Source organism: Myotis daubentonii, chromosome 9 (assembly GCF_963259705.1).
Source record: "Myotis daubentonii chromosome 9, mMyoDau2.1, whole genome shotgun sequence".
In the NCBI taxonomy this organism is placed as follows: domain Eukaryota; kingdom Metazoa; phylum Chordata; class Mammalia; order Chiroptera; family Vespertilionidae; genus Myotis; species Myotis daubentonii.
This window is the reverse complement of record NC_081848.1, coordinates 67602956-67675044: the sequence shown is the minus strand read 5'-3', so window position 1 is coordinate 67675044 and position 72089 is coordinate 67602956. Positions and strand designations below refer to the sequence as shown.

At 38.4% G+C, this 72089-nt stretch overlaps 7 protein-coding genes and 2 pseudogenes across 7 annotated transcripts; 2 read left to right on the top strand and 7 right to left on the bottom strand.

Moving 5' to 3' along the window:
- Positions 1 to 3435: 3435 nt before the first annotated feature.
- On the bottom strand, positions 3436 to 4383 carry LOC132242273 (olfactory receptor 5M10-like). Its single transcript, XM_059711175.1, has one exon. The coding sequence runs from the start codon at positions 4381 to 4383 to the stop codon at positions 3436 to 3438; it is 948 nt and encodes a 315-aa protein (XP_059567158.1).
- Positions 4384 to 9875: 5492 nt separating this feature from the next.
- Positions 9876 to 10814, bottom strand: LOC132241930 (olfactory receptor 5AP2-like). The gene has a single exon (XM_059710878.1). It carries the CDS (start codon positions 10812 to 10814, stop codon positions 9876 to 9878), a length of 939 nt encoding a protein of 312 aa, XP_059566861.1.
- A 5125-nt stretch (positions 10815 to 15939) lies between these two features.
- On the bottom strand, positions 15940 to 16884 carry LOC132242272 (olfactory receptor 5AP2). Its single transcript, XM_059711174.1, has one exon. It carries the CDS (start codon positions 16882 to 16884, stop codon positions 15940 to 15942), a length of 945 nt encoding a protein of 314 aa, XP_059567157.1.
- Positions 16885 to 23381: 6497 nt separating this feature from the next.
- LOC132242271 (olfactory receptor 5AR1) lies at positions 23382 to 24317 on the top strand. The gene has a single exon (XM_059711173.1). The coding sequence runs from the start codon at positions 23382 to 23384 to the stop codon at positions 24315 to 24317; it is 936 nt and encodes a 311-aa protein (XP_059567156.1).
- A 685-nt stretch (positions 24318 to 25002) lies between these two features.
- On the top strand, positions 25003 to 28069 carry LOC132241689 (olfactory receptor 9G19-like; annotated as a pseudogene).
- Positions 28070 to 29435: 1366 nt separating this feature from the next.
- Positions 29436 to 30387, bottom strand: LOC132241688 (olfactory receptor 9G4-like; annotated as a pseudogene).
- A 3387-nt stretch (positions 30388 to 33774) lies between these two features.
- Positions 33775 to 34713, bottom strand: LOC132241687 (olfactory receptor 9G19-like). The gene has a single exon (XM_059710620.1). It carries the CDS (start codon positions 34711 to 34713, stop codon positions 33775 to 33777), a length of 939 nt encoding a protein of 312 aa, XP_059566603.1.
- A 12810-nt stretch (positions 34714 to 47523) lies between these two features.
- Positions 47524 to 48477, bottom strand: LOC132241686 (olfactory receptor 5G9-like). Its single transcript, XM_059710619.1, has one exon. The coding sequence runs from the start codon at positions 48475 to 48477 to the stop codon at positions 47524 to 47526; it is 954 nt and encodes a 317-aa protein (XP_059566602.1).
- An 11477-nt stretch (positions 48478 to 59954) lies between these two features.
- LOC132242270 (olfactory receptor 5G9-like) lies at positions 59955 to 66528 on the bottom strand. The gene is made up of 2 exons (XM_059711172.1): positions 65617 to 66528; positions 59955 to 59990 (listed from the first exon to the last, which is right to left on the bottom strand). The coding sequence occupies exons 1-2, from the start codon at positions 66526 to 66528 to the stop codon at positions 59955 to 59957; spliced, it is 948 nt and encodes a 315-aa protein (XP_059567155.1).
- Positions 66529 to 72089: the final 5561 nt, after the last annotated feature.

Sequence of the window (72089 nt, the reverse complement as noted above, 5' to 3'; positions counted from 1 at the left end):
CTCTCTTAAAGGTAAATACACAAAAAGGTATCTTATTTCATATTTTTATTACTAATCTTTTGACTAATTAATGTTAGCATTTTTGTATTTTTATCAGTTTTCTATACATAACCTTCTACATTTATTTATATCACAGCGTTCTAGTAATTTGATTGATTTCTTTGATCTTATCCTATCTTAATAAATGTACAGCCTTATCTTATCTGGAGCAAATACTTTCCAAAACATTAATTGCCTCTTAATTTTAAGTAGTTTTATGATTAAATTTGAATGACTCTTCAACTGTAAATTTCTCCACTGCAACTAACCTCAAAAATATGTGCTCTTGATTATTTAAAATTTTAATATTTATCTTAATGCAGATCAACATAAATTTTTTTCAGTGTTTCTCAACTCACAGCTAAGGAGTATGTGTGGACATGTCAATTCTTTGGGGAGACAGTTGCTAACAAAGGACAATCTAGTTAGGTATAAGATTCTGTGTTTAGATATCTTTGTTGAAAAATAATGTTGCATTATGGACACTAGAATGGTGCAAAAATAAATATTTGTGTAAAAGTGCTAATCAATACACAATATTAAGATGCCAAGGTTACATGTTGTTCTCATTAGTGATGTCACAAGCACCTATCTGCTTTTCTAGCAGAAAATAAATTTAAAAAATTACCTGTAAACTTTCATTCTTAGGCAGATCTTATTATGGCCTCCATTCCATACATATATCCATCAAATCTGGGGACCAAGTTATAACAATACTACTAAAATTAAAATATGTTTGTATATTTTCCAAATAATTTACAATGGATATTATTGTATATGTAGCCATATTTTATTTTCATGTGATTTTCATATACTTCCTAGATGAAACCATCATATGCATAATTTCTGGGTTAAAAATATTGAATACATAGAAGCATCAAATTTGCATTCTCTAAGATAAATTTGAAAGAAAAAATAACGAAGATGGAATTTCTCTAATAAGAGTTAGCACAGTTTAAATCTACATTATTTGCAATAATTTGGCTTAAAGCACATATATAGATGAGTCAAAGGAATAGCAGAGTTAGGCCAGAAATAGATTTATTTAGTGTACAATGAAGATAACACATCAGTGGGTAAACAAAGGTTTGCTTAATAAATAATAGAAAGAAATGGGTTAAAAATGTGAGTAAAGAATTTTAAAACATTATAAAATACAAGATTGTATCCAGAGTAATTTAAGGTAGTTCTATAAAATATGGTCCTGAAAAATTTAATAATATAATATAGATACTTGATTATTAAATTGAGGATTGAGAAAACTACAAAGCAAAAGATAATTGATAAAGATTTTCTAAATAAAACTAAATATTTTTATGTGAGAAGTTATCAAAAATAATATGAAAGGCACTCATCAAACTGATTATTTTCTTTATTTGTCAAATATACATTTCAAAAATTCTTCTGTCAAAATAAAATAGAATCCCTACCTAAGAATTTCAGTTGAGACAACAAAGAAGCAAATAATCTTAAAAGGATGATACAGTTAAATGATTATTAAATGATTATTATCAACTATTACTAGTCATAGGTATAAGCTGTTAAAAACTTTCTGGAGAACATTTTACCCATAGAAAAATTTAGCAAGAGCTTTGAAAATGTACAAAACATTTAATTAAGCAATTACATTTCTAGGTATCTATTCTAAAGGAGCTATCAAAGAAATATGTACATAAATACTAGATAGTCTTAAAAATAATAGGATACATCAACATGTTGGAATAATATTTTGCAAGATAAATCAAGTAGAAAAAATACAACAAAATATTTTGAAAAGAGTTCTCTTTAAGTAGGAAATTACAAGTAAATTTTGCTTTCATGTCTTATATCTTTTGATATTTTTCACTTTGTTTTTTTCTACCATTAATATACATTTATTAGTTATTTTAATAACTAAGTTCAATATGAATTAACTATTAAGTATTATACTACATTAAAATGGTGTCTATAAAAATATTTAGTCTGTATAAAGTACAAACAATATATTATCAAGTTAACATCAGTGCCCTTACTTGTATATGGTAAATGATTCCAATTTTGTTTTATTAATATTGAGAAGAAATGCAAAAAAAACAAACAGAAATTATCTGCTGATAAATATTGCTTTTTTGTCTGTCTACATTTCCAAGTTATCTATAATAAACCTGTGTGCTTTTGCAATTTGGACAATATATTCATAAAATGCAGTCTAAATAGGTCTACCATGTAGCACAATGGCCTTCTTTACATGGGACGGTAAGACAATTCTACTTATACTGCACACAAGTTATCACGTTTACCTGAAATATCAGAGGGAATCTACCTTAGTGTATAGCAATGGCCACGTCAGTTTATTGTCCCCAACATGCCATCCAGCATTTGCAGTGTGTTGAGGAGTTTAACCACTGCACTGAGAGTTGGAAAGAGAAAGAATGGGAAGTCAATGGATTTATCTGTGTGCTACTTAGTGGCTGAGTGACGTTGGGTTGGCCATTTAATCTTTCTGTGCATAAGACTCCAAATGTTATAAAATGAAGATAATTTCCTACTAGTTCATTTATGAAAATTAAAAGGTAGTGATATAAAAGTTAGCATTAAACTAAAATAGAGTATCACATATTATGCTTGTTAATTTATGTTCTATTTATCTCTAACGAAATTTTGAGGTAGCATTCAATGAAAGATATAGACAATAGAAAAAGTTCAATGCAGTGTTATGTTACATTATCTAAGATTTAAAAGCAGCCCATGTGTCCATCAATAGATGAGTGGGTAAGAAAGCTGTGGTACATTTATACAATGGAGTACTACTAAAATGTAAAAAAGAAGGGAATCTTACCTTTTGTGACAGCATGGATGGACCTGGAGAGCATTATGTTAAGTGAAATAAGCCACTCAGAGAAAGACAAGTACCATCTTATTTCACTCATATGTGGAATCTAATTGACAAAGTAAGATAACAAGCAGAATAGAGACAGACTCATAGAGAGCAGGCTGACAGTTGTCAAAGGTGCAGGGGTGGTGGGCTGGGAGGGGTGGTGGTGGAGGGTTTGAGTACAAAAGAAAAAAAGAGAGAAGAACTCATGGACACAGGACAACAGTGTGGTGATTGCCAGAGTGAAGTGGGGGTAGGAGTGGGGTATGGAGAAGGGCATAGGGGGGATAAATGGTGACTGAAGGAGACTTGACTTTGGGTGGTGAACACACAATACAATATACAGATGATGTATTATACTGTTGTACCATCTGCAACCTATATAATTATATCAACCAATGTTACCCCAATAAATTTAATAAAAAATTTTTAAAAAGCAACTGGAACTGGGAACTCTATTACATTTAGAACCCCTCTCAATTATTTCTAGGCTCTAATCATTATTTTATCACAGACACTGGTAATTTCAAATTAACTGATGCCTAAACTGCATTTTTGTGGAAGAGATTCCCTTTAGTCATTTGCTGCATGGCATGGATCACATGTTTATTCCTTAGACTGTAGATCAATGGGTTCAGCATTGGACTCAAAAAAATATAAAAGACTGCAATTATTTTGGACTCCTCTACAGACCTTGCCGATGGAGTCCTTACGTACATGCAGAAAAGGGTTCCATAAAATATAGTGACTGATGTCAGGTGGGAAGCACAAGTAGAGAAGGCTTTCTGCCTGCCTTCAGTAGAACGGATCTTCAGGATGGCTATAAGAATGAGGAGGTAGGACAGGAGAATGATGAAGAGAGAGCTTGAGAGAGTAAATCCAGCAACGACCAGCATTGCCATCTTTTTGACATAGGTGTCAGAGCAGGCCAACATTATAAGCGGAGGATCGGCACAGTAGAAATGATTGATCTCAAGAGAGCCACAGAAGGACAAGTGAAAAGTCAGCAGTGTCTGAGAAAGTCCATTGAGAAAGCCAAAAGCATAAGAGACCATGACTAGAGAGATGCAAATGTCCTTGGACATTCTGACACTGTAATGTAACGGGCTGCAAATGGCTACATAGCGATCCAATGCCATGGAAGCGAGGATGTAAAACTCAGTGATCACCAGAGCGATGAAGAGAAGACACTGTGAGAAGCACCCAGCATAGGAGATGGTCTTCTGGTCTGAGAGGAAATCGTACAGCATATTTGGAGTAATGTTGGAGGAATAGCAAAGGTCTACAAAGGAGAGGTGGCTAAGGAAGAAATACATGGGAGTTTGGAGGTGGGAGTTGGCCCTGATCAGCACAATCATGCACATGTTCCCTGCCAGAGTGATCAGGTATATCACCAGGAACACCCCAAATAGGATCTTCTCTCGTACCGGATCATCCGTGAGTCCTAAGAGCATGAATTCTGTCACTAGAGTGTGGTTTGGGGAAGACATTTTCTTATGCTTTGAAAACTGAAAGTGACAAAAAAAAAAAGTGAAAAATTCTGTCTGATCAAGATTTGGCATTTATCTCATCCATCTTATTATTTCTCCCAGCCATTTTATCACTTACTCTTTGATTGATCCATCGAATAGGAACTTACTCTTTTCCTTTCAATAACACATCAGAATTTCTACGCAAATATGTTTCTCGGTGTCTCTGTGTTTTCTGTCTCTTTCTCTCTATATCTCAAACTCTTTTTCTTTCAGACAAACACGCACACATTTATACATCTCTTCTTGGAGAAGTCCATGTTTAGTATTGTTTTTCTAATTTTGTGGGGAGAAAAAGCACAGGAACTAAAATCTGATATAAAAAACAGCAGGTCATAGGCATCATTCAAATGGAAAAATGAATAAAGTTAGATTTCTAGGGTTCCTTCAAATTGATATCCTATTTTTCAGATATAATATTGAAAATAAATCTTCAGCACAGCATTTTCACTTGATACCCCTAGTTGTTTGATTTAATTTTCATCAGAAAACATTGAAATAGCAAATCCATCTCTTAATATACAGGTTGTGGCAAAAGTAGGTTACAGATGTGAGTATGTGAAGCATAGGGTTTATTCTTGTATTATTATTTATTAATTGTATTATTTTTCATATGAGCAACTGTAAGTCTACTTTGGCCAAATCCTGTATAGCTAAGAGAATACAGAAGGAAGAATTGTTCTCTCTGCTTTGTAAAATCACCTATTTATTCATGTACACTACAAAAATTAATTTTTTTTCTGGTTAAGATTCTGAGGTGACAACAGTGACCAAATTCCCCATCTTCATGCAGCATATATTGTAGGAAAAGGTACAACACATAGAGAAAAATATGTAAATATTGTTAGTTAGAAGCAAGTACTATGAAGAAAAATAAAGGTGGGATGCTTTTAGATGGCTATTCTGAGAAGGTAAAATTTGAACAGAATGCAAATATCTGGAGAAGAATGGGGAGTATCCCCAGTTTTCACACAACTAACACACATGAAAATATTTGTCTAGGAAAGCACAGTTAACAGGGTTTCACTCACTGCTGAAACCACTATCTATCAAATCTTTGTAAAAATAAGATATGACTAGAAAATTGTGCTTTAAGAATTACACCATAAAGTTATTTTATTTAGCTTTTACATACACATCAAAAGACCTTGCATATAATTATGGAATTTTAGACATGCCCTGAAATATTATCATATCAATAAAAAATCAAGTACAATTGCTGAAAATAGTTTTCTATTTTAGTGGGGTACTAATTTCCACACTGAAAAGAAATCATATTTTTAGTGAATAAACAAAGAAAATGACCTACCTCTGAAAGTTGACTTATCATATTTTATAAAAACAAGATGGGAAGATTTATAATATATTCCTTAGGTACATTCCCTAGAGTATTTATAAAATAATTCTAAAGAACCAATTAAAGTCATCATTTTTTTTTCCTCAAGGGCATAACCTTAATTTGGGGCTTTGAGATCCTAGTTTCTCTTTTGAGGCCAAAGTCTCTAACATCTATGTACACTGATTGGGACTGAGCACATGAAAATCTTTAGCACAAATAGAAAAATTAGCCATTACAGGTAATACTATGAAAGGAGTAAAATATGGGTAGATAAGCTTTGTATTTTTTTATCTTTATTGTTGAAAGTATTCCATATATCCCTCTATTTCCCCTATTGACCTCTTCTAGCCCACCCCCACCATCCTGAGAGGATTCTGATGAGAAGATTCTCATCAGAAGCCTTCAATATTTCTAAACACCGAGGTGAGGTCATCTTATGAGAGGAAAAGGAAGGTGAAGTCCATGAGAAATTTGGGGAACAGAAAGGGTGCTGAGAGCAGAAGAGTCACATAACCAATGGAAGGAAGTAGAGGTACTGGTCAGGGGTAAGGACCCTTTGAAAGTTGAACATTATGGATTTATACTGAAACCAGTTTGCTCCATTGAGCTAATTTCAGCAACATGCCAAGAATTAAAGTGGGTCTGAGAGCCAGGATCATTCATAAAATTGATATTTTAGGAGGAAAGTCGAAAGTAGAACAAAGACTATTTGAACATTATTTGGAGCTGCATTTTCTGGAGAATAAAGGACTCTTCAGATGTTTTTTTCTGGTCTGTATCTTCCAGAGCGCTGATGGTTCCAGGTCAATAAAGAGGAGTTCAAATGTAGTCTAAGATAAGAGAGTTGTCTCTGGTTTTATTACATCTCCAAATGCTGGGTTACAGGATGAGAAATCAGTCAATGAGATAAAGCTATATATCACTGATTTGGGTTGTTTTATTGAGCAGCATTCAAGATTGATTTCTTTCACTGATTCTTGTCCAGATGGATTCAAAGAACGAAGCCACGGACAAAAGGTGGTAAGTGAAAAGTACAGAAACTTTATTGCAAGCAAATATTCCCTCTAATCCTTAATTCTAAATTCTAAGCCTAAAACTCTGTCCTCTTGGAGCAGAGGGGCCACCTAAAAAAGGTGTCCTCTAAGTTCCTAATCGTAAGTCTCTGTTCCTTCTGGAGGGACAGAGGGCCCCTAAGAAGGCTGACCACTGCCTTCTTTGTCTTGAGGTTTTAATATGCTGGGGACCCTTCTTTTCTATATGGGACCTTAGCCCTGTAATCAGTTCCCACGACCCCCACATCTGCACTTTTCCTCGTTTGGTCATCTTATCTGTTTAGGTTGGAGCCACTTTTAATTTATCTTATAGTTTTCTCCCAGTTGTGCTGGCTGGAGATATCCTACCTTATAGCTCTCCCAGCTGCTCCGGCCAGGACTACTTTTGATCTAACTTATGATCACTTTAATTGTTCAAGCCAGAGATACCCTGTCTGTCCTTGGTTTATGGCTGTTTCAATTGCTCAGGACAGAAATATTTCCATCTGCCCAAAGCATTTCTCTATCCTCTGTACAAGTAAGATAAACACCTTGGCATCTTCAAGTTTCCATCTATGCATTCCTCTCCCATGGACCCTCCTCATTACCTAAAACTTCCTAATTAAGCTAGCTAGCTAGTCTTTTTATCAATATACTAGTAAAAATGTAGTTTGTTTATCACCTTATCACATTTGAGAAGATTTAAGCATTGCCACATTTTTTTTTCCAAACTGAAGTAGAAACTTTCCTCTCTTCTATCCTGATTCCTTACACAAGTAAAATAATAACATTTAAAGAAGAAAATTTACTGACTAAATCCCATGAAAAAGATGTTCCTTGTAGGATTGTGCACCTCAGTGTGAGATTGTAGAGCCCTCGTTTTCTGGCTCTTTAATGTGAGGTTCCCTTGTTTTATACAAAATGACTGAAGACTTGACCCCTCTTTAAGCAGAATGCCTGCTTTCACTCTGATGAAAATTTGTCCTAAAGTATGTATGTATTTAAGTATTGACTGGAATGGAACCTGGGACCCTTCAGTCTGCAGGCTGACGCTCTATCCACTGAGCCAAACCAGCTAGGGCTAAATTTCTTTAGTGAATGGTTGGTTTATCTTTGCCTAAATCAAGCCCTGTCCATTGTTCTTGTGCATCTAGTTTAACACATCTTTGAAATACCAGTCATCTTCTTTTTCACACCCCTGAGAGGTGTAACCACCCTCTAGGGAGCACATAATCTTACTGAGTCTGTACCTTCCTTTGTTCCACTTTCATGTAATCTTCCTTATGTTCCCTCCTTAATTCCAAATGTGTAAATAAAGCAAAACTGTCATTCTCTGGATCTTTTGAAATCTTGCTTCCTGGCAATGTTGTCAGTTTGGCTAAAATAAACTCATAAAAATTCTCTACAGGTTTGGATATTCTTAGTTGACAGCATGATAAACATTTGATCTATTTCAGGCAACAGCTGTCCTTTCTAAAGGACAGCAATGCAGTTGTCCTAGAAGTATGTAAATTTTAGGCCAGGATGTGAAAAGTCTGTGAAAGAGAATAAGTGAACCCATAATATGAGACAGAAAATGAGAAAGAGAGAGAGAGAGAGAGAGAGAGAGAGAGAGAGAGAGAGAGAGAGAGAGAGAGAGAGAGAGAGAGAGAGAGAGAGAGAGAGAGAGAGAGAGAGAGAGAGAGAGAGAGAGAGACCTGGGGCCACTGAGTCTTCCAGGTCTGTTTCTATGTTCCTTCATGGAAAAATGTCCTGAATACTCTGCTAACATATGTTAAGATCACATTTTTGTAAAATGACAGATATAGGACACTGAAATATCATCTGTTTATTAAAATGTTTAGTTTCAAAGAAGATAAGACAGCTTGTTTTTGAAAAAAAAATTATCTAACAGATAATCCAACCAAGTACAAGAGAACTTTTCTAACACTGCCTTTATGAAATTGTCATTATTGGGCACTTTACATGTCAGATGCCAGAAGCAACAGTTTGTCTTCCATCACCCTGCATCTTTCATTGGAATGATTCTTAGAACCTCCTTATATCTGCTGTCACAGTTCCATGACTCCATAATAAACCACCAATAAAAGTTTTTAAATGATTACCGAGTCTCTTTTAAGTGTCTGCTTTTGTACTAGGATCTATTTAGTCTTTCAATGGCAAAGGGATATGCTGGGATCACACCAAGTATATTATACCCAATCCCAGCCAGTTTAAAACATATTCTGTCGGCATGTCAGTGGTCACTTTCTGTAAAGAAAACTCAGTCCTTCTGGGGAGATAGCCCAATTATGAAAATACCAGTTAAACCAACTGAAAGCTTTAAACTTGTCTCAATTATATTGTAGCCAGCAGAAAAATAGATATATGTGGTTATTTCCTTAAAAAACTTGCCCTAGCTCTTTAAGTTTAAACTGCTTACTCAAAGATCAAACAACATGACACTTCATCTTCAGAAATTATAAAGAATACTTTTTTTGTAAGTCTCAGAAACTTCTGCTCCATAAGCCTCATTCTTGTTCTGTGATTCCCTCTTATCTTTACTTATGCTGTCATTTGTTCCCATCATTCCCTGTTGTCTAGATCACTTGCCCAGGTTAAAAACACTTGACCTTGGCACCTTATTGGGATTAAGTTCTGATTTTTCTTTCTGGTTCATTGGGGACAAGAGGCAGTCTCTAAGCCTGGCTTTAGTCCTCTGGATGGATTCTGGCTCAGCCTACTCCTTATCACCTGTCCTCTGGCAGTTAAAACACCACTGTCCAATCTCAGAGTCATCAAACAGGTGAGGAGATGGAGTCATTCCTCCCACCACTCATTCTATCCCTGTCCCACCAACTTTTATATTGGGTTTTATAACTCTGAATATGGATATTGGATTATTTTCAATCATATCGATTTTGTGAAATAAGTGGGATTTATAGTGTCATCATGCTCCCCGGATGCCTGGGACATTTGGTCCAACTCCACTATCAGGAAAAGAAATAGCCTCATTATAGAATGAAATGGAGCTGGAATGAATGAAGGTGGACTTGCTCATTCCCACATTCCCTCAGTGTGCTAAAATTCTATTCTTTGCCATTCTAAGCACAGAAGTGAAAAGAGGGTCTTTTAAAAATTTTACCTAAAGAAGCTTTGACCTCCTTGTTTCTCAGACTATAGATGAGAGGATTTAACATGGGGATGACCACTGTATAAAACACAGACACCACTTTGTCCTGGTCCATTGAGTAGCTGGAGCTGGGGCGCAGATACATGAACAGGATTGTGCCAAAGAAGATGGTAACCACCATCAAGTGGGACGCACAGGTGGAGAAGGCTTTGTGCCTCCCCTTGGCAGAATTGATCCTCAAGATGGCAACAAGGATGTAGAGATAAGAAATGAGAATGGTTAGAAGGCAGCTCAGTTCATTAAAACTGGCAAAAGCAAAAATGACGATCTCGTTGACACGTGTATCAGAACAAGAGAGCTTCAGGAGGGGTGGAGTGTCACAGAAAAAATGGTTGATGACATTCGAGTGGCAGAAAGACAGCCGGAAGGTGAAGCCAGTGTGAATGGAAGCATTCAGAAAGCCTGCAAGATATGTGGCCGACACCAGCACGATATTAAGATGAGGAGACATAGTGACTGTGTAAAGAAGAGGCTTGCAGATGGCCACATACCGGTCATAAGCCATCACAGCCAACAGGAAGCCTTCAATACCAGCAAAAGAACCAAAAAAGAAGAATTGTGTGGCACATTCACTAAATGAAATGACTGGGTTCTCCACCCAGAAATTCACTAGCATATTAGGGGCAACGACTGAAGAATAACAGACATCAACAAGGGACAAGTTACTGAGAAAAAAGTACATTGGAGTGTGGAGACGTGCATCAATATTGATTAATAAGATCATGCCAAGATTTCCAAACACAGTGATGATGTAGACGACTAGAAACACCATAAAAAGAAGACACCGTAGCTCTGGATGATTGCTGAATCCCAGGAGAATAAATTCAGTCACTGTTGAATGGTTGCTCATACCTTTGTCTCAAAATGGATACTTCATTTGCTGGGATAAGAAAGAAATCAAGGAAATAAATTGTACAGAAAAACACCAGGAAAATCAAGTAGCTCATTCTCTGCTATAAGTAAAATTGCTTCTAGGATGTCTTAAGAACATATGTATTAAACCTCTTTATTTTCTTACTGCACTAAGAAAGTTTCCTTAAGGAAACTCGGTAACCTATTTTATTTAATATTTAACATATGCATGTATGCGTGTGTGTGTATATAAAGTTTTCAATGACTGACCCCTATTAGTCTATATCCTACTCTACCTCCTAACTTTCTATCTTCTTCCTTTGATCCTTCTATCTTCACCAGCTACCATCCAATTCCTTGGCAACTTAAAATATGATACAGTTGAATGTACTTGCTGTATCCTTTTCTGTTTTCTGTTAAGCCCACTCAAATCAGGTTTTGACCACATTACCCATGGAAACTGATCTTGCCTAAGTCATCAGAAATCTTTATTTTGCCAAACCCAGTGATCAATTAGCCCTCACCTTTTTTTTTTATCTATCAATAACATTTGATGGAGTTTATTGTTTATTACTCCTTGAAAGAGTTTCTTTTCTAATCTTCCAGAACACCAGACTTGGAGTTTTCCTCCTACCATATGGGTTGCTCCTTCTCAGTCTTCTTTGCTTATTCCACTTCTTTCCTCTGACTCTTAAGGTTGAAATACTTCAGAGATCAGTCCTTATTCTCCTTTCTTTCCCATTTATACTTGACCTTGATGGTCTTGTTCAATATCATTGCTTTAAATATCATCTATATATTTATAACACCTAAACTCATATCTCCAAACCTGACCTCTTTTCCAAACTCCAGACTTAAACTTCTTACATATCTGAGTTAATATAGAATAGCAACTCAACATCACCCAAAACTGAATTCTTTATGTTCTCTCTTAATTTGCTCTAAACACAGCATTCTCTATGTCAAATCAATGACAACTCTATTCTTCCATTTGCTCAAATTATTACAAATAAATATTGGAAATATTGATCTCTTCTCTATCTCACACTCCACAACCATTCTACCAATAAATATGTTGCCTCTATTTTTAAAATATATTAATAAGCCAATTACCTTCCACCACCTCCATTCCTACCACCAAGGCCCAAGTCAACATCATCTTTCATCTAGATTATTGCAGTAGTCTCTTGGCTGATCTTTCTGTCCCTAGAATCAGATATATTTTTTCTTGTAAAATAACCACTTTTAAAATTTTGCAGCCATTTCATAGAGCTCTGCTTTATGCATATATATTAATATGTATATATATATTACATATCTAATAAACATATAAATTGACATAAATAAAATTATATTCTCTGTGATATATATGATCCTATATGTGTGCATACACACATACATGTGTATATACATATGATGAAGACTGAAAATTATAAGCATTTTTTCAATTTTTACATAAAAAGCATGAAATTATTTTATTTAATTCCCTTCAGAAGGCATTACCAGTAAATATGTCAGGTGTTTTGGCACTCTTTCTACACAAACTTAATTCAATTTTGTCTACACACACATATATACACACAGATATGCAAGTATACATACATTCATGTGTGTATGTATGTGTATGCATATACTAAATATTCTATAAAATTCTCATCTGTTACTAGTGATCCTAAATTCTTCTCTTCTAAACAAAATCACACTAATTTAGTTGGTAACAATAAATTCAGTGTTTCAGACATATTACAGAAGAGATGTTTATTTTTAATTACTTGAATGTTTTTTGAGTTCTCTTGGAAATTTTCTATATCTGAACACTTTGAGATAAATTAAATCATCTTACCTTTTGTCCTAAAGAAATATTCACTGGAAATAGTGGTGGTTATTAGTTTATCTTTTTTTGCTGTTGTTTGTTGGATGAATACACATTTTCTGTTTCCTAATGTGATGCTTATAACTTTGATAGAATTAAGTCATGAATTCAACAACGATTAGAAAATGCCACAACTGAATTCAAGGCAGAGGGTCACCTTTATAAAAGCTATGATCAGTCTCATGAGATTTAGTCTCTACAAACGTCTAAGGCTAGCAATGCGCTGATCAAAAATTAAAGCTTGCATTGTTTTTCACTGAAATAATTGAACTACATCTTCCCCAGTGAATCATGTATACCCTGGAGGGTAACTTAGGTATTTAGAGAAATGCAAAAATGATGTCATGATCCTGAGGTTCCATTGAGCACAACAATAAATTAAATGGCAAATAACTGACCATATCCTGTCTCAAAACCTCAGAATTCCACTCAAGATATGATCTCTACTTATTTCTACTGAAATATGGTTCTAATTGCATTCATTAATTGATTCATTCAATAAAATATAGTGAATGTGTTTAATGGAGCAGACAATGTCTTTGGTACTAGTAGAGTAGCCAGCAAAACCAATCTTGTCACTTCCTCATATCTTGCAGTTAGAGTTGGGGGAGAACAGCTATTACAGGGTGATATGAAAATAATGAAGTCTAAAGCCTATATGACCTATAAGGTTTATGTGACCTACTGCTCCTTCACAACACCTTTCTGATGTCAGTTTTTTCTCTCCTGTCATTTGCTCACTCTGGCCCACATATATTTGTCCTTACTATTCCTTTAGCAAACCAAGCATAATCTTTCTCAGGGCCTTTGTATTTAATGTAGCATGCCTAGAATGCTCTTTTATAGACATTCACATGATATTATCCCTATTTAGGTATTGATCAAATGTCACTTCCACAGGAAGCTCTTCTCTGACTCCACTGTTCTCTATTCTATTGCCTGCTTTATTTGTCTTCAAAGTACCACTCATAGCCATATCAAACACACACCCACACACACACACATACACACACACACACACACCTGTGCATAAATACATACATACATACATACACACACATTTGGTATAAACAATAAAGTCAACCTTATTTGAACATAAGTTTCATGAGATCAGGAACTTTGTGTTTTCTTAACTGTTTTATTGCCATTACATGTTCCATTCCAGTTTTTTCATTAATAGATTTTTAAAACAACTTTACTGATATATGCATATGTTCAAATTCATCGAATTGCATACATTAAATATGTGAAGCTTTTTGGTATGTCAACAAATAGTTTTCATTTATATTATGAGTAAATAAAGATATAAAAGGTGTCCATTTTCTTGTTCCAAGCACAAACTAAGGGAGTATAACATAAAGTACCATTTATAACTTAACATGGAGAAGGATATTTTAAGCCCAAGAATGCATAAGTATGATGCTAAGATTCAGTTCCTCCTCATAGTACAAAAGGTGTGATTATTTTATAGATGCCTGAGTATGATAGCTAAGTAAAGAAAGCTAATTTCTTAAGACTTTAATGTGTCCAAAGTCCTTAGATGCCAGGTTGTCAATTTAATATAAAAATCTGGAACTCAGGTTAGAGATCAAGGCTGGAGATGTGGATTTATAATCATGGCAGACTTCTTAAATCGCCTAAGAAGTGGAGAACCAATGTACCAATGTACCAGTGAAGCAATGGAAAGGAATAAGTCTTCGGCTCCAAGACTTTTGGGAGGGATAGAGATAAAAAGTTAAAATACATTGATTATTACCCTCAAAATATTCTAATTCACAAAATCAGTAAAATATTCCCCCATTGTTGCAGCTGTAGCCATCTATATATATATAAAAGCCTAAGCAACCTTTACAACCAGAATGACTGGAACGAATGGTCACTATGACATGCACTGACCACCAGGGGGCAGATGCTTAATGAAGGAGCTGCCCCCAACCCACAGGCCCTGATCACCAATGGGGCCTGCTGCCAACCTCCTGATCCCTCCCCCCGGCCAGCAGGCCCTAATCGCCCTATAGGGGCCAGGCCCCCAGGCTGGGATGGGGAACCAAGGGTGGGTGGCAGTGGACACAGCCTCTTTCCCAGGGGGCCAAGGGCCAGCTCCCTCCTTGGGGCCAGCGGCCAACCTCCCAGGTCCCTTCCCCTGTTCCTCTCCCAGCTGGCAGTCCCCAATCCGCCCTCCACCCACCCTCCACAATGGCAATTAGTTCTCCTCCCCAGCCGGCAGGCCCCGATTACCTGATCAGGACCTGCCAGCCCACCTCCCTGTCCCTCCCCCCGGCTGGCATGTCCTGATCACCCAATCAGTGCCGGGACCCAGGCTGGGGTGGGGTATCGAGGGTGGGTGGTGACAGATGCATGTGGAGAGGGAAGGAGGAGGGGAGAGGCCGGGGAGGGGTGGGGGGAGAAGCAGGGAAGGAGGGAGGTGGGGAGATGGGGAACCATGCAGTGGTGGCACGTGGGTGGCAAGGGAAGGAGGAGGCGGGGAAGCAGGGAGGCTGGGAACCACACAGTGGCAGCACATGGGTGGCGAGGGAAGAACGAGGTGGGGAGGCGGGGAACCTGATCAGCCCTGATTGCTGGCCAGGCCTAGGGAACCCACCCATGCATGAATTTTGTGCACCAGGCCTCTGGTATTATTATAACACCTGTTAAGAAGCTTCCTTGTATCTTATTTGGTATTCTTGACATCCTTGTGATTAGAATAGTGTTATTATTTAAAGTGATTCTATGGTACACCAACCTGATTTGCCTTTCGGGATTTAAATATTTAGTTCTCCAGGTTCCAAATTTATTGGAAACTGACACTTCAGAGCTGAGGATTGACCCTGCTGAAAGGAATGCTATGCTCACATTCATCCCCACCCTTCCAGTGGATAACCCATATCCAAAACAGATCACTGTGGAAGTACAAATGCCTGGTCCTTTTTTAACAATTTTTACAATATTTATATATAAGAAAACTGATATTAAGCAAAGCTAAATATTCAAATTATAACTTAAATTTAAGCCAGCCACCTCTAAGTATTTGATACTTTACCTGACAATGCCATCCCCCACTGTGTTGATTCATCATGTAGGCCCTAGGATACCCATGTAAGACACCAGATTAAGAACTATACCTTATTTTAAACAATCTACTTTAGTACACACACACACACAAAAAAGGCGCTTAAGCAATCAGACAAAATTAATATGAAAACACATTTTCTTCTATACAACAGAATATGGTCACATGGCTTTACAGTGTCTATTTTTCTAAGATTTTCTTTAGGGCCCCTTTTACATCCTTATTTTTCAAACTGTAGATGAGTGGATTCAGCATAGGGATCACTACAGTATAAAATACAGAAACAATCTTGTCCTGTTCCATTGAGTAGCTAGACGTTGGGCGCAAGTACATGAAGAGAATTGTTCCAAAGAAGATGGTAACAGCCATGAGGTGGGAGGCACAAGTAGAAAAGGCTTTATGCCTACCCTCTACTGAAGGCATTCCCAAGATGGCAATGAGGATACACAGGTAGGAAATGAGGACAATCATAACACAACTGATGACATTAAAACTGGAGAAAGCCATGATCACAATGCCATTGATGTGGGTGTCAGAGCAAGAGAGTTTGAGCAGGGGTGGGGTGTCACAGTAGAAATGATTGATCTGATTAGAGCCACAGAAGGACAACCTGAAAGTCATTCCTGTGTGTATGGCTGCATTCCCAAAGCCTGCTAGGAAAGAGGTAGCTACTAGCAAGAAGCATATTCTCCCAGACATGAGGACTGGGTATAACAGAGGATTCCAAATGGCTGCATAGCGGTCATAGGCCATCACGGCCAACAGGAAGCATTCAGTCCCCAGGAAGGAGCCAAAGAAGTAGAACTGGGCAGCACATCCATTAAAAGAAATGGCCTTATTCTCAGCCACCAGGTTCACCAGCATCTTAGGAGTAACAGAAGAAGAGTAAGAGGCATCAACAAAGGAGAGGCTGCTGAGAAAGAAGTACATGGGTGTGTGGAGATGAGGATCAATCTTAATTAACACAATCATCCCCAAATTACCCACCATAGTTGCCATATAGATTAACAGAAACAATCCAAAGAGGACAATTTGTAGATCTGGATTGTCCGAGAGTCCCAAGAGGATAAACTCTGTCACTTCAGTTTGATTCCTGACATGATCCTCTTTAATATATCTGATCATTTGAGCTGCAATAAGAGAGAAGACAGAATGTGGCATTTGGTCAGATGAATACATGATAGAGGTATAAACAACTTTTTGCTGACATATATCATATGTCTAACAGAAGAGTGTAACATGAAAAATATACTAAAAAGTGTGTTGGACTTGATGTCTAGTCAAAAGACATCTAAAGACTAAATCTGAGTTATGAGTATGCTACCTACTTACTAATGACCTCAAGAAGAGTGGCTTCATATTCATTGACTAAAATTACTTCTGGCATTAACTGTTTATTAGATAACTAGAGGCCCAGTGCATAAATTCATGCACCAGTGGGGTCCCTCAGCCTGGCCTGCAGAATCGGGCCAAAACCAGCTCTCCAACATCCCTGAGGGGTCCTGGATTGCAAGAGGGTGCAGGCCAGGCTGAGAGACCCCACCAGTGAACAATCAGGGTTGGGGAAGGACATGAGAGGTTGGCTAGCAGGGAGGGACTGCAGGAGGGCTCTAGGGTGTGTCTGGCCCCTCTCGCTCAGTCCCGATCAGCCGGACCCCAGTAGCAAGTTACCCTACCAGTCAGAGCCTCTGCCCCCTGGTGGTCAGTGCACATCATAGCGAGCGGTTGAGCGGCCATAGCATATCATTAGCATATTATGCTTTGATTGGTTGAATGGACAACTGGACACTTAGCATATTAGGCTTTTGTTTTATAGGATTACAGGAACTAAATTACAGTAAAAGTTTAGGCAATAGCTCTAGTGGAATTCTCCACTTCCCCTCCAACTTCCTCTTCCTTCCTTGACCTCATATTATTGACTAGTAGATAAAACTGCACTAGTCAAGCTGTCAAAGTATCAACTCCTTTCTCACTCATTGCAAGAATTTATTATATATTGTCCAAACTTAAAACATGGACCCAAAGTAACCCAATATCTGTGCTGCCATTGGATAGAAAGGATGTACTCCAAACTGACATTTTGAGTTTTAGCCTTTTAAAACATTGAGCACATGGACTTTGACCCTGTAACAGTTGGAGAAATTAACAGCATTGTGAATTTTCTTTCCAGTTCAGTGAGTTACATGAACAAAACATTTTATATCTTTTACTTACCTTTTTTAACTTCTGGACTTCTATTTGATCACTTTGCTTGTACCTACTCAATGCCCAAATTCACACCAAAAAAAGCAGGAAAAAATAAATCTTCCTTCTTAGAGATGGCACTCACTCCAGGTTAAGCAGAAGGTACAGTTGGAATGGACTTTAGATACCATCTGTTACAGGGACAGGAAAACTGAAACCTTCCCTATCATAAGAAAGTTATTCTTCATTCAGCAGAGGTTGAGTCATTCTTTCTCTTACTTTTTCCTTAAAGGTAAGTATCCCAGTTTGTTATATTATGGTAAAATACACTCCAAAATATAGAATATATCTTTGAAGAACAGCTGTAATATTTTTCAAAGTTATTTACAATCACAGAGTCTCCAGATCAGACTGTGGAGTAGGCATCCTGACTTATTTTAAATAGAATGTATTTCCTGTTCTTTAGTCTCTGGAGACTGTATCTCTCATGTCACCTCATTTTAATCTACTTGTTTGTCCTCTCTGAAACTAAGGAAAACAAATGTTTCTTTTATATTTCTCTCCTTTACCCTCAGGACACCTGGGCCCAGTGGAGAGCGAATTTTCAGTCCCATATTCCTAACAATTATTAAGCATCTTTTTTTTTCCTGTCTCCCTTGATATTTGGTGTTCTGGTCGCCTTGGAAGCATTGAAAGAATCCACAAAGACAGCAGGTTGGTTCTACCTCTGTTCTTGCCTACCTGGATCATGGAGAGAGGAGCTGATTAAAGAAAGTGCAGGGAGGTAGTGAGAACAAGGGCTGTCTTGGCTTTCAGTTCTGGCTCAGTGTCTCACTGATTGTGTGATTTTGGATAATTCACTAAACCTCATTATGCCTGAGCTTTTCATTTCTAATTGAGAATGTTAATGCCTAGGATGACTCTGACAACATAAATGAATGCCTGTGAGTTGTCACATCAAATGCATATGGATAGATGACAATTAATAAATAAAGTTTCTCCTACTTTGACACTATTCACTACTGCCCAGAGTAAGAAATGGTTTCAGACTATGTAGCCTAGATCGAGACTTACCAGGTTTCCCATTTGTCCCACTATAACTTGCATAAAAAGACACAGAGTCTGCCCTAGTTGGTTTGGTTCAGTGGTCAGAGCGTTGGCCTGTGAACTGAAGGGTCATGGGTTTGCTTCCAGGTCAAGAGCGCATATCTCAGTTGCAGGCCGATCCCTGGCTCCAGTAGGATGCATGCAAGGCAACCAGTCAATGTGTATCTCTCTGTCTCTCCCCCTCACTTCCATTCTCTCTAAAAAAACCAATGGGGGGAAAAATATATACTCCAGTGAGGATTAAGAACCAAAAACAAGGACATGGAGTCTGAAACAAATTGATCAATATCTGATGGTTATTTACATATCTTTGTCACTTTGAGAAGACATTCTAATTAATTTATCTCTAAGTACTATTTAATCAATGAAATTTTTACTAAATGCTGGGGGAACACAAAGATGTAAAAGATGTGTCATGCTACTTTATCTCTAGCAATTAGGCAAAATTTGTATTTATTGGCATCTTGGAGGGAAAATACAGTAGGCTTCTGTCAACACAGAATCTGAAACATAACTGGCAAACAATGAAGATTTATTTAATAACTAAATAAATAACTGTCAGTTAAGTGTCAATTAGTTTTACATTAAAAAAAACAGTGATGAATTAAATGAGATTAAGCTTTGAGTAATTAGAAGAAAGGTCACATGGCACTAAGAGGCGAGGAACACAAGATATAAGACCCTAGGTGATAACAGAATAGTAGAATGAGACCACTGGGTAACAAAGGAGTAATTAATCATGGACAGGATATATGGTAGGTCCTAGTCAATCCCAGGATGCAAAACAAGAAATCTCAAAGAGCTTTGAACCAACCTCTATTTTACATGTAAACACATTTTAAGTATAAATATGAAATATTGTTGAGTAGAATTTTATATATAACAAATTTGCCACAAATTCATTTATTAAGTAATCAAGGAGAACAAAAACTGGCTTGGGACTTTATTTACAAGGAGCTGTTCATCATTTCAGAAATTGATGCCATGAGCTAGAAAGTTACAAAATTGTTTGAGGTGCCTATACAACAAACCAGTATCAACCTGTCTTTTTAACTGTCACATTTATGAAGATTTTCAATATATAAGCAAGCATTATTATTACTATATTTAATTTTTGTTTCTCCTATTTAAATTATATATGTAGGTAAGTTAAATAATCTATGAATATTATTTCAGAAGTAGAGGGGACAATATAAAAAGCAAAAGGAACTTGCTATAAAAAGACACCATTTGGGTCTGAAAGGGTACAGACCTATACACTTACATAGTAGTCACTAGCCACAAATAAAGTTTACTGAAATAGATTTTATAGCTGACAAAATCAAGAAGAGAGAGAGAAAATTAGTAAATTAACAAAATGTTAACATAGCTAATAACTTCATAAACACAAACACCTCCAGTTAGGGAATTTATGTGGAAGAGGAGCTCTCATTCATGATTGCCAAACATAAAAGCCTTAAGCAAAACCAGATGAAAATATGTGCAAAACGTCTGTGAAGAAAAATGTTAGAGAAATACCAGAGTAGAGTTGAAGAAGTATGAAGACATACATGCTCTTTGATAGCCAGACTTAATGACATAAAGGTGGCAATTCTGCTAAGTCAATTTATAAATTTAATGCTGTCCCAATAATACTTGTGGGAGTGCTAGCCAACCTTTATGAAAAGTAAGCACCACTGGGTATCCCATATACTGCTGGCTGCCACATGTACATTTAAATATGAACCATCCATATAGCACAAAAAGTATCATCCTCTTTGAAAGGATTTTCAGGCATCAGCAAACATACCTTTCTAAATTACCATCATAATCACACCATAACAGGCAGCTTAAGGCTATTAAAGGAATCCATGCAGCCCTTATGGTGGACTCAATAATCACAACTAGAGTGGTGATATGAATCCCCTTGTGTTTCCTTCTTTTATTATTGGGGCTTAAGGAAGACAGTGAAATCTTTAGGGAATGACAGTTCACCAAACCTTTGGGTCTCCTAGGATTGCAGAAAGCATTTCATCATATTTCTTCTGGGGATTATTTGTGATTCTGGGGATTAAATACCTCTTGCACACAGAAGCCAAGGTGGGATGAGCAAGCAGCTCAGACAAATACCAGAGCCACTCACTGTCTTTGGAAACTTCTCAGAATATCTGTTCAGTACCATTCATCAAGAGAAGATGAGACATTCAACCCCTCACCAACAGGTAGAAGACAGGTCAGGTCACAGGTCAGTATTTGTGACAAAAGAGAAAATATTGTGACCTACTGGGACTAGAGCAGTGATGGTGAACCTATGACACGCGTGTCAGAGGTGACACGTGAACTCATTTTTTGGTTGATTTTTATTTGTTAAATGGCATTTAAATATATAAAATAAATATCAAAAATATAAGTCTTTGTTTTACTATGGTTGCAAATATCAAAAAAATTCTATATATGACATGGCACCAGAGTTAAGTTAGGGTTTTTCAAAATGCTGACACGCCGAGCTCAAAAGGTTCGCCATCACTGGACTAGAGCATTACACTGCTCAGTGCTCCTTCGAGAGTGTGCTTGCTTGGCACCAGGTCCATGCCATTTTAAAGTTTCAAAAAGAGACACAGTCTGGGGGGTTGGCTTTTAGGTATATCATAATAAGTATGACTTAAAAAAAAATCCAGATTTGGAAAGTTCCATAGAGTTTGCTATCTCCGCTCCATTCATTTCACAGTTAAGGAAGCTGAATCTAATACAGGAATTCACGAAGTCCAAAAAAATAATTAGTGGAAAAAACAAGACTATGACTAGGATTCTAACTCGTACTTCAGTACTCTTTACATTTAAATATGCAAAAGCAGGTGATACATCAAAATCTAAAATACAGATGGTCTATACTTGCAATATTTTGCTGGGTTTGTTTTAAACATTTGAATTATTGTTAACTGTGAAATATGCTTATTTACTCACTATTCTACTATTTCTTCAAGTGTCAGGTGGGGTTGAACTTTAGCTAATGTTAGTCTCATGTAGGTAGATATATATAAATATATATGATAGGAAGCACTACTTTCATCCACCTTAGAATTAAGATAACCTATTATGAATGTATGCACTCCCACAAACAACACAGAATTCTACCTGCTTTCTTGTCTTTCCTAAGCAATAAACCAATTAAAGTAGATACTCCCTGATATCTGCCTTCAGGTTTAGATAGGGGATGTTATTTATTTCTTAATTACTGCATTTACTTTGTTTTGTTTTGGTTTGGTTTGGTTTTACCCACTTCCTTTTTAGACTTTTCCATGGACCAGCTATTCATCCAATTAAAGAGAAAATAACAAATGTATGCTCCTATGTACCCGCAGAGTCGAATAATGCTTTCTCTATTCTCCCTGAGTGAGGGATCCTTGAATTGTAACTTTGAACTGAGCTATGAACAACCTGTTGGTTGGCAATAGAATTGTCGAAAGGCATAGCCTCGTTATACCCTATACCAAACCCCTAGATACTTCTAAAGATTAGGGAAACTAAAAGACTAAGTCTATGCCCATGCATGATAGGCAAGACAGGGGGGAAAGGCAGGAATAAAAATAAAGAGAGTTCACCTTTATTAAATCACATATAGACAGAGAACAATAAAGTGAAGTGAACTTGAGACTCTACTCAGATAGAACCAGCTCTGCTACTTATTGGTTGTCCAATTTGTTGAAGTTACTTAATATCCAGTCTTGTTCTTTTTTTATATAAGATGGAGATAATGGTGGTACCTATTTCATAGGGTTGTTGTGAGGATGATATTAGGTAATATATGCAAAGCATTCAAAGTTCTGGCCTACAGTTAATACTCAGTAACTTCTGCTTTTTCAAAATTATTATCCTTTACCTTTTCTAATATTTTTCACCCTCTGCTCCAAGTATTTCACTTTCTGTAAACGTGTGTATGTATGCGATGTCATGTGTAATACTTTGAGATCCTTGAATATTTCATTTATTTAATTTTTGTGCCTATATGCAATGAGAGTTCATATTTATTCATATCTATCTGCTTTGTTTTAGGAGGAAGGAAGGGACACTCAAAACTGTTCTTCTTTACTGATTAGTAAGGCAGATAAATGCATAGATCAGGTCATGCATTGGTACCATATGACAAGTGACCTCAGAGCACTAAGGTCTTTGGAGAAACAGAATTTACAAACCCCAAGACACTAACATCTACTCCTATTTTGACTGGGCACCTGGAGAGGACACACAACCATCATCTTCACCCTATAAGTCATAGAATCTAATCACTGGGAAGATTTTTAAGGATCACTCCAAACAATAAACCAAATCCAGGCACACACAAAATGGAAAAGATGGATAAAGAAAACCACTCAATGGTGACTGAGTTTATCTTTATGGGCATCACACAGGACCCTCAGCTGCAGATGATCTTCTTTGTGGTCTTCCTCTTGGTCTACCTGGTCAATGTAGTGGGGAATGTTGGTATGATTATCCTCATCATAACAGACGCTCAGCTTCACACACCCATGTACTTCTTCCTCTGCAATCTCTCCTTTGTGGACCTGGGCTACTCCTCAGCCATTGCTCCCAGGATGCTGGCTGACTTCCTCACAAAGCGCAAAGTTATCTCCTTCTCCAGCTGTGCCACCCAGTTTGCTTTCTTTGTGGGTTTTGTGGATGCTGAGTGCTATGTCCTGGCTGCCATGGCCTATGACCGTTTTGTGGCCATCTGTCGACCCCTCCACTATAGCACGCTCATGTCTAAGCGAGTCTGCTTGGTTCTCATGCTGGGTTCTTACCTGGCTGGTCTGGTGAGTTTAGTAGCTCACACTTCTCTCACCTTCAGTTTGAGTTATTGTGGTTCCAATATTATCAACCACTTCTTCTGTGAAATCCCACCACTCTTGGCCCTCTCATGCTCAGACACCTACATCAGCGAGATCTTGCTCTTTAGTCTGTGTGGCTTCATTGAATTCAGCACCATTCTCATCATCTTCGTCTCCTATGCCTACATCCTCATTGCAATCATCAGGATGCGCTCAGCTGAGGGCCGCCTTAAGGCTTTTTCCACTTGTGGATCTCACCTCACTGGCGTTACACTTTTCTATGGCACAGTGATGTTTATGTACCTAAGGCCGACATCCAGCTACTCCCTGAACCAAGATAAGTGGGCATCTGTGTTCTACACTATCATCATCCCCATGTTGAATCCCTTGATCTACAGTTTACGGAACAAGGATGTAAAAGCTGCTTTCAAAAAACTAGTTGGAAAAAAACCTCAAGAATAACAAAAAATGAAAACGTGTTATTATCACAGATAAATGATAGTGATAGAGGAATGGTGGCAGAAAATTTAAAAAATGCAAATACTTTGCCAATAAACACTACCCAAGGTACCATCTATTTGTTGAGTGAGTCTTAATTTTGGAAGAGTTTTATGTAACCCATAACTCTGTTATCTGAAGGAAATATAAATTAATATTTTTGAAAGATGCACTGAGCAAGATTCAGTACTTTTTTATTTTTTATATATTTTTTAATTTCTTTATTGATTAAGGTATTACATATGTGTCTTTACCCCCCCATTACCCCCCACTCATGCCCTCACCCCCCTGTTGTCTGTGTCCATTGGTTAGGCCTATATGCTTACATGCAAGTCCTTTGGTTGATCTCTCTCCCTTACCCCCACCCTCCCCTACCTTCCCTCTGAGGTTTGACATTCTGATCGATGATTCTCTGTCTCTGGATCTGTTTTTGTTCATCAGTTCATTGCTTTTTTATTTAAAATGTATTCAAATATTGGTTAGAAATGAAGACAGGATTTGATAGGGGAAATAAATAGCCCATCATTCTTAAGCATATTTTTTCATGGTCATGAGGAATGACAGGTCTAAATGTTGAATATTTCTCTACTCTGAAAGGAAGTTAGAGAAAATTTAGTTAAATACATTGGGGATGGGGCTTGTGTGAGAAATGACGAACTCAGCCCAGCATCCATCCACTCATATTCAGCAAAAACTTGGAAGTGCTAGGTACATGCCAGGTTCTGGAGGGTACAAATACAGGTACACATTTGCCAACAAGGAGTTTGGTGTGCTTCCAGTTACTGTATTATTTCTCTAAAACTGCTGCCACCAGTAACCAAGACCCTTTTCTTTTCTATCCTCCATCTTTCCTTCAGGCAAATGGTTGGTTTTACAAAATAATTTCTGGATCCCTTTGATCTCCTCTGCCTAATATTTTTAAGTGGTGGGCATGTAAGTTTCACATAGTGACATCCTTTCAGGCCTCAGGGCAGCCATAGGACTCTGGGATCCTGTGAAAGAGACAGTTTTGGATCAATTGCTAAACCTAATATCAGCAAGGTCATAATGTTTACAGGTTTGTTTTCCTGCTTCCCTCTAAAATGTCCCTTACCTTTTTCTCCTTCTCTTCTCATTTTAATTAGACCCTCATCTTTTCCTTGGATGCCAAGAGTTTCCATGCTTTCCACCATCATCCCCAGGCCCTTATTAGAGAATAGTCTCATTAACACTGATATATCAATGACAGGCAATAGAAGACGGTATATTAGTAACTCCTTTTTGAATGTTCTCAAAACTACAAATTTTTCATTAAGAAACAAGGATGTCAGGTATCAATCGTAGGTAAAGACGAAAGCCTGAGAGCTGGGGAAAAATGTTTTTATCAGATATTCTGAAAGTCCATCACACCATCCATTTTGAATACTTACAATCAATAATCTTTCTACCCCAATCCTTCCTCCAGTACAATATAGTCAAATATCAGGGAAACACAATGCTTGTCCTAAAGTATAGAACAGCCCCATTCGTCATTAAAGACACCAAAGAGTTTTAGGGATAAAATACTCAGTATTTATCAAGTTTTCTAGTGGTTGTAATTCTATAGGAGTGACAATTGCTTGCTTCAAAATTATCCAATCATATCATGGATTTCCAAAAGCACATTCCTGATGTTATCTTATAGGGAAAGTACAGTGGCTAATAGACAAGTGTAGAATTGGCAGTCCAGAGGTTTAGCCTTCAGATTATTTTTTATAATCCAATGTGTAAGTCTATATGTTGTGTGAAAAGTAAGGAAAAAGGGTATTCCTATTCCATTAACTATATTAAAGAGAACACCACAAGCCCAAAATGGCATCACTTGTGGGAAAGCCCATGATACCAAACCTAGAGTAATGCCTTACCTGGTTGCTGTTTTAACCTGTCCCTCTATCTTTGCTGCCATGGCTCATTTGCAATGTTCTCACTGTTAAAGAACAGGGCTTTCCAGGGAAAGAAACTTACCAACATTCTCAATGTGGATCATTTGTCCGCTTGATTACTGAATGTCTTTTCTGCAACCAGTGCCCTCTGGTGGACATTTATAATGGAACATGAATATCTTCACACTATCCTCTCCAAGAGATCTATCCACACACCTCTCCCAGACTTCCCTGTCACTAGTTTCCAGTCTTATTCTAAGTCCTTGCTCACTCAGCCAATCTATTAGTTACAGCTCATGAAGCAGTGTAGAGCAAGCATGTCAAACTCAAAGGCTAACATGGGCCAAAAAAACAAGGCATGCTGCCTGCGGGCCATGAGTTTGACATGCTTGTTGTAGAGACACACCTCAATCACCCCTTTCCATACCAAAAAAAAATAAATAAATAACTTATTGTACCCCATGATATTCTGCTTGTACACATTTCAGGCATAAAGTTGTATCTCTATTGATACTGCCCACCAGAAATAATCAGTACTTTCCAAAGCATAGCTCAATCTATGTTTTCTAGTGAGAAAATACAGGTACTTGTTGTGTCTAGAAAACATGGATGCTTTTACAAATGACAGAGCAGTGACAAAAAGAACCAACAGAAAGAGTCTTCATTTGGGGGGGGGGAGGGTTGGTTTTGTTTGTTGGTTTCCTTTGCTATGCAAAACCTTTTTAGTTTGATGTAATCTCATTTGTTTATTTTTTCTTCTGTTTCCTTGCCTGAGGAGATATAATTAGGACAAATATTGCTAAGAGAAATGTTAGAGATTTTACTGCCTGTGTTTTCTTCTAGGACTTTCATGGTTTCAAGTCTTGCATTTAAGTCTTTAACTCATTTTAAGTTTAATCTTGTGTATGGTGTAAGAAGGTGATCTGGTTTCATTTTTTGCACATATCTATCCAATTTTCCAGCACTATTTATTGAATAGGCTGCCTTTACTCCACTGTATTCTCTTGTCTCCTTGTGTTGATAAAATTGACTTGATTAATCCTTACATTTCATTTTCATTGGGCTAACACTTTTAGAACCCAATCCAAAACAAGTTTCCCCAATTCCCACCAATACAGATTGATGAGATCCCATAACGTTTTTAATATATATTTCCTCTAAGGGCAAGCCTTTGATTTATTTTCTGAATATAAAAGCATCTCTTTTGCTGGCTGTGTAGTCCAGGTCTTCTTCTCTGCTGCTGGACTGGCCTACAGTGAGTGTTACCTGTTGGCTGCCATGGCTTATGACCACTATGTGGCCATTTTCAAACCCCTTCTTTATACACAGGCCATGTCAAGGAGATTGTGCATCTGTTTGGTTTTATATTCCAATACTGGAGGCTTTGAGAACATAGTAATACTCAGCAGCAACACATTCACGTTGGGGTTTTGTGGTAACAATGTCATTGACTACTTTTTCTGTGATTCCCACCCCTGGTGAAGTTGGCATGTGACGTGAAAGAGAGCTACCAAGCTGTGCTGTACTTCTCCTGGCCTCCAACGTCATTACCCCCACTGTGGTCATACTTGCCTCCTATCTCTTCATCATCACTGCCATCTTGGAGATCCGCTCCACCCAGTGCTGCCTCAAAGTCTTCTCCACATGCTCCTCCCACCTTATCTCTGTCACCTTATACTATGGCTCCATTCTCTACATCTACTCTCACCCAAGTTCCAGCTATTCCCTTGAGAGGACAAAAAGGTATCTACATTTTATACTGTGCTGTTCCCCATGTTGAACCCTATGACCTACAGTCTGAGAAATAAAGATTGAAGGAAGCTATGAAAAATTCTTCAGGTTCACATTATCTGAAGCCTAAATTGACATAAATTTCTCAAATTAGTGCTCAAGGAAAATGACCTGCTTTGGGATAAGGTTGGAGGACTGTATTAAAAAATACCTCCTTTTATATTCAAATAAATCCAATGAAAAAGGTTTTGTTTGTATTAACTTGTTTTGCTTTAGTGATAAAATTATAATCTATACTATAAAATATAGATTCAATTAATATAGTTTTTTAAAGTAGCATGATGGCTTAATGTAAAGTTGCAGTGTATATATTATATCTGGAATCCCAAAGAAGTAAGTTTGACTTAAGTATCTCCTATCGGATTGACCCACTTTTTTACCTACATGATGGGCTTTATGGAAACTGAAGATGTTACATGAATTTTGGAAATTTGTGGAACACACCCCTAATCTTTATTATCCAGTACCTACAGAACTGTGTAAATGAAAGAATAAGAAAAATTAAAAATATTATGATGAAAAATTTGGGGCAGTGAAGTGTTATTTAATGAATGCAGATGAAAAGAAAGATCAGAAATGTCAGCGCTAGTACAAATGGTGAAGTGGTTATAACTATCAGTCCTAGAATATAGTGGGGCTTTTGTTTGTTGGTTGGTTGGTATCAGCTTAGTTCCACTTGTTATTTTCCTTCGTGGGGAATATGTGATATATGAAATGAGGGAGAATATGGCAAGGTACTCATTCTCTGTGGAGATCACTCTTTCAGGACAAAGCACTGTCCTAGACACATATTTCTCCATGGATTTTAGTAAGGTCTTTTGTTGTGGTGATGTTTTATGGAATCTAAACAACTCTTAAACATTTTGTCTAATATTAAATTGATGTACAAGACACAAATTTTCCAAAGATATTTTCTATGTGCTCAATTAGAGCTTTATGAACGAATATGGAGGTAACGCATTACTAAACGTAAACACTTATAAAATCTTAAGTAAATTTCCATCAGTTTAACCATTCCAAATATTTTTACACACAATAAAGTATACTTGCCAAGCCTCAAAGTCAAACTATGTGCAGAAAACTACTCAATTCTTCTTTTCTCTTTCTAATACCTCAAAAAGATCATCTAAAGGATAAATTTCATGAAAATCTAGTGCTGCAAAGAAGCAAAATAGAATATTGTGGGATATCAAACAACCCAATATTATAGGTTTAAAATAGTTTAATCACAACAAAATAATATAAACAATTAAACAGTGGTTTTATTAATGTTTCATTGTTTTGCATATAACTTACATTTACTTGAAATGTTGCAATATTTACCAACATGTCTGTTTATAAGCCAATAACTTGGAAAGTGCGATGAGTGCATTCTTCAAAAAGATAGCATTCATCTCTGTGGCCTTACGGCCTGTGTTGCTTTCCAGAAGGCCTCTTTGACATCTTTATTTCTCAGGCTATAGATGAGAGGGTTGAGCAATGGGTTGACCACAGTGTAGAACAGGGCAGCCACTTTGTTTTTCTCCAAGGAGTGGATGGAGCTTGGCCTTGAATATATGAAGAGCAAGGATCCATAGAAGAACATGACTGAGATGAGATGTGAAACACAGGTGGAGAAGGCCTTTTGCCTTCCAGAGGCTGAGCAGATCCTCAGAACAGCCAGAAGGATGTTTAAATAGGAAATCAGGATGGCAAGAATACTGGAGAGGGCTGTGAAGCCCACCACACCCAGGAGGACTTTTTCATAGACTTAGGAGTCTGTACAAGACATTTTTACCAATGGTGGTGCATCACAGAAGAAGTGGTCCATGATATTTTTACCACAAAAACTCAGATGGAAAGTATTAGCAGTATGGGCTATGGCATTCAAGAACCCTCCTATGTAAGAGCCAGCTACAAGTCTGGTACACAGAGAGCTGGGCATAGTACCTGAATAAAGTAATGGGTTACAGATGGCCACATGGCGGTCATACGCCATGGCTGCTAGGAGATAGCACTCAGTGTAGGCTACAACCCAGGAAAAGAACAATTGGGCTCCACATCCAGCCAAGGAAACGCATTTATCCTCTGAGACACAATTGGCCAGGATTTTGGGAGTATACACAGAGGTGTACCAAAAATCCAAAAATGACAGATTGCTGATAAAAAAAAATACATAGGTGTGTGCTGGCGGGAATCAATATGAATTAAGATAGCAGGGTCATGTTCCCTGACAAGGTTATTAAATAGGGTGTCAGAAATAGTACAAATAGAATCAACTGACACCAGGGGTTTGCTGAGAAGCCCACCAAGATGAATTCAGTCAGGATGGTGAAGTTTCTCACTTTCATGTCCACAGAGAAGAATGCCAGATGAAGACTTAGGGGGGAAATTATTTAGTGATTTTTCTATTGAAAGAAATAAACAAAGATATCAATTAAGTCAACAGTTACTAGGAGGCATATGGACTTTTATCCATAACTCTCTAGAATAATAGAACTTCACTCTGTGACTTCAGAAGACCCCAGGAACTAGTATTAGAATATGATTTTGAAATTAAAGCTTTCACTTATTAATAGTTTAATGCCAGGAAAGTCCCTCAGTCTCACCAGACTAGAAAAATGAAACTCCCTGACAGGTTGTCTGGGTAAATAAGATATGCATGAAAACACCCAACCCAATGTTAGGTACATAGTGAGTACTCAAAAAATTTTCAGTATCCTTTATGTATTATTGAGAATTTATGTGTCATGCATTGTGCTGATTGATTGTAAATATTAATATACACCTGCTACAATTAAATATATATATATATATATATATATATATATATATATATATATATATATCACTATGTTCCAGTTAGTATTCTAAGCCTTAATCTTAACTCACTTAATTCTTTCTACAACTGTATAATGTAAGTATTATGATGAACCCCATGGAGGTTAAGAGACAATTCTGGGGTCACAGAGCTGGTCAACAGCAGAGCTAGTATTTGAACCCAGAACTGTCTTTACCAAGGGTATATGTTCTCAACTGTTAAGCCAGGTATATCTTTTATAGGTGCATAGGTTATGAAAGCATCCCTCTATTTTTACACAAGAAACTACAAAATCTTGGTAAAGGTAGAGAAATAAATTTGATGAAAGCTTGGGACACTGTACTAAAAGACCCTATCTTATAGTCAAGTGTTTGGACAGAAAATATACCTAACTAAAAGAAAAGGATGTGCATCATTTCTTGGCCTTTGGGCTAAAATCAAGTGAAAAGAAAAAATGTAAACTAAACCACAAACTAGTGACCTATGTGACATATTTTTTCCAAAAAAAGAAATCTACACAATTCTTTACTGATTTCCTGTTTTAAAGAGTAGATTCTGTTATTCTACTGCTTGATCTAGGATAGCCTTGAGGTTTGTTCTGGCTAATGTTTTGCAGCATAGACAGCACTATGCAGACGCCGAGCTTGGGTATCAAGAGGGATGCATGCTTTTCTTCTCATTTTTGAAATCCTTCTACCATGTAAATAAGCTTGGGTGATTTTGCTGGATAATAAGACATTTCGCTACATTCTCTCTGTGACCACAGCTAAAAGCAAGTGTTCCCCTTCACATGTTAGTGCATACATCTTCATCATTCAGCCCCAATGACCTAACAGCTAGTCGCAGATATACGAGCAGACTAGCTGAGAGCAGACACATCTGGCATAGGCAGACTCATTATTGTGTAGTTGAAGTGAGTTTAAATTCTGATTCTACACTTTGGTAGCTCTGCAGTCTTGAGAAAGTCCTTAAAAACTTCTAACTCTCCTAGTCTCATACAATTTGACAAAGGAGTGACAGGTTTGGAAATGCAAAATTCACCGGCCTTGGATGAAGGAGTCCTGTGATAAGCCTGCCACTATCACCTGTGAGATTTTAAGTTACCTGTCATCTCTGAAACACAGAGATGTTTGTGCACAGAAAATAGATCATGAGAGGAGAAAGCAAAAGGGTGGCCATCTGCAAGCAAAGGTAAGAGGCCTCAGAACAAATCAACCCTGATGGCATCCTGATTTTGGCGTTTGAGCCTTCAGAACTGTGAGAAAATAGATTTTGTTTCAGCCATTCAGTCTGTGGTAGTTTGTTATGACAGCTCTAGCAAATGAATACACTTGGTTATCAACACTAAGACTGTTTATGTTGGTACAACTTCATGTTTTTTTCAGGTAAAATGACTACTAAAATGAGAAAATGTGATCCAGCACAATGAAATATTTTCTATTTTTATTAATTCATGCATGAAACTGAAGAAGCAAAGAAATACAAACATGCAGAGAAACTTCATTGTTAACGATCATTGCTTAAAGTAGCAGAGAGTTTCTTTCTTTCTCTCTCTCTCTTTCTTTCTTTCTTTCTTTCTCTCTTTCTTTCCGCCCCCCACCCCCCACCCCCCCCCACCCCCCGCTCCATGATGTGGAAATTCTACCTAATAGAGAGTTTCACTCTGAATCTTGGATGTAAAGCTTTTTGAAATGTATATATCTCTCTACTCATTTCTCTATTTCTCTCTACATTTTCATTTCTGGGTATTTTATACAGCTGCTATACTTTTGTTCTTGATTTTTTAATAGTTGGGGAAAGTATTATTTTTATTGGAAGCTCAGTGGCACTAATTTGTTCTTTCTTGAATCTATTACTAAAGAAATTTTGTATCATGGCAAGCAAAAAAAATGAGTATCATAAAAGAAAAAAATAAACTTGTTTCTAAGGGCATTTCACAGTAGAAATTTACTTATAAACTCCTGACTCTCTCTCACCCAACAAATGGGGTAAGAACTTCTGGACTCAGAAGTTCTGGGTTTGTTTTATTTTTATTTTATTTTTTACCTATGAACTACAATGACTTGAAGCAAGTCATTCACCCCATCTAATGCTGGCAGTGATTTCATAACCAATTTTATTATTCCATATATAGATTAAAATATTTATATACAGGCAACTTATAGACTCTGAAGTGAAAATTCAAATATTGTTTTCTCTCTTTTCTTTTTTAATATATTTTATTGAATTTTTACAGAGAGGAAGGGAGAGAGATAGAGAGTTAGAAACATCGATGAGAAAGAAACATCGATCAGCTGCCTCCTGCACATCTCCTACTGGGGATGTGCCCGCAACCCAGGTACATGCCCCTGACCGGAATCGAACCTGGGACCCTTCAGTCTGCAGGCCGACGCTCTATCCACTGAGCCAAACCGGTTTCGGCTGTTTTCTCTTTTAACCTTCACAGAATCACAATAATTTCATGGACTCTCTTCCGAGCCAACAGTCATAGCAGTTTTTCCAAATGCACCAGCCTCGCTTATTTAAAAATGTATTCAAAAAAACAAAAATGCAGACCGATATTTCCACATGATCCAGTGATTTTATTTGTTTGTTTTATTTTTAAAGTATATTTGATACTAATGACATGAAGATAATCTGTAAAATAAAATACAGCCATTGTTTACCAAATATTTTCACTTAAAAACACTTTGCTCTGTCCACCATTTTCTTTTTTCCCCCTCACCTGAGTATATGTTCATTGATTTCAGAGAGAGAGAGAGAGAGAGAGAGAGAGAGAGCTCTATTGATGTAAGAGAGAAACCTGGATCAGTTGTCTTCCATATGCACCCTGAACAAACAGGATCAAACCCGCAACCTAAGCATGTGCCTTGACGGAGAATCGAACCCACAATCCTTTGCCATATGAGATAATTCTCCAACCAACTGATCAACCAGGCCTGGGCACTCTGTCTATTATTTTTCTCAGTGCATTTTTAACATCTTTATTTCTTACGCTATAGATCAAAGGATTCAGCATTGGAATCACCACAGTATAGAAAACTGACACCACTTTATCCCTTTCCAGGGCATAACTAGTACTTGGTCGGGAGTAAATGAAAAGAATTGAACCATAGTACAAGGTGACAGCTGTCAAGTGAGAGGCACAAGTGGAGAAAGCCTTGAGGCGGCCTTGGGTGGAGCGGATCCTCAAGATGGCAGCGATGATGAAGAGGTAGGAGGCAAAAATGAGCACAGTGGGAGTAATGATGTTGGAGGCAAGTATGAAATAGAGCATAGCCTGGTAGCTCTCCTTCACGTCACAGGCCAACTTTACAAGGGGGGGCAGGTCACAGAAGAAGTCATCAATGATATTGTCCCCACAGAAGTTCAGGGTAAATGTCTCACTGGTAATGATGATTGAGTTAAGAAAGCCACCAACGTATGAAGCTGCAACAAGACTGGTGCATAACTTTGAGGACATCACCTGGGAATAAAGCAACGGGGTGGAGATGGCCACGTAGCGGTCATAAGCCATGGCAGCCAACAGGTAACATTCACTATAGGCCAGTCCAGCTGAGAAAAAGAACTGGGCCAAACAGCCAGCAAAGGAGATGCTCTTGTCTTCAGAGATGCAGGTCATAAGGATTTTTGGATTATAGACAGAGGAATACCAGAGATCCAGGAATGAAAGGTTTCCAATGAAGAAATACATGGGTGTGTGGAGCCGAGAATCAGCACAGATCAGAGAAATCAGGGTGACGTTCCCTAAAAGACTGATGATATAAATGATGAGGAAGATGAAAAAGAGCACATGCTGTAACCATAAGTCAGCTGTGAACCCTAAAAGTATGAACTCTTTAAGTTTGGTGAAATTTTTCTCATCCATTGATTTTTGAGTTTCTGTGGTCCCTCTCTGTGAAAAGATGAATTAAGATATATATATAAGTTCCCCCATCATTGGCCATTTTAGATCATTGAAAAACCCAATAGATGTATATATGTTGTTCATTGTGAGACCTGTTTATGCTGACCTGGGTTAGTTATTCTTGTTGAATAACTAAAAAAATGTTCTATGCTAGCTTAAGAGATCAGTTATTATGAAAATAGCATGTGTCACCTTATTTTTCTTCTTGTTAGAGAGGGTGATTTGTGTTCTTGTCTTCTATTTGCACTTAGGGTAATTGAGGACCATGTGGAAGATATAAAAAGGGGAGTTAGAAAGGATGTGTTGGTTTCTCTTTGGGTCTTTGAATCCTTTTGTCTTTTTCCAGAGAATTCCATGAAGAACAGTTTTATTATTCTAATATTATATTGCATATCCTTGGAAGTTCATTTTGCTATGATTTTTTTAATGCGATTATATTTTATCCAACTTTTTATTCACACAACCAAGAACATGGATTTTCATAAATAGAAAATGTGAAATTTGAATAAAATAATAGATTTTCTTAGGTAATAGGAATCTGAGGCCATAGCTACTTGTCTGAATTTCAAATATACTCTGAAAGGAAGTAAAAATATTAATCAATTGATAATTGTGTTTACAATGTGTTTAAATTTCCTATAGCAGCAATTTTCAACTGGTGCGCTACAGAACTTTTAAAACATGCAATACCTGACTATTTAGTCAAGGGCACTGACCTCTTTTCCCTTCAATTGTCAAATTTAAAATGATAACAGTCAACACAGCAATAGCTGTCTGGTGTGACTTAATCAAAATTGTACCTATTTTTTTGTCAGATCCGCAAAAACATATATTTTTGGTGTGCCACAGAATTTTAGTAATTAGTTTATGTGTACCATGAGATGAAAAAGGTTAAAAATCACTGTCCTATATGATCAAGAGCAAAAAAAAAACCACACACACACAAACAAAACAAAACAAATGCACAAACAACTAAACTGGCCAAATTGAATGATTTGGGGGAATATGGTAGACTGAATAATGGCCCATAAAGATATCCAAATTCTAATTCCTGAAACCTGTGAATGTTGCTTTATATGGGGAAAGAGTTATTAAGTGAAGAATCTTGAGATGTGTAGATTATAACGATGAGCCCTAACTACAATTACAAACATCCTTATATGAAGGAGGCTCAGGGAGATGTGACTACAGATACAAGAAGAGGAAGCAATGGGACCACTGAAGCAGAAGGAGGAGAGAGACAACCACAAGGATGCCAACAGTCATAAGAAGTCTGAAGAGGCATGGAATGGAATCCCAACTAGAGTCTCTGGGTCGGGTGTGGTCCTGCCAATACCTTATTTTTGTCTCGGTGATATTAAGTTTGGACTTCTGACCTCCAGAACTATGAGAGAGTACATTTTTGTTGTTTTAAGCCACCAAGTTTTTGGTAATGTATTAACACAGGAAGTTCTGGAACTTGACCTCTAACAGTCTTCTTGCCTTCAGAAGTAGAAACTAGTAGCTGAACTGTTGCCAGCAATGCGAAAAGCACCATCTCTGCTGGTCTATGTTACAACCCAGTACACACCACAGTAAAAAATGGCTAAACTGTGATTGTCAGGGCTCTGAAATGGCAAAAGATGCAGTATTTCTGCTGTTCAATCAAAATCTTTAAAAATCTCTTCTGCTGGGGGGGGGGGCGGCAGTAACTTAATCTTGGTCATATACTCAGCTATGGACTTAAAATTGAGCTAGAAAAAAAATTTCTCTCTTGTAACTGTATCTATTTGATGGCAAGAATCTATAATTTTTAACTTTACAATAAATATTAATGGTAGAGTCATAGTCAAAGTAGAAATTCTTCATCCTAAGCAAAGGGGGATTGGAATGAGTGACATTTTGATTCCCTTAGTATTTCATGGCTGTCAGCTGCTAAGGTCAGTTTTAACAAAGCCTATTTCCGGAAGCAGCTTAAAAGCAAGAATCAAAAGAACTGGGTTCTGGTGTGGGTTAGCTGCTGCCAATTTTAAATAAACATAATTTCCAAATTCTATTCTCTTATCTACCTTTCTCAGATTAGTGGGACTTTCAAAGTTCACATTTATGAGAAAGCACTTTGAAAACTAAGAGTTAAAACTACACAGTACATTCTCTATGATTTCTTCATCTCTGTATTCAGTCCTTCAGATATGCTATTTGCTTTGTCTTGCAAGGATGTCCCTAGAGTGCTGTGTCCTCATGTAGAAACTTCCCTTCTTTAATATGAGGCCTTTCCATGAGCTGGGAAATTGCAGGGCTTGCTTGCAAAATTACAATTGGGTTTGAATATTTCAAGAGACATTTCTTCCCTAATATCTCTTGTTTTCTTCTACAGTTATTAAAATATAAAATAAACATACATGTCAATGTATATTTATCAATGCTTTTACAAATAAAAAAGGGTTGAAGGAGGCTTAGCATGAGTCATAAGGCACAGGTAAATAGCGTAAATTAAGAAAATGTAAAAAGGAAAACAAGACCTGGACATAAAATGAGGCAGGGATAAACCTGTTGCACACCATGAGTCCTATCTACTGCTCTGTGCAAATCACAAACTTGACTGGAAACTTTCTAGGAACCCATATATATAATTTTTAATGTCCAAAAGATAAGCCACCATCCAAAAAAAATTAGGCAGCACATTACCATTCTTGATATTAACTTTGAAATCATTTCTCCCAAGTTTCTTTGTAAAGAGAATGAGGGAAATTTAAGGCATAGTATATTGAATTATAGTATTATATAGGTAGACACTAAAGAGAGTTTTTTAACCCTTGGCATTTTAAAATGAGGGAAAGGAGGACATCTGTAATACTCTCAACAAGATTTAAAAATGAAAATAAAATAGTTAAAAATAAAGAGAGTTTCTTTGTGCTACATTTACTTGCCATTAATTTGTAGACTTAAATATGGTTGCATGCCTTGTTATAGTCAAGAGATGCTCAGATATCATCTCCCCACCAAACATCTCTCCTCCCTGTCTTCTATAATCTCCCTTCACCAGGAGGTCTCTTTAAAAGGCAGACAGCTCTGAGGGTGATCATCCAAAAGGAACTGATCCCTAGTGATCTCTCAGTCCCCTTCAGACTTAGTGCACCTGCCATCCCTGTCATTCAGTTTGCTACATTAATCAGATACATCTTGACATATATTAATTATAAATGTACAGTATATTGTCAAAGATATAGCTTTATCATATATATATAGATATATATGCCTATATATCTATATCTATATCTATAGATATATACATATATACATATTTGCACTCTTATTAAGGAGCTCCTACCCCATGCACTGCCTAATGTAGAAAAATAAATATTTGTAAGTCATTAAAATATTCACATTTACTATTAAGTTGACCTACTATAAAGGGCCAATAAATTTCCTGTGAGATCACACAAAAAACAATGGTAGGTCACACACAGCTACAGAGGGTTTATGAGAACAAAAACACCCATCAAGTACACATCTAATTGCTTGTTTCACTGAAAGAGAAAATAAGGCCTAAAGAAAAGATATTTCAGCTTCCTTCACCAAATGTAATTATAGGAAAGAAAACTTTATTCTATTTCACAAAGTCAATTTATTATATAGTTTCATTATATTAAGACTCGTTTTGTCTTTTGTTCATAGGACTTACTGACCTTTTCCCCAGGTTAATTAAACATAATACTTACTACATGAACACCAATTACTACTGCATATGAATTTCAACTCAAGTCCAGAATTTCTCACATTACCTTAAAAATGCCTTCTACTCAACTGCAGAAATCCTCTTTTCAATGCTAATAACGCTGGGAGAAAATATAAGCCTGAGCACCCCTTTGGGATATGCTGCAAACAGAAAAGTGTACCTTTGTGTGCTATTCTGGAGCCAAGTGACAAATTGTAAAGCTCAATTACCTTTCCTGATGAAGTAGAGAGAAATTATTCACCATTAATATAATTGATCCAATTAACCTCTAAAGCCCCTTTGCCTTGTGAGTTTTATTCATACATTTGAGATAAAAGAGGATTCAGCAGAAAGGAATAACCAACAGAATAGTCTTCATATAGTAGATACTCAAGAATTATTTGCAGTCTATAACAATAATGATAATGAAAAACTATATAATTTTAGTTCTGAAACATATTCGACTGTCACTTAATAAAATGATCTCATTTACAAACAATGAAATCAAGAGACAGAGCTTGGAGAATTTGAAATTGAAAAACAGAATAACATTTATGTGGTCAGAGCAAATTTTTACCTCTACATCAGACCATGATTATATTTATTTATTTAAAATATATCTTACTGAGCAACTTTTAGGTACTCAACATTGGGATGTTGAGGGCGATACAACTGTGGGGCAAGGTAAGGCATTGGGTGAGCTTTGTAATGGTTGAGTGGCAAGCCTCAATTTTCCTATCTATAAAATGGAAATAACTTGTCTTCATAAAGTTGTTATAAAGATTACATGACATAACACATAATAACATATTTAGAAATATCAATGGGGGAAAAAAAGCAAAAATAAAATAGTGAGAAATATATAGTGCCTGCCCTTGTGGAACTTATGACCTCATAGGAAAAGTCATCAAATACTCATATAAATTTATACTTACAAATTAGGACTAGTGTGTGGAATCATAACAACAGGTGTCAGGTGATTATATACAACATCTGACATAGTGTTCGATCTTAGGGAAGATTTCTCTGAGGAAGTTATATTTGACCTGAAAACTGAAGGATAATAATAAAAGTTCACTAATGAAAGTGGGTGACAAAGGTGGGGAGTTATTGGGGGCGGTAAAAAGAATAGTGTTGCAGGTTCTGAGGAAAAGCATTGTGAACTCCAGGAAGTGAAGAAAGTTTAGAGCTGTCAGTATCTTTTCAGTCTCTATCAATACACCTCTTTGGTTTCAGGTCCAAGAGAGTTACATCCAAGCATAACCCAGATGGGGAGTGCAGGGAATGCTCTGTGAGGGCACAGGGATACCCCTGAGGAGTGGTGGGACTGTGCTAATTGTCACAAGCAGGGTGATAAGAAAGAATAGTAAGGGAGTTTTATAAAGCAGATAAATCATGAAATAACATCAACTAAGGCCTATAATTAGAACAACTAAAGTATAGACCATAATTGATGGAGGGAATCAAAAACGTTAGAGGGATAGACATGCTGGTGTAGATCCTATATAATAAAAAGCTAATATGCAAATGGTTGTCATGCCATCACACCATCACTCTGTAAGGCTCAGACACTCAACACTGGAGAGAGAGGAATGGGGACCAGCCAGGCACAAATGAGCTCGTGAGCGAGGAATGGGGACCAGCCAGGCTGTGGCCCGGGAGAGGAACAAGCCACCTGCCCCATGATCTTGGGCACCAGTGACTGTGTCTGCACCTATGGCCCAGGAGAGGGATAAGCTGCCCACCCCGCTGTCCCAGGTGCCTGCAGCTGCGGCCCAGGCAAAGCTGCTTGCCCAGAGTCCCCTGTGGCTGTGGCCAGCAAAGGTGAAGCTGGCCCAGGTCCTGGGTGCCTGCAGCTGGCCAGAGGGAGGGAAGCCTGGGTCCCAGGTTCCTGCAACCAGCTAGAGGAGGGAATCCTGGGTCCTGCGTGTGGGGCAAATCAGAGGCAGTTAGGGGCGATCAGGCCAGCAGGGGAGCAGTTAGGGGCGATCAGTCAGGCAGAGGTGGTTAGGGGTGATCAGGCAGGCAGGCAGAGGGGTTAGGGGCAATTAGACAGGCAGGCACGCAAGCTGTTAGGAGCCAACGGTCCTGGACTGAAGGAGGCAGTCAGACATCCCCCGAGGGGTCCCGGATTGGAGAGGGTGCAGGCTGGGCTGATGGACACTCCCCCTTCTGTGCACAAATTTCATACACTGGGCCTCTAGTTAATTATGATCATATAAACTACTCAACAATCAGCTAAATGTGAGGTCCTCAAATCTCTTGATCTCAGCAACCCTTTATACTCTTAAAAAGTATTAGAGACCCCAAAACAGATTTTCTGAAAATGGGTTATATCTATCAATATTTACCATTTCAGAAATAAAAACTGAGAAATTTGATATGTTTTATTAATTCATTTAAAAAAATAATAAGCCCAATATAGGTCAATGTAAATAATAGTTTAATAAATATGGATAAGTTTATTTCAATACCAAAAAAATATAAAGTGAGAAATAACAGTTTTATATTTTTGCAATTTTTAAAACTGGCTACATAAGATCATTGAATTCTTATGAATAATTCTAAATTCAACATACTGAGCATTTTGTTTTGATTGAAGTATATAAAGAAAATTTATTCTTAAACAGATATACAATTAGAAAAGGGAAGACTAATCAAAAAATGGGCAAAAGACATAAATAGATACTTTTTAAAAGAAGACAGAAGAAAGGCAAGAGACATATGAAAATATGCTCAAATCACTAATCATCCAAGAGATGCAAATCAAAACGACAATGAGGTACCATCTCACACCTGTCAGAATGGCTATCATCAACAAATCAACAAATGACAGGTGCTGGAGAGTATGTGGAGAAAAAGGAACCCTCGTTCACTGCTGGTGGGAATGCATACTGGTGCAGTCACTGTGGAAAACAGTATGGAGTTTCCTCAAAAAATTAAAAATGGAACTCCCATTTGACCCAGTGATCCCACTTGTAGGAATATATCCTAAGAAAATAGAAACACCAATCAGGAAGGATATATGCACCGCTATGTTCATAGCAGCACAATTCACCATAGCTAAGATTTGGAAACAGCCTAAGTGCCCATCAGCAGATGAGTGGATTAAAAACTGTGGTACATCTGCATGATGGAATACTACGCTGCGGAAAAAAAGGAGTTCTTACCATTTGCAACAGCATGGATGGAAATGGAGAACATTATTCTAAGTGAAATAAGCCAGTCAGAGAAAGATAAATATCACATGATCTCACTCATTTATGGAATATAATGAACAACATGAACTGATGAACAAAAATAGATCCAGAGACAGAGAATCACCGATCAAAACATCAAACCTCAGCAGGAAGGTAGGGGAGGGTGGGGGTAAGAGGGAGAGATCAACCAAAGGACTTGTATGCATGCATATAAGCCTAACCAATGGACACAGACAACAGAGGGGTGAGGGCATGAGTGGGGAGGGGCGATCGGGGGGGGGGGGGGCGGGGTAAGGACACATATGTAATACTTTCATAAAGAAATTAAAAGTCAAAAAAATCAGCAAAACTAAAAGAGAAAAAAAGAAAATGGAAGACTACTTAGTCTTTAGATAATTGTGATACTCTTCTTTGATAATATAACAAAACACTCATATTTTTAAGTTAATTTCAATGTGAAATATGAAGCCAGTATCTGTAATATCTTGGACTGTTATGAAAACACTGAGTATGGACTGCATGAAATTGCCTCAAGAACCCCCAAAGTTTCCTAGACTATACTCTGAGAACCACTGCTCTAAACATATCCCTTGAAAGTACCCAAAGGATATTTTAATCAAGCATAAGTAAATGCATTAGTGAGATAATTGAAAATCTTTGACACTGTCCTCAGAGTCTGGAAATGACAGTAAGAGATGCTGCTACAAAATCAGGTTTCTTGATTTCAAGGAGAATAATAAAATCTTGGAGTTTCATCTAAGAGAGAGCATAAAATAATCACAAATAAATTGGGAACAGTTACTATAATAAGCCCCAGGAATACTTTCAGTTGAGGTAGCTGAAGAATAGTAATGGTGCTGAATAAATTGTGCTAGGTCATATAGCTAATGATGTGCAGATACAGACAAATTTCCAGTGCAGGTCTTCACAACTCCAAAACATATAATGTACTAATTACCAGAGATACAATCATGAACAAAGTAGAAAGAGTCCTTGTCCTTGTGGAGTTTATAGTTCAGTGAACGAAATTCATGCACCAGGGGAGGGGGGGGTTCCCCTCAGCCCAGCCTGTACCCTCTCACAGTCCAGGATCCCTCTTGTAGTCCAGGACGCCTTGCTCCTTACTGCCCACCTGCTTGCTGCTCCTTAGTGCTCAGCTCGCTGCTCCTTAGCGCTGCCACGGAGGTGGAAGAGGCTCCTGCCACCGCCGCTGTGCGTGCCAGCTGTGAGCCTGGCTTCTGGCTGAGCAGCGCTCCACCTGTGGGAGCACACTGACCACCAGGGGGCAGCTCCTGTGTTGAGTGTCTGCCCCCTGATGGTCAGTGCACATCATAGATACTAGTTGTTCCACCATAATGGTTGATTAGGCTTTTATTATATAGACTAGAGGCCTGGTGCACAAAAATTTGTGCACTTGAGGGGGTCCCTCAGCCTGGCCTGTGCCCTCTCACAGTCTGGGACCCCTCCGGGGATGACCACCTGCTGGCTTAGGCCCGCTCCCTGGGGGAATTGGGCCTAAGCTGGCAGTCAGACATCCCTCTGGCAGCCCGGGAGCCCTAGGGGGATGTCCACTTGCCAGCGGGGAGCAGGCCTAAGCTACAGTCAGACATCCTTAATGCTGCTGAGGAGGGGGGAGAGGCTCCCACCACCACCGCTGTATTGGCAGCCATCAGCCTGGCTTGTGGTTGAGCAGAGCTCCCCCTATGGGAGTGCACTGACCCCGGTGATCAGTGTGTGTCATAGTGACCAGTCATTCCCAGTCATTAGGCTGTTAGGGTCAATTTGCATATTACCCTTTAATTATATAGGAGTGCCTGGCCAGCCTGGGTGAGGGGCTGATGGCTGTTTGCAGGCTGGCCACAGCCCCTTCAGGGTAGGGGTCCCCCCGGGGGTGCCTGGCCAGCCTGGGTGAGGGGTTGATGGCTGTTTTCAGACTGGCCAACCCCCCCAGCAGGGACTCTTACCCCATGAGGGTGTGGCCATCCTGGGTGAGGGGCTGATGGCTGTTTGCAGGCTGGCCAGGCCCCCAGCCACCCAAGCTCCCAGTGGAGGCTGGCTGGAAGCAGATATCTGGGATTTATTTGTCTTCTATAATTGAAAATGTGTTGCCATGAGCCAGCTCAGGGCAGGCAGGAAGCTTGGCTTCTTCCATCGCCCGGGCAACCAAACCTCCTGCTTGCTCCAGCTCCGTGGCTGCCAGCTGCCATCTTGGTTGGGTTAATTTGCATATGGTCACTCTGATTGGCTGGTGGGTGTGGCTTGGGTGTAGCGAAGGTATGGTCAATTAGCATCTTTGTCTTTTATACAAAGTCTTTGTCTTTTATACACTTTTATACAAAGTGTAGATTGTCACAACTACAGAGCAAAGCAATTTCCTAGTGTGATTTTGAGAGGTTACATGACTTTCCCCAAACCAGGAAGAGAATTAATGACAGGTTTAATATCATCAGAACTCTTCAAAATGCAGTTTGTATATCTCAGGCACTCTAGCACTTAGCTCTTTACCCTGCTTTTCTACCTGAATGGCTAGCTCTACCTCCACCAGAGCAGTTCTAAATTAAGGTCCAATGTTCATTAGAAAGAACATATCTGGATTTCAAGGAGTCAAAGAGCTCCGCTGAAGATGTGCACAGAATATCTTTTTTTTTGAGACTTATTTATATTTATTTTTTTAATTTATCTTTATTGTTGAAGGTATTACAAATGTCCCTTTTTCCCCCAATGACCCCTTCCACCCTGCACCAGCCCCTCCCAGGCCTTCACCACACTATTGTCTGTCACAGGATATCTTTTTTGTGTTTTATTTCCAGAGAGTGTATCACTCTTTTTGCTACACCCAAGCCACACGCATAATTTCACACGCATTTTCATTATAAACCTCTTATTTTTATCTTAATTCTTGGCACTTTAATATGTAACTATTAAACTTGCTTCATCATTTTGGAACCTTTCCCTAAGCTAGTATAAAGTTTTCTCTGTCATATATTTGCTCTATTATGTGTGTGCATGTGTGTGTATACGCAGTTCATAAAACAAAACAAATCTCAAGAATACAGGTTAGCAATCAATGAACCAATAATGCTGGAATATGGCCTTCCTGCCTTAAATCATTTTAAAAAGGTCCATCCTTTTTTGCTGAATGACCTATGACAGGCCCCAGGAACTTACTTTCAGAGCTGAACAGCAATTATAACCCAGGAAATTTTCTTACTTAAAGTTGCCTTGTTTAATTAGTTCCTCTGAAACTTGTTTAGGAATGAGGCAAATCATTTCTTTCAAGTTTAGTAATTGCTGGAATCTGAGTGCCTTAATCAATCTCAATGATGCCTAAGGCATCTTATTAGAAAGGGGATGAGTAACAGTGTTGGGTCTTGCAGCCCAGTCTCACACTGGCAAACGTAGTTTGTTTGCTGTAATGGTTTCTCTGAAGAATTAAAAGCTGATTCCTCAGGCTTCAAACTCCTACAGCATTTTTTTTGCATTACAGACATGTTAGAAGCAAAAACTACCTTAGAGATGATCTGGGCTGAACCCTTTCTTTGGCAAGTGAGGAAACAAAGAAGTGGAATGGAGAATTTATCTACTCAAGGTCATGGAGTTAGAGGCACCACAAGCCTGGCAAGAACCTGGTCCTCCTCATACTTAGTACAATTACCCTCCATTATGTGGGTGGGCCTTAAATCAGTTGAAGGTTTGAATAGAATAGAGGCTGATCTTCCCTGATCAAGAGAATTCTGCAGCAGCTAAAGACAGCATTGGCTTTTGCTGGGTCTTCGGCTTGATGGTCTTTGGACTTGAATTGTAACATCAACTCTCACCTGAGTCTCCAGGCTGCCAGCTCCATGTGCAGGTTTTGGACTTGCTGTCCTTCATAATCTTATGAGTCAATGCCTTAACATAAATCTCATGTATATATACACACACACATCCTTTCGGTTTTGTTTCTATGAGGACCCTGCTTAATACAAGCACCACAATTGTGTAACTGCTATTGTTATCATCCCCACTCTCTATATGTGGTCACAAAAGCTCAGAGAGGTTATGTAACTTGTTCAGGTTCACACAGCTATTAAATAATATAGTCGCAATATGAACCCACATTTGGTTCTAAGTCTTATGCTCTTATCCAATAAACAATATACTGCCTCTCTGGAGCTGCATGGGAATAGGATTTCTCAAATGGCAGTTGGAGTCTTATTATTGGGAAATTAAGTCAATTTAGTAGGTCATGACCAGCATTGTTTAGAAAGAAAAAAAACAAAACACGATAGAATAAAGTAAGAGTCATCAAACTTTTTTATAGAGGGCCATAGAGTAAATATTTTAGAATTTGCTGGCACACTATCCCCTTGACAGGCACCCAACTCTGCTCTTGAACCCCCAAAGCAGCAGGGACAAGCCATAGAGAAATATATGTTCTGGCTTACATATATTTTCACCACAGAAAAGATCTGGATACATTCTGTTGTAATGACTGGGATGGGATGCTACAGGCATCTAATGAGTAGAGTCTAGGATGAGACTAAACATTCTCCAATACAAAGGACAGTACCCACAACAAACTGTCGAAACTGTCCACAGCATTGCTATGGAGAAACTCTGATGTGAAGATGGCTGTATTCCAATAGGAATTTTGTTATGGACACTGAAATTTGAACTCCAAATTATTTTCATGGGTCATGCAATATCATTCTGCTTTTCAGTTTTTTTTAACCATTTAAAAATGTAAAAACCATTCTTACAAACAGGGGCTGGGCTGGATTTTGCCCACAGCCTATAGTTTGGCAATCCTTGAAATTTAGTAATAAACAAGTATTGAAGGTAGTAAAGCTAAGTATATTTTGTGGAACTTTTCTTTCCTGTTATGCACCTGTATGTCTTTACTGATTATCTCTTTGAGATATATATATATATATATATATATATATATATATATATATATATATATGATGTGTTTGAAACATATAATTCTTCTCTAAGTATGAATTGGGTTATGAAATCCCTCTGGGTTGTTCTCCTTAACTAGATTCTCTTAAGGAATTGTAAGTTGAGACTCTACAGGAAGCACCTTTACATGAAGACAAGACTGTACAAAGAACAGAACTCATTCTGGCTCAATTCAATCAGGACATAACTGTGAGGACTTTCATGTGGTATTGTCCGATGATAAGTCCAAGCCTTAAGCAAATGTTCTATGAATGGACACTTTGTCCTGATGGGACTATCCTGCTGTCGTCCACAAAGTAAGCCGCTCATAGACTCGGGGGAATCTATGTTGTAGCTCCAAGTTATCCTCAGAATTACACATCTTTCTCATTATCTCCAAGCTCTAATAAAGTCTCAATAAGAATTGCAGCTTGACTTCAAATATGCTAGTTAATAAAACCAGGGGTTACTGGGTTTTGTATATACACATTGAAAAATACATGCCTGGATAAAGGTACCATCACCTTCTAACCTTGCATTTTCAGTTATTTCCTTAGGACAATCTCCAAGAGAAAGAGCCAGTAATCATGCTTCTGTCATTAAAAGAGGCTCAGGGGTTGAGCATCTACCTATGAACCAGGAGGACATGGTTCAATTCATGGTCAGGATACATGTCTGGGTTGTGGGCTGAATCCCCCGTGTGGGGCATGCAGTGTGAGAAGGAAAATTAAACGGACTGTGAGTTTGAACTATAATATTGGAATATTGCATAGAAAAGATCACATACAGGGCTTAATGAATCTACACTAATTGACTAAATGAATGAATGATTGGAGAGATGAACAAAGAAAGGAATGTCAACCAGCCCCAAACACTTGCAAGTAGCCTAGAATCATGGAAATCCACACAATTAGTCTGTCCATTTAGAATCCTTCCCTAATTGCCTTTCTAGATAAGATTTTGGGCCCAACAAGTCTTCCTCTTAGCGACAGTCCTGTGGATGGCATCTTTGACCTCCTTGTTCCTCAAGCTATAAATAAATGGATTTAACATGGGGATCACTGCTGTGTAAAACACAGACACCACTTTATTGAGATCCAAGGAGAAACTTGCACTAGGTCGTACATAGATAAAGAAAAGAGTACCATACAGGATGGAGACGGCTGTCAGGTGAGAAGAGCAGGTGGAAAAGGCTTTGCTCCTCCCATCGGCAGAGTGGATCTTCAGGATGGCAGTGAGGATGTAAATGTAGGAGACTACGATAGTCAGACCACTGAAGACTCCCACAGCTCCAGCCACGATGAAAACGACCAACTTAGTGAGCTCAGTATCTGCACATGCAAGGGAAAGCAGGGGGAACACATCACAGAAGAAATGATTGATGATATTGGGGCCACAAAATGGGAGAAGAAATGTGTTTGTTGTATGAGTCATGGTGTTCATAAACCCGATGACATAGGAACCAACCACCAGCTGGATACAGAGACTCTGAGACATGGCAACTGAGTACAATAGTGGGTTACAGATGGCTACATAGCGGTCATAGGCCATGGACGCCAAGAGAAGACACTCTGCTGCCACAAAGAACCCGAAGAACCACTGCTGCAAAGCACACCCCAAGAAAGAGATGACTTTCTTCTTCACAAAGAAGTCAGTGAGCATCTTAGGGCTCACGACTGAGGAGAAGCAGATGTCCACAAAGGACAAGTGGCTGAGGAAAAAGTACATCGGTGTGTGAAGGCGGTTATCGGTCCGTATCAGAATAACCATACCCAAGTTGCCTGTTAGGTTGATGATGTAGAAACTCAGAAAGAGCAGGAAGAGAAAGACCTGCAATTGGGGGTTGTAATTCAAACCTGTAAAAATGAACTCGGTGATCCTTGTGTAGTTTTCATTGGCCATTGAATGGTTGTGGTTTCCACTAGAAGAGCAGAGAAGTCACAGCAGATTTGGTAAACCTGTCTTCAAAAATAAGACCCAGAAACTGAAAGAGTGTTAAGAGTGACATGAGTTAGTTACATGCTGCTGCTGGGGATACAAAATGAAATATAGACCAGAGCCAAAGGTCAGCCCTGCAGCTATAAAATTTAATACTCTATAGAAGTCATCAATACAAAGGAGAAAAAATAAAAGCCCATAAATAAGAGCAGCTTGCTCAAGGTACTCTCAGTTGACCAACTGAGCCTAGGTGGTTTCCGAATAGATATCTATTAACTCCCACTTTAGTGAACATCAACTGAGTTTACCATATGGCCACACACCAGGTGAAATGATACAGGTGAGTGGAAGTGAGGCAAACTGGAGAAGGAATGAGCAGCCACTCATATTTCGGCCATTTTTCTTTGCATTTTGTTATTTTAACCTAAGATTAAATGCATTTTATCCAACTGCTCTGGCATCCACTTCCTTTCATCCCATGAGAGTTATTTTTCTTCTTCTGTGAAGCAAGAATAATAATAGTAAACCAACCTTCTAAATGGTTGTGAGGATTAAATGAGACAACACATCCAAAGCAGTTAACAGTTTTATTGAGCATCTAAAGAAGTGCACAATAATTGTTAGTATTTTTACCTTACATACTCTTTTCAATAAATCTGCAAGCTAAATGCCATTATCTCATCTTATATAAGAGGAAAATTGAAGCTCAATCCCCATTCATAATGCTAGTGACTGGCAGAGCTGGGCTTTGAAATGCCTGTCAAAATGGTCTGTGCTCTTCCCTTTCTCACACTAAAATGTTTATGTCTTTACAATTCCTTTCATTTAAAAAGTATCCAAAACTCATTCCAATATGAATACAGGATAAGACATTCTGGTTTCCTATTTCTGGTGTTGAGTTTACAGCCAGTGGCCATTAGTGGGAAGCCCATAAGATCATAGAAAGTGCTGAGTTTAGGTATCACCTTTATGGCAACAGTACAGGGAAGAAATTTGGAAAAGAGCCTACATTCTCCCATTTCTGTATCCCCTAAGATTCTTATGTCACCTATTATAAGGGTAACCTTGATTAAGTCAGCTAATCTCTATGAACCTTAAATGCTTCATTCATTTAATTTAGTTAACACTATTATTGTTTTTGATCACTGAGAATCCTCACCCACATAGAACAAGAGAATAAATGTACAGGTGCTCATAAAGCTACTTATACTTTACTTTTTTAAAAAAAGTATGAGCCCAGGAATATCAGAGTCCAACATTAGACTTATGGTAGAAACTTTTCCTTCCGTTTTCCAGTTTGAAATTTATTATTTGACTAGCAACATCTCCTCTGAAGCCAAAAATACCGTTTACATTATATCCTTGGCATTGGGGGAATTAAAGAGAAAGATTAAACGGCCAGTCAAACTGTTTACTCATCTCATTCACCTCTTGCTTCAACCTCTTCAAGAGTCTATTAGCTCCCCCAGGATCAGTCATGCTCTATATCTCAGTCTTCCACTTGACAGTTGCCTGAAGCTCCTCAACTCTTTTCTATCAAGCTTGCTTTCTACACCTGCCCAAGCCTTCTACCCCGCTATGCACATTTTAGTTTCTCTTTTTTCATTTGGTGCTTAGAATAGAATACAGTTCTCCATACAGGTCAAACTACAGAGTTGGGGCCACAATTGGCTCTCATGTTCAGAGCACTGGGATAATACCAACATATCCTATGTTAGTCTTCCTTTAGCAAAGAAATTACCCTTTTGTTTTAGACACGGATGGAGTAAATTCAGAACTCTCTTTTCCCTTTACCCTGTTGCTAAAATATCTAATTTCATATTTAGTTTGATCTAGTTTCAAAACTTAAATTTATCTCCACATAAATGCCCTTGTCTTAGGTCTTGCTCAACATCCAACAAAGATGAGGATCATGCCGATCCTGGCCATGAACCAAATACGTAGTATATAACTTATTTTTAAATTTACTTAAAATAATTTATGCTCTTTTGAACTTGTTAAAAATCAAGTAGTATGAAGAACAGAAGATGATTTAGAAGATCTCAACTTACATTCTAATAGGTTCCCTCCCTCTTCTTTCAAGATGACAAGAAGAACTAAAGTAAAAATGAGCCGAATTTCTCTGGTTTCATCCCTTCCCTTAACATGGGAATGGGGCAGAATTTTCAATGGTCGTTTGATTTTATTCTTTTTCTTCTTCCAAAAAGAAAATATGGGTGACTTCACTATAAAATATATTCAGTCTTCATTGGTTAGCTAAAAGTTCCCTGAAAAGTTGCATCATTTCTTCCTGTGTTATTGTTATTGAAAAATCTCTATTCCCAAAACATGCAATTTCTAGGGAATGAGTCCACTAAGGGAAAGTGTAATTAGAGTTTTGCTTCATATCCTAAGTGAGTCCAATGAGATCTGTTTTCTGATCATTTAAAGTTTGTTTCTAACTGGATATAGACTTTCTACTACCTCTAGTTATGTGCTAAGCAAGGGAACTCTATGGAATCCTTTGCAAGTTAAAGTACAGACAGGGTAGTACCCCTCTCTCGTCTGCATTAATGTCTTGGAAACAAGTGCTAAGAATGAAAATTGGACTTTCCTCAGATGTACTACTTACTACATGTTGACAAAGAAATAATTTTTCAGAATTATGTCCAAAAAATGTGAAGAGTTTAACTATTGTAAGCTGGAACTGGAAAAGAAAAACTTCTGATAATGTATTAATTTGTCCTTAGAATTTAGCAATTGCATCTGAACTGTTAGCCTATGGCAATAGAAAATACATTTTTTATTTCCAAGACATATGCTTCACCTCCAAGTCAAAACAGAGTCAATATGGAAATTTGAATTTTGGTTCTAGCCTGGGTAAGAAAAAAAATCACAAATCTTTCAGCATGAAATACAATCCTTACTTTAGAGGTTTTGTTGGTTTGTTTTGTTTTCTTATTAATTTCTAAACATGCTGCTGTAATCTTTTTTATTAAATTAATTGGGGTGGCATTGGTTAATAACATTATATAGATTTCAGGTATACATTTCTATGATACATCATCTGTATATTAGATGGTGTGCCCACCACCCAAAGTCAAATTGCCTTCCGTCACCATATATTTGACCCCCTTTACCTTTCACTACTACTCCCCACTCATTTCCCTCTGATAACCACCAGACTATTGTCTACATTTGTGAGTTTTTGTTTTTCTTATTTGTTCATTTGTTGCTTTCAGTTTTATATCCCGCATATGAGTGAAATCATATGGTTATGAACTTTTTCCGACTTATTTTGCTCAGCATGAGATATTCAAGATCTATCCATATTGTCACAAATGACAATATTTCATCTCTTATATGGCTGTGTAGTTTTCCATTGTATATATGTACCACATCTTCTTTATCCAATCATCTATCAAAGAACATTGTTTTTTTCCATGTCTTAGCCACTAGAGCCCAAAAATAAGCCCACATGTATGTATATGAACAGATAATTTTCAACAAAGGAGACAAAAACAATGGAGAAAAGAAAGCCTCTTCAATAAATGGTGCTGGGAAAACCGGAAAGCTACATGCAAAGGAAGGAAGCTAAACTACTATTAGTAGTATGTAATACTACTCTCCAAACACAAAAGTTAACTCAAAATGGATCAAAGAATTAAATATAATACCTGAAACAATAAATTACATAAAAGAAAACATAGGTACTACATTTATGGACCTTGGTCTTAGAGGAGATTTTATGAATTTGACCACAAAGGTAAAGAAAATAAAGGCAAAAATAAATGAATGGGGCTATATTAAATCAAAAACCTTCTGCACAGCAAAAGAAACCACCAACAATACAAAAAGGCAACAAACTAAATTGGGGAAAATTATTTGCAAACAAAAGCTCTGACAAATATACATAAAGAACTTATACAACTTACCACCAAAGAAACAAACTGTCCAGTGAAAAATGGGCAGGGTGTCCTGACTGGTTTGGCTCAGTGGATAGAGAATTGGCCTGCAGACTGAAGGGTCCCAGGTTCAATTCTGGTCAAGGGCATGTACCTTGGTTGCAGGCACATCCCCAGTAGGGGGTGTGCAGGAGGCAGCTGATCGATGTTTCTCTCTCATTGATGTTTCTATCTCTCTATCCCACACCCTTCCTCTCTGTAAAAAAAATGAATAAAATATATTTTTTTAAAAAGAAAGAAAAATGGGCAGGGTGTCCGGGCCTGTGTTTCCCAGTAGTTAAAGCATCGGCCCAAGGGTGGAAGGATTGTGGGTTTAATTACCCATCAATGACATATACTTTGGTTGCAGGTTCCATCCCTGGCTCTAGTCGGGGTGTGTGCAAGAGGCAACCAATCAATGTGATGCTCTCACATCTACATTTCTCTCACTCTCACTCTCTAACTCTCCACCTCCCTCCCTCCATTTCACTCTCTCTAAAAATCAGTGGAAAAAAATATCCTTGGGTGAGGATGAACAAAAAAAAATGGAGGCAAAGGATGTGAATAGACATTTCTTGCAAGAAGACACACAAATGGCCAACAGGTATATAAGATGTTCAACTTCACTAGCTATTAAAGAAATGCTCATTAAAACTTTGATGAGATACCACCTGTCAGAATGGCTATTATCAACTAGACAAGTAGTAATAACAAGTGTAAGAAAGGTTGTGGAGAAACCTCTCATTCAGTCCTCGTATGAAAGTAAATTGGTACAACCACTATGGAGAACAGTATGGAGGTTCATTTAAAAAAATCCTATTTTGGGTTTCTACCTGGAAATTTGGAAACATTTATTCACAAAGATATATGCTGTATTAATTTAAAGCAATTTTTTCTATAAAAGCTTAAGTTTCTATAACTTTCTGTTGATTCGATATGAAAGAACCTTTTATTGAGGTATAATGGACATATAACATTATATTAGTTTTAGGTATACAAAAAAATACTTCCATATTTGTATATATTGCAAAATGATTACCACAATAACTCTAATTGACATCCATCTCTATGCATAATTACAAAATACATTTTTCTTGTGATAAGGACTTGTAAGATTTACTCAGCCACTTTAAAATATGTAATACAATATTATTAACTGTAGTCATTTATTTCACCCCTGAAAACTCTTTAGATGCTGTATTTTAGTTATTTATTCCTTATTAATAATACTAGTAGCCTGGTGCACAAAATTCATGCACTGGGGTGGGGATGGGGAGAAGGGGCCACTCAGTCTGGCCTGCACCCTCTCCAATCTAAGACCCTCAGGGAATGTCTGACTACCTGTTTGTGCCCACACTTTTAACAGATAACAGCTCCATTGTTGTTTCTTTCTTCTCATGCTTAAAACCATTGGAATCAGTAGGTATTCAAAGTGTGCATACATTTTGGGGAGACACCCTGTATATCTCTAGTCAGCAGTGAAAGAAACCAACAGTAGATTTGGAACCCCCAGACAGGGAACCTCGCTCACTCCCCACTTCACTTTCCACCTTATTGGGCAGTGGGAGAATCAATGTTTTCTCTCATTAATTCAGAAAAGCACATCCTGTCATCCACTGCTTGGCAGGAGTGCACTAAGCCCCAAGCAAGCGAGGCTCAGTCGGGGCAGCCTTCGCTCATGGGTGCTGGCACCCAAAGTGCACATTCCTCCTCTGCAGTCATTCCGACTATCCCACTGTTTCACTGAGAGGATGGAATTCCTCTCCGCCTCTGGGTTCTTGATATTGAACCCTGACTGAAGGCACCTCAGTGAGGGCCGCCCGTGTCCACCAGGTGTGTCTGTCTGCACCTGCTCCCGCCTCAACACCTGCATTAACCCCCTAGAGGTGATCTCGTCACTGCACTGGCCTCCTGTGGGAACAGGGCATCACCACTCCGCCCTCTCACTGTCATCTCACAGGCACTCAGCCTCAGCACCCAGAACACCCAGACACTCTCCAAAGGACGTGAGCGCATCAGAGGGGATGTGTGTACATCCTGTGGGGGTGTTAGGCATGCTGGGGTTGATGGAAGTGCGGCAGAGAGGCGGGGGGGGGGGGGGACTTGTGCACGCCTTGTTCTGTGACTGTTGCAGGCACGGGAGAGTGACAGTTTGCTAGGGGATGTTTGCACGCAAGGTGGGGAAGAGAGGATGTGCACACCGGAGGCCTGTGGCTTTGCAGATCTGCAAATCCCCGGGATGTGGCCAGGAGGACGTCAGTCTGGCCTGCCAGGGTGGTTGTCCCGGCGATCCTGCACCTTCTGGGCCAGTAGGTGGGACTTGTGCAGCCACTCCTCGGCACTGATGGCCTGCAGGCGCTGCTTCAACTCGGCCTGCAGATTCCGCTTGGCATGCTCACAGCTGCCACCACAGCTATGTGGGGAGTACAGCCAGCCCTCTGGAAGCCCGCATCCCCTGTCCAGAGGCTCTCTGCATGCTGCCCACAGGCCCGGAGTGGCCTGGTCAGGGCAGGAAGCCAGCGCGCGCTGCTCACCTGCCCAGACTGACGGGCTGGGCGGAAGCCAGGCGTCCTGCCCTGCCCAACCCCTGCCGCCCCTGCCCTTTGCACAATGCCGCCCCGCCTCACCAAGTCAGGGATCCGTCCCGCAGGAGGGTCCCGGGCTGCCGGCCCCACCTTCAGGATGCAAATTAGCCGCCATCTTTGTTGGTAGTTAATTTGCATATCATGCTGATTAGCCAATAGGAGGCATAGGGAAGGTACAGTCAATTACCTTGTTTGTCTATTATTAGATAGGATTAAGAGGACTGGGAGTTGTTTGATTTTTCCCATTTTTTTTTGAGTAACGAGTTATAATTACCTTCATACTTAAAGATTATTTTATTATCCTTACAATTGAAAATTTTCCTCTAGGGTCTGTGGAATTCTTTTAATCTATTTTTGTCTAAACACAGTTAAAGTTTTAAATCTAGACATTTGAGGTTTTGTTGCTGTAAAAATATTTTATAGCTTTGATCATTCCTCTGTTTCGATTACTCTGACTTATCCCAAAAGGGAGTAAGGAAAGAAATGAACATGTGGTTTAGTGAATATAGCTGTTCAAAATGTGCATTCAATTTAACTATGTAATCCCTCTTGGATAGGGACTGGAGGGCACTCAGCTCTCTCTAGATTCTGCAGTAGTCCATATAGTCACCTTTGGAGGAATAGAGGCATCTAAAGTAATCAGGCATGGTTTAACTAGGACCTGGAGAGTATTATGCCAAGCAAAATAAGCCCAAGTATCAGAGAAAGACAAGTATCACATGATCTCACTTATGTGTGGAATCTAATGAACAAAATAAACTGATGAACAAAATAATACACAGAAGCATGAAACAGACTGATGAATCTCAGAGGGAAGTTGGGAAAGGAAAAGGGAAGAGATTAACCAAAGAATTTATATACATATGTACATAACCCATGGACACAGACAACAGTGGCCTTCAGGGGCCACTCCTGGGAGGGGAGCACAGGAGTAGGTGGAGGGGGTCAATGTGGGGAAAAAGGGGGACACCTATAATACTTTAAACAATAAAGATACATTTTTTTAAAAATAAAAAATATAGAAATAATAATAATTTAATTACATAATTTTATTTATTTTTAAAGTAGCAAAGAACACTAGGGAACATATTTACAGCTAAGGTTACAAAGTCTCTTTATTTATTATCATTATGAAAGTCTTTTTATTTATTATCATTATGATAATAGATGGACTTATAAGAATGTTGGATGCAGTAAAGATCTCTGAACTATGTGTTTCAAGTACAGGTGTGCAATAATGAATTCTGTTACATATCATGGGAAAATCATTCCTTGCCCTTTATACATTAGTTTTACAATTTGAAAGGTAAGAATGTTAGATTATATCAGAAACTTTAAATTTTTATGTGCCGTGCACTTTAAAAATCCTGATGAAAGAAGCAGTTCTTTCCTATGGAATGAATATATATAAATGAGTGGCCCAAGCACACAAAACTTGTGTATGATTTCACAGCCCTCAAAAATTAATAATTAGACTTTGAAAGCTATTTTTTCAAGCCTACTGTCTTAATAATGCTTTCAATTATTGAAGAAAATGTTCATTGTGATTGAGAAGCTGATGCTGCTATCTAGTGGCAAAGTGCAACAACATTTTTAAGAAAGAACTATTAGTGTTTTTTCACTAGGATTGCTGCCTAGCCTTTATTTGAATGCATTCTGTATTTGCTGAGACCATATTAACAGGTGATGACTAAAGAGTAAAATGGGTAGAAAATATGTTTCATGAAGAATGTGAAAGTGTGTATGTCACAGGTACTGAAAGCACATTCTGTAAAACATACTTTGGCCCTCATGTTCTTAAATAACACTAAATATTTAAAACTAAGTTTTTTATAAAGCAGGAATATTGTTTTAATCCTCACCTGAGGACATGTTTTTATTGATTTTATTTTATGTTTTTAGAGAAAGAGGAAAGGAGAGGGAGAGAAAAAGAGAAAAAGTGAGACAAAGAAACACCTATGCTAGAGAGAAACATCGATCAGTGGCTTCCCCTACACACCCTGACCAGGGATCAAACCCACCACTTGGGTATGTGCCCTGGCCAGGAATCAAACTTGCAACCTTTTGGTGCATGGAACAATTCTCCAACCAACTTAGCCACACTGGCCAGGGCAAAACTAAGTTTTTAAGAATTGAGGATATATGGTCATTTTGAAGGAATCTTTATTAACACAAAGTTGAAGAAACAGTGTTAACCTTAAAAATTAATAGTTACCATCTTGAACCCAAGTCATTACCCAACACAGACACCAAAACTGGCAAAAGGCATGGTGAAATAAACAAAACAGACCAAAAAAGGTTTAGAGCATTAGAGATTATTTACAACCTTCAAAGTCAGTGAACTAATATGAAATGTCCTTTAAGGAAGAACTTCAAAGAAAGAGAAGATAGAGTGTAGATCTCAGAGAGTTTTACAATTGTAAAGAAATAAGCCCCATATCCTCTTTTCCTAGATTTGTTGCTATGTTCAAGGGGAAATAAAAGCACAGAAGTATGGTTGAAAGAATATTGTGCCTGAAAAAATTAAACTGTGAGACAAATTATGAGGTCCTGGACAACCCATTGATTCTTTGTGGCTGTTCAGCTCATCTTCTATGAAAAAGGAATTAATGCCCTGCCTATGACACAAAATTAATAAATAATAATAGTAATAACTAGCTTTTAATTAAAGATCTATAATCCATTCTTCACTTAACATACACTATGCATGTAATTGCAGTGGGAAAATACCAATTAGTTATTGCTATGAGCAGAGAGTATTCTATGTAATAAAGTGGAAATATGCAAATTGACTGTCACGAAGATGGCGGAGCCTATTTCCCTCAGCCCACCAGAGTCCCCCAGTCATTTCAGTTCTGGGGGAAGGAGGGACAGGTGCAGCTCATGCACCTGCCACCGGAGTCCCACAGTCCTTTCAGCACAGCTGGGGGGCGGCAGGCACACAGTGAGGCTGGACCTGCCCTCAGCCCCGCAGCCACCGGGCTGGCCTGAGGTGCAGGCAAGCCTCAGATATCGACTTCCCAGCCGCCCAAGGCTGCCTGAGGCTTGCGCTGCTGGCAGTGGCAGCAGCAGATGTGTGATAGGGGTGTTGCCTTCCCCTGATCGCTGAGTTGCCTCCTGCCCCTAAGGGCTCCTGGGCTGTGAAAGGGGGCAGGTGGGCTGAGGGGCCCCCTTACAGTGCATGAATTTTCATGCATCGGGCCTCAAGTCTACACTAATAAAAGACAAAAAATGCTAATTGATCATACACCCAAGCCACACCCACCAGCCAATCAGAGTGACTATATGCAAATTAACCCAACCAAGATGGCGGCCGGCAGCCACGGAGGTGGAGCAAGTAGGAGGCTTGGTTGTCCCGGCGATGAAGAAAGCCAAACTTCCCGCCTGCTCTGGCCAGCTGTGGCCTCTGCAAAAGGCAACAAAGTTTCAATTATAGAAGACAAATAAATCCCAGATACCTGCTTCCAGTCAGCCTCCAACGGGAGCTTGGGTGGCTGGGGGCTGTGGCCAGCCTGCAAACAGCCATCAGCCCCTCACCCAGGCTGGCCAGGTACCCCAGTGGGGACCCCCACCCTGAAGGGGCTGTGGCCAGCCTGCAAATGCCCTCAGCCCCTCACCCAGGCTGGCCAGGCACCCCATTGGGGACCCCCATCCTGATCCGGGACATCCTTCAGGGCAAACCAGCTGGCCCCCACTCATGTACCAGGACTCTATCCTATATAATAAAAGGGTAATATGCAAATTGACCCTAACAGCAGAGCGACTGGGAATTGCTGGTCACTATGACACACCCTGACCACCAGGGGGCAGATGCTCAATGCAGGATGCCCCCTGGTGGTCAGTGTGCTCCCGTAAGGGGAGCTCTGCTCAGCCACAAGCCAGGCTGACGGCTGCCAGTGCAGTGGTGGTGGTGGGAGCCTCTCCCGCCTCCTCAGGGGCACTAACAATGTCCGACTACAGCTAGGCCTGATCCCCACTGGCAAGTGGACATCCCCTGAGGACTCCTGAGCTGCCACAGGGATGTCTGACTGCCAGCTAAGGCCCAATCGCCCAGGCCTAAGCCAACAGGTGGTCATCCCCAGAGGGGTCCCAGACTGCGAGACCGCACAGGCTGGGCTGAGGGACCCTCCCGAGTACACAAATTTTTTAGCACCGGGCCTCTAGTCTATATATATATAAAAGCCTAGACTGGTCAACCAAACTAACAGTCACTATGACACACACTGACCACCAGGGCACAGACACTCAACACAGGATCTATCCCCTGGTGGTCAGTGCGCTTCCACAGTGGGAGCACTGCTCAGCTGACTGGGATGAGTGGGCCAAGATGAGTGGAGCAGCTCCTCCCCAGATCCCTGCAGGCCACGCCAAGGGACACCATGAGTGCACTAATCTAGTAGGGGATATGTGCAATACAGTATTGTTAAAAATAGTCACCATGCTGTACATTACATCCCCAGAGCTTATATATCATGAAGTGGAAGTTTCAACCATTTACCGTAATACACTTTTTACGTTTATGTTTAAATGTCAAGGTCAAGTTTATAGACAATTGATGGATCTCAACAACTTGTAAAGCAAAGCGGAAGTATTATTAAGTCACTGGTTATGACTAAAGCATGTAGGATTTAACAAAGAACATCTCCTTTTGTTAAATTTGAGAATATTTTTAAAATTTTGTTCACAAAATTGAGAATATTTTTAAAATTTTGGAGTTCAATAATCCTCAATTTAAAGCTCCCCTATTCATTCCTGCTGAATGAGAAAATCTGGGGGGAAAAAAGTAACCTAAAGACATTAGATAACTTGTCAATTACACAGAATAAGACAGAGTGATTCTCAACATAAAAGTAGGACTCCCAACACCCAGACCATGTTCTTGCATATTGCATGTAGATTAGCTGTCAATCTGTAGTACAAATGGTATTCTAGTTTATCTGCTCATCAGGAATTCCTTCTTTTCAAACATCTATAATTCCTGAACAGCAATTATGACCCAGGAAATTTTCTTATTTAAAGTTGCCCTGATTAATTAGTTCCTCTGAAACTTGTTTAGGAATGAGGCAAATAATTTATTTCAAGTTTAGTAATTGCTGGAATCTGAGTGACTTAATCAATCTCAATGACGTCTAAGGCATCTTATTAGAAAGGGGATCAGTAACAATGTTGGGCCTTGCAGCCCAGTCTCACACTGGCAAACGTAGTTTGTTAGCATTCTGCTGTAATGGTTTCTCTGAAGAGTTAAAGGCTGATTCCTCAGGCTTCAAACTCCTACAGCATTAGTGTGTGTGTGTGTGTGTGTGTGTGTGTGTGTGTGTGTGTGTGTGTCACAGAAATGTTAGAAGCAAAAACTACCTTAGAGATGTTCTAGGCTGAACCCTTTCTTTGGCAAGTGAGGAAACAAAAAAGTAGAATGGAGAATTTATCTACTCAAGGTCATGGAGTTAGAGGCACCACAACCTTGGCAGAACCTGGTCCTCCTCATACTTAGTACAATTACTCTCCATAATGTGGGTGGGCCTTAAATCAGTTGAAGGTTTGAATAGAATAGAGGCTGATCTTCCCTGATCAAGAGAGAATTCTGCAGCAGCTAAAGACAGCCTTGGCTTTTGCTGGGTCTTCGGCTTGATGGTCTTTGGACTTGAAATGTAACATCATCTCCTCCCTGAGTCTCCAGCCTGCTCCACGTGCAGGTTTTGGACTTGCTTTCCTTCATAATCTTATGAGTCAATTCCTTAACATAAATTTCATTGTATATATACACACACATCCTTTCGGTTTTGTTTCTTTGAGGACCCTAATAAAAACACCAATAATAATAACAAACAATTATGTAACTGCTATTGTTATCATTCCCTCTCTCTATATGTGGTCACAAAAGCTCAGAGAGGTTATGTAACTTGCTCAGGTTCACTCAGCTTTTAAATAATATAGTCGCAATATGAACCCACATTTGGTTCTAAGTCTTATGCTCTTATCCAATATTCAATATACTGTCTCTTTGGAGCTGCATTGGAATAGCATTTCTCAAACAGCAGTTGGAATCTTATTAATGGGAAATTAAATCAATTTAGTAGGTCATGACCAGCATTGTTAGGAAAGAAGAAAAAACACATGGTAGAATAAAGTAAGAGTCATCCAACTTTTTTATAGAGGGCCATATAGTAAATATTTTAGAATTTGCTGGCATACTGTCCCCCTGACAGCCACCCAACTCTGCTCTTGAACCCCCAAAGCAGCAGGGACAAGCCATAGAGCTGTGGTTCTGGCTTACATATATTTTCACCACAGAAAAGACCTGGATACGTTCTGTTGTAATGAATGGGGTGGAATGCTACAGGCATCTGAGTAGAGTCTAGGATGAGACTAAACATTCTCCAATACAAAGGACAGTGCCCACAACAAAGTGTCATCCTGTCCATACTGTCTACAGCATTGCTGTGGAGAAACTCCAATGTGAAGATGGCTGTATTCCAATAGGAATTTTGTTATGGACACTGAAATTTGAACTCCAAGTTATTTTCATGGGTCATGCAATATCATTCTGCTTTTCAGTTTTTTTAACCATTTAAAACTGTAAAAACCATTCTTACAAATGGGTGCTGGGCTGGATTTTAGTAATAAACAGGTATTTCAGGTAGTAAAACTAAGTATATTTTGTGGAACTTTCCTTTCCTGTTATGCACCTGTATGTCTCTACTGATTATCTCTTTGTAATACATATATATGTGTGTGTGTGTGTGTGTGTGTGTGTGTGTGTGTATGTGTGTGTGTGTGTGTGTGTGTGTGAAGACAAGACTGTACAAAGAACATAACTCATTTTGGTTGAATTCAATCAGAACATAACTGTGAGGACTTCCATGTGGTGTTTTCCCATGATAAGTCCAAGCCTTAAGCAAATGTTCTATGAATGGACACTTTGTCCTGATGGGACTGTCCTGCTGTCATCCACAAAGCAAGCCACTCACAGACTCAGGGGAATCTATGTTGTAGCTCCAAATTACCCTCAGAATTGCACATCTCTCTCATTATCTCCAGCCTCTAATAAAGTCCCAATAGGAGTTGCAGCCTGGCCTCAAATATGCTGTGGGTGACTTAAAATAAAGTGGGACTGTTGCCAGGTTTGGGAGAAAATGATGGAATCTTTGAAGAATAGCCACTACTGAGAGGTATAAGAGAAGACTTATAGTAATGGGAATAGGAACCTGTGGGTGAAGTAGAAGCAGCCAATGGCAGCTGAGAAGGCATGAGAGCAACAGTATAAACTGTTTCTCTCCCCTGGGTTGCTCAGGGTATACATGGAAAGAGATGCTCATAACACTCTGCATCTTGCATCAACAACTTGAGCTCATCATAATTTAGCATGAAAGGAAAGAGAATGCCAATTGTACCTACTAGTTAATGAAACCAGGGGTTACTTGGGTTTTGTATATACACATTGAAAAACACATCCCTGGATAAAGGTGCCAACACTATCCAACCTTGCATTTTGAATTCTTTCCTTAGGACAATCCTCAAGAGAAAGAGCCAATAGTCATGCCTCTGTCATTAAAAGATGTTGACACCAGATCCCAACAATCCCAGCCAGTGTTTTTCTGCTCTCTTTCCATCCCAGCAGCTGCAGAGTGGAAGGGATGGGCAGCAATAATAGAGCTTCAGATCTGCCTCTTTTATCACCACTCTAGAACCTGAGATGGGGGAGGGAGGATGTTTTAATTCGGAAGACGTTGTGAAGTTGACATCACCATGGACTTGACTTATTTTAAATTTCATGGATGTAATCCAATTTTTTGACTAATATCTTCACAGTCTCAATGTGGCTTCTTCTTTAATTCTTAGTTATAGCAATTCTTTTCAGCTAGACTTAATGATGGTCGTTCTACACTTTATTTGCAATTTTTATGGTAATGGGAAGAGAAAAGCAAAGCATTTACCTGCTCTGCCATATTGATCTGGTCTGAACTTGACTTTTAATAGTGGGAAATGGAAAGCATTTGTTTCTTACTTCTAAGTGAAAGAAAAAACTATTAGATCTATCTGCGATGTTAGTGAGTTATCAAGAGGTTTGAGATGACACATCAACCAGCATTTTGAAAGGGCAATGATAAAAAAATAATGAAAATTCCTCCTACTTAAACCCTGTGAACTTCAGCTCCTTCAAGCAACTGGTTACAAATCCTCAGTAAATTAAACACTGTTATTGTTAGTTTATAGTTGGGATTAAAAGACAACCCTAAAAATCACAAAATTCCAGTGATGGGTCTAGGATTAGAATTCAAGTGGCTATACCATGCTGCCTCCACTCTCCCTCCAATTGTTGCATCTAAGATCCTGCAAATGATCCTGTATGAAAGAATCTGTCACACTTAGGATCCTGGTTCCAAAGTGTTGCTATTTTCAATTAATAGTTTTTATTAGGAAGCAGAAAATACGTTTATGAAGTATATTAAGTGATTCCATCTTCATCTTCTTACTTAATCTTCACAGTAGTCCTATGATACAGTGGATACTATCATTACTTCCATTTATCTCATATGGACTTGATTGATACACCCAAAGGGTAATTAACAGAAGTACATCTTAGATATGCTATCCTGTCAACTCTTTGCATACAGGAATGCTGTTCATTTTCTTCACTGTTGTTTACAACACCAAGCTCAGTGCCTGGCACACAGAACATATTTGATAATTATTTGTTGAATATATAAATGTATGAGGTCTTCCAATTCTAAATTTTGTTTCTTTTTGTTATATCATTTTGCATTTCTTTCTTTTTTATTGATTTCATAGAGAAAGGGAGAGGGAGAGAGATAGAAACATCAATGATGAGACAGAATCATTGATCAGTTGCCTCCTGCATGCCCCACACTGGGGATTGAACCCACAACCCACGGATGTGTCCTGACCATGAATTGAACCATGACCTCCTGGTTCATAGGTAGATGCTCATCCCCTGAGCCATGCCAGCTGGGATCATTTTGCTTTTCTGATATTTCCAATAAATATTCTGGAATAAATTTTATTCCATCTAGGAAACCCACTCTAAAACAAGGTTCCTGAAGTTTAAATGGACCTTCCATAAGTATATTGATGGAAAGTCATATTTTGGGCTTTACAATACATAAGATAATAAAACATTTCCCCTCCCACGACCACCCCAAGCTTCAATGATGAGCCAGTCATCTGGTTAGGATAAACTGGTCTTTAAGGCCCCTATAGGTAGAAAGCATGCTATGATTGTGTGAGTACTCACTGATTGATGTCTACTTTCAGAGATTGTGTCTTATATGAAAATCAATAGAAAATAGCTCACAATACTTTGTATATAGAAAGTGCTCAAAGATTTAGAAAAATTATTTCTGAATCTAAATAGTGATAGGCTGTGACTTTTAGAGAAAGCTTCTTAATCAGGTTTGCTAAACTCATTTTGTGGGAAAAGGCAGACCTAAGAGTTCCTTAAAATTCTGAGGAAATTTCTATAACAATTTAGCTATGACATTATAATGTCATCTAGGAAAGCTGACCTGTTTCCTCAGTGAAACTATCTCCTTTTCATGTCTTTATGTCAACATCAAGAGATAAGGATAAATCCAGAAAGATAATATAAATTAGGTAGCATTCCTGGGTCTCTAAGAGGAGCTCAGATCAGGGCTGCCTATCACACACATTGCCCAGGAGTCATAACCATCAAGTTGAGTGGCATGTATATACTGCCTGTGATGCTACAAATCTACTGACCTTACTAGGAACAGGGCGATCTGGATAAAGAGTCTAAATACAACCATATTTTTCTGTACTGACTGAGTAATGAACTTAATTAATTAACAGTGTTTAGAAGGCACTATCACACACACAACCAAGGCCCATATAGAGAAGTTTAGGTAATCCTCTGAGCATCTACCAGAAAAGTTGAATTCTAAGAAAAGATAAGGTTTACCTTTTCTATAAGAAGCTTTTTTCAGGTATAAACTGCATTAGAATGAGCACAAATCTCTTCATTACTTCAAGAGGCTGTGTGGACCACCCCATCTGTCAGAATGGAACACAGATTGGTTTTCAGTCCCTGAGATGTATATAGTTCTTTGTGCTAAGGTCACCCCCAAAACTGGTGTTTACAGCCAAGGATTGTATTCCACTGATGAGGTTAAACATGAGATCTCATTTCTTTCTTTCTTTTTAGTTCAGATTCCTATTGAAGGGAGCTAGATGTGAGTGTAAAACCTAAAGAACTGCACTTTAAAATTCCAGTTACCACGGAGTCAGCAGGAAGAGAAAACATTAGCAGAATGATAAAAAAATTAATAACTGAAATTAAATAAAGCTTTTTGGGAAGTAATCAGACTGAGAAGCAAAATTAAATGGACTGTGAGTTTGAACTATAATATTGGAATATTGCATAGAAAAGATCACATACAGGGCTTAATGAATCTACACTAATTGACTAAATTAATGAATGATTGGAGAGATGACCAAAGAAACACTTGCAAGTGGCTAGAATCATGGAAATCCACACAATTAGTCTGTCCATTTAGAATCCTTCCCTAATTGCCTTTCTAGATAAGAATTTAGGCCCAACAAGTCTTCCTCTTAGCGACAGTCCTGTGGATGGCATCTTTGACCTCCTTGTTCCTCAAGCTGTAGATAAGTGGGTTTAACATGGGGATCACTGCTGTGTAAAACACGGACACCACTTTATTGAGATCCAAGGAGAAACTTGCACTAGGTCGTACATAGATAAAGAAAAGAGTACCATACAGGATGGAGACGGCTGTCAGGTGAGAAGAGCAGGTGGAAAAGGCTTTGCTCCTCCCATCGGCAGAGTGGATCTTCAGGATGGCAGTGAGGATGTAAATGTAGGAGACTACGATAGTCAGACCACTGAAGACTCCCACAGCTCCAGCCACGATGAAAACAACCAACTTAGTGAGCTCAGTATCCGCACATGCAAGAGAAAGTAGGGGGGACACATCACAGAAGAAATGATTGATGATATTGGGGCCACAAAATGGGAGAAGAAATGTGTTTGTTGTATGAGTCATGGTGTTCATAAACCCGATGACATAGGAACCAACCACCAGCTGGATACAGAGACTCTGAGACATGGCAACTGAGTACAATAGTGGGTTGCAGATGGCTACATAGCGGTCATAGGCCATGGACGCCAAGAGAAGACACTCTGCTGCCACAAAGAACCCGAAGAACCACTGCTGCAAAGCACACCCCAAGAAAGAGATGACTTTCTTCTTCACAAAGAAGTCAGTGAGCATCTTAGGGCTCACGACTGAGGAGAAGCAGATGTCCACAAAGGACAAGTGGCTGAGGAAAAAGTACATCGGTGTGTGAAGGCGGTTATCGGTCCGTATCAGAATAACCATACCCAAGTTGCCTGTTAGGTTGATGATGTAGAAACTCAGAAAGAGCAGGAAGAGAAAGACCTGCAATTGGGGGTTGTAATTCAAACCTGTAAAAATGAACTCGGTGATCCTTGTGTAGTTTTCATTGGCCATTGAATGGTTGTGGTTTCCACTAGAAGAGCAGAGAAGTCACAGCAGATTTGGTAAACCTGTCTTCAAAAATAAGACCCAGAAACTGAAAGAGTGTTAGGAGTGACATGAGTTAGTTACATGCTGCTGCTGAGGATGCAAAATGAAATATAGACCAGAGCCAAAGGTCAGCCCTGCAGCTATAAAATTTAATACTCTATAGAAGTCATCAATAAAAAGGAGAAAAAATAAAAGCCCATAAATAAGAGCAGCTTGCTCAAGGTACTCTCAGTTGACCAACTGAGCCTAGGTGGTTTCCGAATAGATATCTATTAACTCCCACTTTAGTGAACATCAACTGAGTTTACCATACGGCCACACACCTGGTGAAATGATACAGGTGAGTGGAAGTGAGGCAAACTGGAGAAGGAATGAGCAGCCACTCATATTTAGGCCATTTTTCTTTGCATTTTGTTATTTTAACCTAAGATTAAATGCATTTTATCCAACTGCTCTGGCATCCACTTCCTTTCATCCCACGAGAGTTATTTTTCTTCTTCTGTGAAGCAAGAATAATAATAGTAAACCAACCTTGTAAATGGTTGTGAGGATTAAATGAGACAACACATCCAAAGCAGTTAACAGTTTTATTGAGCATCTAAAGAAGTGCACAATAATTGTTAGTATTTTTACCTTACATACTCTTTTCAATAAATCTGCAAGCTAAATGCCATTATCTCATCTTATATAAGAGGAAAATTGAAGCTCAATCCCCATTCATAATGCTAGTGACTGGCAGAGCTGGGCTTTGAAATGCCTGTCAAAATGGTCTGTGCTCTTCCCTTTCTCACACTAAAATGTTTATGTCTTTACAATTCCTTTCATTTAAAAAGTATCCAAAACTCATTCCAATATGAATACAGGATAAGACATTCTGGTTTCCTATTTCTGGTGTTGAGTTTACAGCCAGTGGCCATTAGTGGGAAGCCCATAAGATCATAGAAAGTGCTGAGTTTAGGTATCACCTTTATGCCAACAGTACAGAGAAGAAATTTGGAAAAGAGCCTACATTCTCCCATTTCTGTATCTCCTAAGATTCTTATGCTACCTATTATAAGGGTAACCTTGATTAAGTCAGCTAATCTCTATGAACCTTAAATGCTTCATTCATTTAATTTAGTTAACACTATTATTGTTTTTGATCACTGAGAATCCTCACCCACATAGAACAAGAGAATAAATGTACAGGTGCTCATAAAGCTACTTATACTTTACTTTTTAAAAAAAGTATGAGCCCAGGAACATCAGAGTCCAACATTAGACTTATGGTAGAAACTTTGCCTTCCGTTTTCCAGTTTGAAATTTATTATTTGACTAGCAACATCTCCTCTGAAGCCAAAAATACCGTTTACATTATATCCTTGGCATTGGGGGAATTAAAGAGAAAGATGAAATGGCCAGTCAAACTGTTTACTCATCACATTCACCTCTTGCTTCAACCTCTTCAAGAGTCTATTAGCTCCCCCAGGATCAGTCATGCTCTATATCTCAGTCTTCCACTTGACAGTTGCCTGAAGCTCCTCAACTCTTTTCTATCAAGCTTGCTTTCTACACCTGCCCAAGCCTTCTACCCCGCTATGCACATCACATTTTAGTTTCTCTTTTTTCATTTGGTGCTTAGAATAGAATACAGTTCTCCATACAGGTCAAACCACAGAGTTGGGGCCACAATTGGCTCTCATGTTCAGAGTACTGGGATAATACCAACACATCCTATGTTAGTCTTCCTTTAGCAAAGAAATTACCCTTTTGTTTTAGACAGGGATGGAGTAAATTCAGAACTATCTTTTCCCCTTACCCTGTTGCTAAAATATATGTCTAATTTAATACTTAGTTTGATCTAGTTTCAGAACTTAAATTTATCTCTACATAAATTCTCTCGTCTTAGGTCTTGCTCAACATCTAACAAAGATGAGGATCATGCCGATCCTGGCCATGAACCAAATATGTAATTTATTTTTAATTTACTTAAAATAATTTATGCTCTTTTGAACTTGTTAAAAATCAAGTAGTATGAAGAACAGAAGATGATTTAGAAGATCTCAACTTACATTCTAATAGGTTCCCTCCCTCTTCTTTCAAGTGACAAGCAGAACTAAAGTAAAAATGAGCCAGTTTTCTCAGGTTTCATCCCTTCCCTTAACATGGGAAGGGGCAGAATTTTCAATGGTCATTTGATTTTATTCTTTCTCTTCTTCCAAAAATAAAATATGGATGACTTGACTATAAAATACATTTAGTCTTCATTGGTTAGCTAAAAGTTCCTTGAAAAGTTGCATCATTTCTTTCTGTGTTATTGTTATTGAAAATGCTCTGTCCCCAAAGCATGCCATATCTTGGGAATGAGGCCACTAAGGGAAAATGCAATTAAAGTTTTGCTTCATATCCTAAGTGAGTCCAATGAGATCTGTTTTCTGATCATTTAAAGTTTGTTTCTAACTAAATATAACTCTACTACTTCTAATTATGTGCTAAGCAAGGAAACTCTATGGAATCCTTTGCAAGTTAAAGCACAGAGAGGGTAGTACCCCTCTCTCATCTGCATTAATGTCTTGGAAACAAGTGCTAAGAATGAACAAAATGGACTTTCCTCAGATGTACCACTTACTACATGTTGCCAAAGAAATTATTTTTCAAGGTTTTGTCCAAAATATGTAAAGGGTTTAACTATTGTAAGCTAGAACTGGAAAAGAAAAACTTCTGATAATGTATTAATTTGTCCTTAGAATTTAACAATTACATCTGAATTGTTAGCCTATGGAAAAAGAAAATACATTTTTTATTTCCAAGAAATATGCTTCACCTCTGAGTCAAAACAGAGTCAATATGGAAATTTGAATTTTGGTTCTAACCTGGGTAAGAAAAAAACAAACAAATACAAGTCTTTCAGCATGAAATACAATTCCTTACTCTAAAGGTCTTGTTGGTTCATTTTGTTTTCTTTTTAATTTCTTAACATGTTGATGTAATCTTTTTTATTAAATTAATTGGGGTGATATCGGTTAATAATATTATATAGATTTCAAGTGTACAATTCTATGATACATCATTTGTATCTTGGATGGTGTGCCCACCACCCAAAGTCAAAGTGCCTTCCGTCACCATATATTTGATCCCCTTTTACTACTACTCCCCACCCTTTTCCCTCTGATAACCGCCAGACTATTGTCTACATCTGTGAGTTTTTGTTTTTCTTACTAGTTTATTTGTTGCTTTCAGTTTTATATCCCACATATGAGTGAAATCATATGGCTCTTAACTTTTTCTGTCTCACTTATTTTGCTTAGCATGGGATTCTCAAGATCTATCCATGTTGTCACAAATGACAATATTTTATCTTTTCTCATGGTTGAGTAGTATTCCATTGTATATATGTACCACATCTTCTTTATCCAATCATCTATCAAAGGACACTTTGGTTGTTTCCATGTCTTAGCCACTGAGAGCCCAAAAATAAGCCCACATGTATGTGTATGGACAAATAATTTTCAACAAAGGAGTTAAAAACAATGGAGAAAAGAAAGCCTCTTCAATATATGGTGCTGGGAAAAATGGAAAGCCACATGCAAAAGAATGAAGCTAGACTACTATTAGTTTCCAAATACAAAAATTAACTCAAAATGGATCAAAGAATTAAATATAATAACTAAAATAATAAATTACATAAAAGAAAACATAGGTACTACATTTATGGACCTTGGTCTTAGAGGAGATTTTATGAATTTGACCCCAAAGGTAAAGAAAATAAAGGCAAAAATAAATGAATGGGGCTATATTAAATCAAAAACCTTCTGCAGAGCAAAAGAAACCACCAACAATACAAAAAGGCAACAAACTAAATTGGAGAAAATTATTTGCAAACAATAGCTCTGACAAATATACATAAAGAACTCATACAATTTAACACCAAAGAAACAAACTGTCCAATGAAAAATGGGCAGGGTGTCCTGACTGGTTTGGCTCAGTGGATAGAGCATTGGCCTGCGGACTGAAGGGTCCCAGGTTCGATTCTGGTCAAGGGCATGTACCTTGGTTGCAGGCACATCCCCAGTAGGGGGTGTGCAGGAGGCAGCTGATCGATGTTTCTCTCTCATTGATGTTTCTATCTCTCTATCCCACACCCTTCCTCTCTGTAAAAAAATCAATAAAATATATTTTTTTAAAAAGAAAGAAAAATGGGCAGGGTGTCCAGGCCTGTGTTTCCCAGTAGTTAAAGCATCGGCCCAAGGGTGGAAGGATTGTGGGTTTAATTACCCATCAATGACATATACCTTGGTTTCAGGTTCCATCCCTGGCTCTAGTCGGGGTGTGTGCAAGAGGCAACCAATCAATGTGATGCTCTCACATCTACATTTCTCTCACTCTCACTCTCTAACTCTCCACCTCCCTCCCTCCATTTCATTCTCTCTAAAAATCAGTGGAAAAAAATATCCTTGGGTGAGGATGAACAAAAAAATGGAGGCAAAGGATGTGAATAGACATTTCTTGCAAGAAGACACACAAATGGCCAACAGGTATATAAGATGTTCAACTTCACTAGCTATTAAAGAAATGCTCATTAAAACTTCGATGAGATACCACCTGTCAGAATGGCTATTATTAACTAGACAAGTAGTAATAACCAGTATAAGAAAGGTTGTGGAGAAACCTCTCATTCAGTCCTGGTATGAAAGTAAATTGGTGCAATCACTATGGAGAACAGTATGGAGGTTCATTAAAAAAATCCTATTTTGGGTTTCTACCTGAAATTTTGGAAACATTTATTCACAAAGATATATGCTGAATTAATTTGAAGCAATTTTTTCTATAAAAGATTAAGTTTCTATAACTTTCTGTTGATTCAATATGAAAGAACCTTTTATTGAGGTATAATGGACATATAATATTAGTTTCAGGTGTACAACATAATAATTCCATATTTGTATATATAGCAAAATGATTACCACTATAAGTCTAATTAACAGCTATTCTTATGTATAATTACAAAATATTTTTTCTTGTGATAAGGACTTTTAAGATTTACTCAGCCACTTTAAAATATGTAATACAATATTATTAACTGTAGTCATTTATTTCACCCCTGAAAACTCTTTAGATGCTGTACTTTAGTTATTTATTCCTTATTATTAATATTGTTAAGAAGACTGGGAGTTATTTTATTTTTCCCATATTTTGGTAGCGAGTTATGATTACCTTCACACTTAAAGATCATTTTATTAACCTTACAATTGAAAAATTTCCTCTAGAGTCTGTGGACTTCTTTTTATCTATTTTTGTCTAAAACACAGTGAAAGTTTTAAATCTAGACATTTGAGGCTTTGTTGCTGTAAAAATATTTTATAGCTTTGATCATTTCTCTGTTTCGATTGCTCTGACTTATCCCAAAAGTGAGTACGGAAAGAAATGAACATGTGGTTTAGTGAATATAGCTGTTCAAAATGTGCATTCAATTTAATTAAGTAATCCCTCTTGGATGGGGAGGAGAGGGCACTCAGTTCTCTCTGGATTCTGCAGTAGTCCATATT

What these genes read in the sequence shown, in the direction of transcription:
- LOC132242273 (XM_059711175.1), bottom strand. Translation starts at nt 4,383, where the DNA reads ATGTCTTCCCCAAACCACACTCTAGTGACAGAATTCATGCTCTTAGGA.
- LOC132241686 (XM_059710619.1), bottom strand. Translation starts at nt 48,477, where the DNA reads ATGGCCAATGAAAACTACACAAGGATCACCGAGTTCATTTTTACAGGT.
- LOC132242270 (XM_059711172.1), bottom strand. Translation starts at nt 66,528, where the DNA reads ATGGCCAATGAAAACTACACAAGGATCACCGAGTTCATTTTTACAGGT. An exon ending in AAGATGCCATCCACAGGACT is followed by an intron (nt 59,991 to 65,616) that starts GTCGCTAAGAGG and finishes CAGGAATTATAG; the next exon opens with ATGTTTGAAAAGAAGGAATT.
- LOC132241687 (XM_059710620.1), bottom strand. Translation starts at nt 34,713, where the DNA reads ATGGATGAGAAAAATTTCACCAAACTTAAAGAGTTCATACTTTTAGGG.
- LOC132242271 (XM_059711173.1), top strand. Translation starts at nt 23,382, where the DNA reads ATGGATAAAGAAAACCACTCAATGGTGACTGAGTTTATCTTTATGGGC.
- LOC132241930 (XM_059710878.1), bottom strand. Translation starts at nt 10,814, where the DNA reads ATGAGCAACCATTCAACAGTGACTGAATTTATTCTCCTGGGATTCAGC.
- LOC132242272 (XM_059711174.1), bottom strand. Translation starts at nt 16,884, where the DNA reads ATGATCAGATATATTAAAGAGGATCATGTCAGGAATCAAACTGAAGTG.